At 31.5% G+C, this 72,089-nt stretch overlaps 1 protein-coding gene and 2 long non-coding RNA genes across 6 annotated transcripts in view; 2 read left to right on the top strand and 1 right to left on the bottom strand.

The window, feature by feature from the left end:
- Nucleotides 1–11,836: 11,836 nt before the first annotated feature.
- On the top strand, nt 11,837–44,788 carry LOC139528079 (NAD(+) hydrolase SARM1-like). Of its 4 annotated transcripts, none has more exons than XM_071323892.1 (9): nt 11,837–11,934; nt 17,010–18,651; nt 19,111–19,287; nt 21,480–21,604; nt 22,302–22,534; nt 24,130–24,274; nt 27,950–28,139; nt 28,993–29,114; nt 40,885–44,788. In XM_071323892.1, exons 2-9 carry the CDS (start codon nt 17,014–17,016, stop codon nt 41,066–41,068), a joined length of 2,814 nt encoding a protein of 937 aa, XP_071179993.1. In that variant the 5' UTR covers nt 11,837–11,934; nt 17,010–17,013; the 3' UTR covers nt 41,069–44,788. The 4 variants fall into 4 exon arrangements, with proteins under 4 accessions (XP_071179993.1, XP_071179991.1, XP_071179990.1 ...); XM_071323890.1 differs by having other exon boundaries at nt 21,477–21,604; XM_071323889.1 differs by lacking the exon at nt 40,885–44,788 and adding an exon at nt 32,850–33,377.
- Nucleotides 44,789–61,339: 16,551 nt separating this feature from the next.
- Nucleotides 61,340–65,414, bottom strand: LOC139528078 (uncharacterized). The gene is made up of 3 exons (XR_011665521.1): nt 65,334–65,414; nt 63,139–63,338; nt 61,340–61,729 (listed from the first exon to the last, which is right to left on the bottom strand). It is a non-coding gene; the product is annotated as an uncharacterized lncRNA (long non-coding RNA).
- Nucleotides 65,415–71,376: 5,962 nt separating this feature from the next.
- Nucleotides 71,377–72,089, top strand: part of LOC139528077 (uncharacterized) — a 6,676-nt gene continuing 5,963 nt past the window's right edge. The window contains exon 1 of the long non-coding RNA XR_011665520.1: nt 71,377–71,627. This is a non-coding gene — a long non-coding RNA (uncharacterized lncRNA). The remainder of the gene's footprint in view (nt 71,628–72,089) is intronic.

Genomic DNA, 72,089 nt, shown 5'->3' with positions numbered 1-72,089 from the left:
CAACCTGATTGTTTTCACGCTATTATAGCACTGATCACTGTTAATGTCTGTAATTCAAATTTGATGTCATGACATTGATCTCAGGTTAATACAGCAATGTGTTACACAAAAGAGGCAGAAAGTAATAGTTGGCATGTTATGCTATCACATATGATTCTGCAGACTTGAGGCTGTACTATTCGATTCTTTTGGGATTCTACGTTATCGCGTGTTTATAAAAATCTTATTATGAATTCGAATTTGAAAACAATGCGCCGATTGTTAACTCTCATAAGACTACTAGACTTTGCCTGTTGAATCCAGAAATAAGTTAAAATATCTAAAATATCTATTCTTCCAAATAAGGTTATAATCCAATATCTTATTTAGTTTGGTAACCATGGTGATCAGAAACATAGATAAAAAAAATGTTTTGAGTTTCTATTTAAATGTGCCATTTCAACTATTCGTGCTATTTCACTGATAAACCATCTCAGATATTAACTTAAATGACAGATATTTTGTATTCTGTATGGGTAATTAAAACACAGACTGAAACTGTAAGCCTTCTGTAAATTAAAATATCAGTTTTAAATAGCTTAGTTTAGCAATATGACAAAACATATTGACAACATACTTTGTAAGGTTTCGCCTCTCTTTTTTAAAACGGATATGAGCTCATTTTTCCTGATTTAATCAAAATGACAGCAAAGATCGAGATAATATTTCTATATATGCCGCTTTTTCTCTAATGTTTGAAACTAAACACTCAGAATACCTATTGTAAGTGTAAATAACAAATAAGAATGCAAGGAAAAAACAATTAAACATCAATCTATCATCTAACTCATTTACATTTTCATGAAGCGCGAAAATCTGTAACAAAACCAAAAATTTAATTTGCAGTCAAAATTTCGATAAACATTCCAGTAGTCTTTATTTTAAACTGTGTTATCAGGTGTAGGGTAAGATTTTAAAGGTGAATAGTATGATTTAACAAAATACACCATTTTTTAGAAGAATTAATTCAAGCCATACTTTTTCTTAAGTCAGTGCGGATTATCAAAAACGTGCTGATGCATTGTATATTCGATTCAACGGTACATTTCTTTCAAGTTTGGCAAATAACTTCTTTTAAAAACTGGGCGAGTACTATAAAACATGAATTTGTTTATATGCTTTGAATTGTTTAAATCTGAATTCATTTTTTGTTCATATCTACTTGTTTGTCGATTGTTGTTACGGAGCGCCGAATGGGGCTCTTGTGGTTTTGTACAAAATTCAATTCTGTCACAACAAAATCACTTTTGTCGTACAAAACTATGTGATACAGACTAGTTTTATGGGAACTTCAATTTTGTGATGACAAAATTCATTTTTGTAGACAAAATTCATTTTTGTCATGACAAAAGTCAAGTTTGTCCAAAAGGTATGCAAATATAAACTTATATGCATACAAATTGACTTTTGTTACCTGATATGGAAATTAAAACACAAAAGTCAATTGTGTTAGACAAGATTCAATTTTGTGAGACAAAATTGTCTTTTGTGACACAAAATTGTCTTTTGTGACACAAAATTGACAAATCAATTTTGTCTCACAAAAGTCAATTTTGTCTCACAAAAGTCAATTTTGTCTCACAAAAGTCAATTTTGTCTCACAAAAGTCAATTTTGTCTCACAAAAGTCAATTTTGTCTCACAAAAGTCAATTTTGTCTCACAAAAGTCAATTTTGTCTCACAAAAGTCAATTTTGTCTCACAAAAGTCAATTTTGTGTAACAAAAGTCGATTTTGTATGCAAATTAGTTCACAGAATCCAAACTAAACTAATTTGCATACAAAACTGACTTTTGTCAAATTAGGTAACAAAAGTCAAGTCTGTGTATCAAAAATGAATTTTGTCACTGAAAGATAATTTTGTATGACAAAATTTTAAATTTTTAGTATGCTACAAAGGAGTAGGTACAGTAAGACCCCTTTTTGGCCCCAACATATTGCAGTTTTACAAAACTGTGAAAACGTTATCTTTAAGCTATTTATTTGAAAGTAGAATGCTTCTGCTACATAAATATGGGCTGTTTTTGACAATACAATGCACATATATCGGGTACTAGCATCATTAAGTCACGCTAAATTACTGAAATCTTCAAAATTTTAGCATTTTAGTTAAATTTTAGACGGTTTCCGTCTTAAATGAAAGTGGCGTCATTCGTGTTCATTCATAATATTGAAAAGTAAGTTGTATTTGATGATAATACATAACATATATAAAGGTTGAGGATGAACACGGATGCGGCCACTTTCATTTTTGACAAAAACCATCTGAAAAGTGACGTTTTTTTTGGCATATTTGATAGATTTTTCATATTTAAGCTTGAATCGGAGCGTTTTTAATAACTAAATCAGTTAAATCTTTCACATAAACTAATCGAAGCAATTGAAATAGACACTTTAGTGTTTAAGAAGTGTCTAAAATCTTTCGTTAGATGAACTTAAAATTTGAGGCCAAAATCGGCCCTTACCGGACCTACTCCTTTTGTTAAACTGAACTCATTTTTGTTGAACAAAAGTCACTTTTGTCCGTACAAAATTGAATTTCGAGAACAAAACCACAAGAGTCCATTCGGCGCCCCGTAGTTGTTGCCATTTGGTTTCTTTTGTTGGTTTTTTGTTGTTGTTTTTTTTTTGGGGGGGGGATGGTTTGAATGTTACTTCAAATTCTTATTTATTAAATTGAAATTAATAATGTCATTATTTTTCTTAATAATCATTCTGAATGTGTTTTCTTATTACAGGACACAACCCAATTGAAATAATTATTTAAGATTTAGGTCAAGAGATCTAACAATAATTAAAAGTGTGTTGTTAAAGATCAGTTACATATCTGTACAACAATAGATTTAAGGTAGCACAATACAAAGATTTTATAACTCCAACTCCCAAGTTTTAAAATGCTGTAACTTTCTTAATAAAGCTTGAAAATTTATAAAAGTGGTAGTTTTGGATAGCTAACAGATTACTCTTTCAAATAAATGCAATGTTAGTATTATGCTTTAATTATGTAACCAATTATAATGTTAACTGTGTCTAAAATATTTTTCACCAAATTTCCACTTTCAAATGAAATTAGCTTCTGCATAGGTATCCCTAGAGGGTTGATTTTATTATATGTTGTTCCTATGGCCATTATCTACAAAAGGGTGTCTCAGATTTTAAATAGAATGTATAGAACAAATTTTACACCTAATTAATCATTATCTTCTTTTATGTGGTTAGGATGTTTACACTAATTAGAGATTTGTGAGAGAATGGAATACCATAGAGACAATCTGAGACACCCTTTTGAAGCCCAAAATGTGTTGATTAAGATTTCGTTAAAATTTTTAGTATAGTTAAAGAGATGATAGAGCTAAATTCATTCAAGTGAACGTACCCAGATTTTGCCACTAATTACATAATAATTGATTACATAATCATTGCATAATAAAAATATTGCATTCATTTAAAAGATCAATCTTTTATCTATCTATATATACCTCTTTTATTATTTTCTATGCATTCATAAGAAAGTTACAGCATTTCAAAGGTTAGTGATTGGAAGTAAAAAAATCTTTGTATTGTGCTACCTTAAGATGGCCGTTAACTAGACCTCCGATAGAGAATACTATAGTAATTGCATTTTTCTCCAAAGTTATCTTTAATTATTAACTTGATTTTCAAAATAACACTTCGTGGTAATTATCGATTTGGTCATTTCGAAAACAACAGAAGTTCTGTCAATGATCTTGAACTGATATAAAGTGATTTCCTAAAGATAAATAAACAATTCAATTTCATTATGATTTGTTCATTACGGCAGCTTTATAACATATATATACGAACGAATATCTTTAATTAAAGTTTTCCCCTCTGTGGCTGACGGTAATGAAATTCAATAGACAGAATGCTTGATTGGAAGAAATAGGTGGTTGGAAAAATCGGTACGCTAAGCCGAAGGATTACTAGGGGCCTACCGTTGGTTCGAGCCTCGCACGTAGTTGAAAACGCGAAATATGTTTTCTTTTCAATTTCGCGTGTATGAATTATTCGCGTTTACGACTTCGAGATTTCGCGTTTTGCCCTATATAATATGAAGGACGAAAACGTGATATGGCCTTCACCGGCTAACTTAGATTTATCTTTGTTTTACTTTCAATATTTACATTTTTTTTTCCTTTTGATAAACGAGTAGGCATAATTCATGGGTAATCCATCTCTAGCTAACGGTTTTAATTGAAGGTAACGTGAATATGGATTCAATGAGGTCGAATTATCCACTTGCAAATGGATATTTCATCATCGATGCTTCTTAGCTTAATTTGACAAAATTGACCCTACTGACTGCCGCTAAAACCGAATTATCATTTCACTATTTCACTTTCATTAATGATTGAACTAAATAAAAAGTATATTTTCAATTTTGTGTTTATCTCATATATAGTGCTCCTTTAAGCAATTTACCACCAACATATGTTTGAACTCACGGTAACCAACAAGCTACAAGAACTAAACTACCTCAGTTTAAAACCGTGTTGTTCTGCACTGTAATATTGTGAGTTGAACTCTGGAATTGGCACAACAATCATTTAAGGTATAACAATCATTCAAAGTGTTGGTTAAGGGACTAAATATTTTGTACAGTTTCCTGTAGAATTACATTGAAGAACATCACCATATTTATAAACCTCTTATTTCATTCCACACTATGCAATATTATTGGTAATGTGTAATGATCATACTATAGACACATACCGGTAATAGTTTCATCATATATACTGCTCTCATTGAACAGTGCATTTTATTTACTAATTGAAAAAAAAGTAAAAAATAAAGTTCTCGTGGTCTGTTTTAAATTTGTTGCACTTCTTCTCGCTGTCAATCGTTTTGTACGTGATGAAGTTGAATATCTTGGAATTTGATTCTTAAATGATAGAAAAGAAACGTGCAGGGCACAAATAATCCATTACAATATGCATAATTGTGCAATGGTATGATTAGCGTAAATTCTTCATTTTAGTTTTGATCCTCTACGATAACGCAGCACTTTCGTGACATTTTCTGATAAAGAGGCTTAATTATTTTTGGCGTAAGAGATAAGCTAACATGGAAGCACAATTTAATGTAACACGCTTTGTTTTTGATGTTTCGTTTTACCGGTTGTATTTATGAGCAGCAAATTAAATTTTGTATTTGCCATTGCAACCACATGTCAAATATAGGACCATGATGACAAAGGGAATAATTTTTGCGAACCAAAATATACCTTTCAATGTATATTAATTTGGATTTATAGATATTGTTTTGTAAAAAACCTTTGAAACTTGAAAATGAAATAATGAAATGATTGTAACTGATAACAGTGAGAACATGACACCGATCATTGTTTTGTAAAAAAGAATGATTACCATCCTTACATATAGCCAAAAATAGCTACAAACGTAAATAAAATGTATCATTATATAATCCTTTTCCTGATCAAATTAAGTACGAGATTTCTCAGGCTTTTGAATCGCAAAACAAATTGAATTCTATAATATTATTAAAGTTATCCTTATGTTAAAGAATATTATAAATTATAGCTAGAGTACTAATTATATTAAAAGTCACTTCGGAACCTTTCTTTGTGGTATCTCTGTGCGGTATAAACATGCAAGCTGAAAATTTTGTACTGTTGAAATATTGATTACAAAATGATCAAATTATTCCGACAATAAAATATGTCTAAGTTATTTGTCACATCAGACATATTCGTGGCACAATAATTAGTGCATTTCAAAGGAAACGTTCGAGTGCACCTAATAGACTTAACCCTACCAATCTATTTGTCAATAATGTCAATATCGTGATAACTTTGAAAGGATTGTTGTTTAAATTGTTGGAGGCCATACGCAGTTCATGTATTATTTTATGAATAATAGAGTGAAAAATACTGAAGAAAAGATCAAAAGACTCTATAAGAGCCTTTTATAACTGATTATGCGGTAATAACTTTGCTCATTGTTGAAGGCCGAACGGTGACCTATAGTTGTTAATGTATGTATTACTTAGTCTTTGGTGGAGAGTTGTCTCATTGGCAATTATACCACATATTCTTTTTATATAAATAGAAAAAGAAGAAATTGTCTTTTTTTTCTTTAAAAAAACGCAATGGTTTGGTCACTGGTAAATCGGTTGTCTTCCTGTCATTTTTATGAATGTAAACTATAAGTAGTGTGTCTTTTAGGGGAACATTTTTGGCTTACAGTTGTAAGTTATTTTATTTATGTCTTAGTGATTGGTATCATCATTTTGTAAAATTTTAACTTAAACAGATTGCATTGTGGGACTAAGTGTCAGAATTGTATGGATGGCAACTCTGTCTATATTAAACAGCTTAACAATCGTAACTTTAAAAGCGCAACTTTTAACATGCGTCTAATAACTGTATTTCTTGTCACTAAGCAGATCATAATAAGTAAGCACACAAGTACATGTCAAGATGTGCTACAGATTTAATGTTTTCTTTCTCACTGTAAATCTTCAAATGTGTGTTTGCATAAAAGAAATGTCTTCACTGGCGACTCTAGAGCTGAAACATGTTGTCTTCAGTTTAGCAGGGACTTAACTCTTCATGTCCTTTTTGTCATTTTTGCACAGAGGATCTAAAGGACACAGCCAGTGCAGGAAAGCTATGCTTCCAAAACGACATGTTTACAGTTAGCTACCAAATAATGCATCAAAATAATGACTTTGCGATATATTTCTAGAAATATTTGCAACTTTTGGACATAAAACACACCCTTTCTTATAAAGACAAAAAATTGTATGTATAAAGGTTTCTACCTAAAGTTTCAAAACGGACTTATTATTCAATTTTAAAGTTTAACTTGATTAAGAGTTAAATATAACAGGTCACCAACCTTAAATTGTGTTGGGCTGAAAGACCTGAAAACGTAGGCCCTACCTGTCATGCTTTTATCCTGACATCCTATATGTAAGGCTAGGAATACTTCTTTGCCATACACTTGCATATGAAAAGAAGGTAGCTAACATTTTGAAATATTTCTCAATAAATATTTTTATTCCACAAAACAGTCATGAAGAATTGCCATTTGATGTAGCTGCATGCTTCATGTGCAGCGACAAATATATCAATCATCATATAAAAAGATAGTACAATATATGTGTTGCAATACATTACTTTAATCAATTTGAAGTTCCAGTTAATAGATTCTACAAGGTATTCACAGAGAGATGTTATTGGATGAAGCTGATTCATGTTCAGCGACAAATATGTCAGCCACAATACAATAAGATAGTAATATGTATGAGTTGCAAAACATTTCTTCAGTCAAATTAAAATTCGAGTTGATAGATTCTTGTATACCAAACCAGAAAAAGCGATGTAGGAAACGTCTAAAATACACAATGCTTGATTCTATTGATATCTTGGTGTTTAATGCCACTTTCATCACTATTGGCGTTTTCATTGCGGACAATTTTTATATGTGGAAAATAAAATTAAATCGAAAATAAACCTTTTACAAATGGTAGCATCTGCCAAGTGAAAAGTTCGTTCGTGTATATTTTTAGTCGTTGGGATGCTGTCTCATTGAGGGAAACGTGCATATCCTATTCACATGTTAGCGTGCACATGTCTTTTGGTTATTTTGATTGCTAGGTTGCTGTCCCTTTGACGTTTACCCCACATTTTGAATTCTTTTTGCTGCACACTATATACTTTCAAACATGCAGTACATGTGTTATTGCATGTATTATAAAGTGAGAAAATGCTGAAGAGAAGAGCAAAGGACTAAGTAGAAAAAGAAGAAATGATGTATATTTTATTTTTGCCGTCAAAAACCGACTTGTTTTGGCTGCTCGTAAATCGGTTGTCTACACATATAGTTCCTGTCATTTTTATGAATGTAAACTATAAGTAGTGTGTCTTTTAGGGGAACATTTTTGGCTTACAGTTGTAAGTTATTTTATTTATGTCTTAGTGATTGGTATCATCATTTTGTAAAATTTTAACTTAAACAGATTGCATTGTGGGACTAAGTGTCAGAATTGTATGGATGGCAACTCTGTCTATATTAAACAGCTTAACAATCGTAACTTTAAAAGCGCAACTTTTAACATGCGTCTAATAACTGTATTTCTTGTCACTAAGCAGATCATAATAAGTAAGCACACAAGTACATGTCAAGATGTGCTACAGATTTAATGTTTTCTTTCTCACTGTAAATCTTCAAATGTGTGTTTGCATAAAAGAAATGTCTTCACTGGCGACTCTAGAGCTGAAACATGTTGTCTTCAGTTTAGCAGGGACTTAACTCTTCATGTCCTTTTTGTCATTTTTGCACAGAGGATCTAAAGGACACAGCCAGTGCAGGAAAGCTATGCTTCCAAAACGACATGTTTACAGTTAGCTACCAAATAATGCATCAAAATAATGACTTTGCGATATATTTCTAGAAATATTTGCAACTTTTGGACATAAAACACACCCTTTCTTATAAAGACAAAAAATTGTATGTATAAAGGTTTCTACCTAAAGTTTCAAAACGGACTTATTATTCAATTTTAAAGTTTAACTTGATTAAGAGTTAAATATAACAGGTCACCAACCTTAAATTGTGTTGGGCTGAAAGACCTGAAAACGTAGGCCCTACCTATCATGCTTTTATCCTGACATCCTATATGTAAGGCTAGGAATACTTCTTTGCCATACACTTGCATATGAAAAGAAGGTAGCTATCATTTTGAAATATTTCTCAATAAATATTTTTATTCCACAAAACAGTCATGAAGAATTGCCATTTGATGTAGCTGCATGCTTCATGTGCAGCGACAAATATATCAATCATCATATAAAAAGATAGTACAATATATGTGTTGCAATACATTACTTTAATCAATTTGAAGTTCCAGTTAATAGATTCTACAAGGTATTCACAGAGAGATGTTATTGGATGAAGCTGATTCATGTTCAGCGACAAATATGTCAGCCACAATACAATAAGATAGTAATATGTATGAGTTGCAAAACATTTCTTCAGTCAAATTAAAATTCGAGTTGATAGATTCTTGTATACCAAACCAGAAAAAGCGATGTAGGAAACGTCTAAAATACACAATGCTTGATTCTATTGATATCTTGTTGTTTAATGCCACTTTCATCACTATTGGCGTTTTCATTGCGGACAATTTTTATATGTGGAAAATAAAATTAAATCGAAAATAAACCTTTTACAAATGGTAGCATCTGCCAAGTGAAAAGTTCGTTCGTGTATATTTTTAGTCGTTGGGATGCTGTCTCATTGAGGGAAACGTGCATATCCTATTCACATGTTAGCGTGCACATGTCTTTTGGTTATTTTGATTGCTAGGTTGCTGTCCCTTTGACGTTTACCCCACATTTTGAATTCTTTTTGCTGCACACTATATACTTTCAAACATGCAGTACATGTGTTATTGCATGTATTATAAAGTGAGAAAATGCTGAAGAGAAGAGCAAAGGACTAAGTAGAAAAAGAAGAAATGATGTATATTTTATTTTTGCCGTCAAAAACCGACTTGTTTTGGCTGCTCGTAAATCGGTTGTCTACACATATAGTTCCTGTCATTTTTATGAATGTAAACTATAAGTAGTGTGTCTTTTAGGGGAACATTTTTGGCTTACAGTTGTAAGTTATTTTATTTATGTCTTAGTGATTGGTATCATCATTTTGTAAAATTTTAACTTAAACAGATTGCATTGTGGGACTAAGTGTCAGAATTGTATGGATGGCAACTCTGTCTATATTAAACAGCTTAACAATCGTAACTTTAAAAGCGCAACTTTTAACATGCGTCTAATAACTGTATTTCTTGTCACTAAGCAGATCATAATAAGTAAGCACACAAGTACATGTCAAGATGTGCTACAGATTTAATGTTTTCTTTCTCACTGTAAATCTTCAAATGTGTGTTTGCATAAAAGAAATGTCTTCACTGGCGACTCTAGAGCTGAAACATGTTGTCTTCAGTTTAGCAGGGACTTAACTCTTCATGTCCTTTTTGTCATTTTTGCACAGAGGATCTAAAGGACACAGCCAGTGCAGGAAAGCTATGCTTCCAAAACGACATGTTTACAGTTAGCTACCAAATAATGCATCAAAATAATGACTTTGCGATATATTTCTAGAAATATTTGCAACTTTTGGACATAAAACACACCCTTTCTTATAAAGACAAAAAATTGTATGTATAAAGGTTTCTACCTAAAGTTTCAAAACGGACTTATTATTCAATTTTAAAGTTTAACTTGATTAAGAGTTAAATATAACAGGTCACCAACCTTAAATTGTGTTGGGCTGAAAGACCTGAAAACGTAGGCCCTACCTGTCATGCTTTTATCCTGACATCCTATATGTAAGGCTAGGAATACTTCTTTGCCATACACTTGCATATGAAAAGAAGGTAGCTAACATTTTGAAATATTTCTCAATAAATATTTTTATTCCACAAAACAGTCATGAAGAATTGCCATTTGATGTAGCTGCATGCTTCATGTGCAGCGACAAATATATCAATCATCATATAAAAAGATAGTACAATATATGTGTTGCAATACATTACTTTAATCAATTTGAAGTTCCAGTTAATAGATTCTACAAGGTATTCACAGAGAGATGTTATTGGATGAAGCTGATTCATGTTCAGCGACAAATATGTCAGCCACAATACAATAAGATAGTAATATGTATGAGTTGCAAAACATTTCTTCAGTTAAATTAAAATTCGAGTTGATAGATTCTTGTATACCAAACCAGAAAAAGCGATGTAGGAAACGTCTAAAATACACAATGCTTGATTCTATTGATATCTTGTTGTTTAATGCCACTTTCATCACTATTGGCGTTTTCATTGCGGACAATTTTTATATGTGGAAAATAAAATTAAATCGAAAATAAACCTTTTACAAATGGTAGCATCTGCCAAGTGAAAAGTTCGTTCGTGTATATTTTTAGTCGTTGGGATGCTGTCTCATTGAGGGAAACGTGCATATCCTATTCACATGTTAGCGTGCACATGTCTTTTGGTTATTTTGATTGCTAGGTTGCTGTCCCTTTGACGTTTACCCCACATTTTTAATTCTTTTTGCTGCACACTATATACTTTCAAACATGCAGTACATGTGTTATTGCATGTATTATAAAGTGAGAAAATGCTGAAGAGAAGAGCAAAGGACTAAGTAGAAAAAGAAGAAATGATGTATATTTTATTTTTGCCGTCAAAAACCGACTTGTTTTGGCTGCTCGTAAATCGGTTGTCTACAAATATAGTTCCTGTCATTTATATGAATGTATACTATAATAGATAATGTGTCTTTATAAAGGAAAAATTTTTGACTTCAGTTAAAAATGTCAGATTCACGTTAAAATTGCCATTTAAGTTAATTCAGTCTGTTATTTATTGTTTATTGATTTGTATCCTCAGAGGCGGATTTAGTGGGGGGGGGGGGGGGGGGGGGCAGGGGGCCCCTTTTTGTGAAAAAAAAATTTGGTTGCTTATATAGGGAATCATTGAAGCGTGACTGGAGTGGGCCGGCCACCCCCTCTTAATAGGTCAGTCAGTGGGCCCCCACTTATGTAAATTTCTGAAGGATGCATCACTTTTTTCAAAATTTAACCTATACAGCTTGCATGATACTGTGGAATTAATTGTCAGAATTGTACAAATGGCAACTCTGTCTATTTTAACAGCTTTTTAGCCTTTTAAGTCTGACTAATGATTAAATTTCATTAAATGCACAAAGAGAGACTGACAGAGTTATCCTTCTTCTTTTAACTCTTCTGTGTTAAAAGTAAATAAATGAAGGATATTTTCGGGAATGTATTTTACGCAAATTCCTCAACCATTTGTCAGTGAATGATAAAGTGCCCATATGGTAAGAAAAGGGACGATCCATATACCTCTTTCCAATTCAATCATTATTGTTTTTATCATATGTATCAGTTTTTTAGTGCAGTACGTTTTACACAAAAAGTGTATGTCTGCGTTTGTTTACATATTTTGTCATTTATGGTCATCTGATCAAATATGTCATTTCGAAACAACGGAGATGCCAACGTGTCCTGCATAATTTTTTGTATAACAGCATTCGGTGGATGTAATAATAATGTGAACTTCATATCAAACTTTAAATATAGAAAATTTGGTAAACACACAAATTGTGTGGCTACATCATACAATAAACTGGCCCCCTGTTGTGTTCACTTATCCTACACTGACAATAGGTATGGCCTAAATCCCGTGGTCCGAATTCGGTATCGGGATCGTTCGCCCTGATTACATGTTCGCCCTAGGTTCGTTCGCACTGAGTTTGTTCGCCCTGGTAATCCGTTCGCCCTGGGTTCGTTCGCCCTATTTTTATTTATGATATGTACAATGTATACGTTACATTTATGAAAGAAATATATATTTATATATATTAAAATTTATCTATATCTATTACAAGTTAAATACAGAATATTAATGAAATAAAATTCTTGGCTGCATTGTTACACTTTATTTTATAATTACTTTTAATTACTGTTGATTGAATTTTGATTGCTGATAATTTGAAATCTTTGATATCACTGATTGTTATATGAACATGATGAATTGCCTTTGATGGATTAATAATGAAAATAACATTTTTCTCAAATAAAATTTTTACAAAGTTATTGCCAAACTGTACAAGCCGTCCGACAACCCACTAGACAACGTTCAGCCGCTGCAGTAAAGAATTTTAGATCAATTAACACTTTGAACTTTGAACACTTTCTTATGTATAACTTTAGTGCTCCTAATGTATCATTTTTATTGATCAAATCATGTGTGGAAATGTACCGGTAAAGTAAAAGGATGTGTGATAGGGATTTCCTAGTAACGTAATTACATACAGATACTAACTTAGTTCTCAATAGTTCGTAAATAGTCTGCGAAATTGAAGACTGGCTTCAACATATAAATTAAATACACACAACACAACACTATAATAAAAAATAAAAATCAGGGCGAACGGTCTCAGGGCGAAACGGAACTAGGGCGAACAGTAACTAGGGCGAACCGAAATCAGGGCGGACGGACCCGGATTCTCCGAATTCTGACCACGGAATTTAATAATTTGACGAGACTAGTACATCATGTGCTATGTTTGATTATGTATTATACTGATAACAAATCAAAGAGAAATTAGCACATTTATAACCCTACTGAGTTCTTTAGGGAATGAAAGATACCGGCTCAGTTTGTCAAGAACATGTTAACACGCTCGTTGGTCATTTATCTGCGAGTACCACCATAGGGTTAATTAACAGATACTTGTTTATTTTGCGGCATCGCACTAGTAATATTTGAGGTCAATTTCCTATCACTTTAATTGGCTAGTTTTATTAGCGAATCGTTGAATTTGTACGACTCGTCCAATTAATGCCAATGTGACAATAGCTCCAACCCGTTCCTTCGGTGCGAAGCTATAGATAGAACGGCGGACCAGTTTACATCATACAAATGAATCCATGATATCTCGGCCTATAACAAAATTGGACTACAACAAACTCGGCCTATAACATAATAATTATACACTGTATATTGTGGGACCCTCCTATAATGCCTTCTTGTACTTTAGGGGTCCCACAACCTATATATATATACATGTACAAGCCGAAACCATATAAACAACCAATATAACAGACATATACAAGCCAATATCATATAAACAATCAATACAACAGAATACATGTATATAATATTATACAAAATGTATTTAAATACACTCTATATTGTGGGACCCTCCATTTTTTAACAGTAATGTTGGGACCCCTAAAGTAAAGGAAGGCCACATAATTGGCCTCACAAAATCTAACTATAACAAACTTGGACTATACAAAACTCAGACTACTTGAAGAATATAAGTATGATCATGATGATGTTTGATGTTGTTTTCTTTATTTCGAAATTAATTATCAAATACTTCATTTGAAATTAATTATGATTTACAACATATACAATAAACGTATTTACACTTTTGGTATTTAGATGTATTTTGCCTCTGAATGTCCTTATGTCAACTCCGAATAACCTTTTGATGTAAAGCACAGTCATTTTTTCGTTATGACGTCAAATGTTTTGAATTATGATGTCAAAGTTTATGGGAACCTGTGTGATTATATGTAATGGTGGACAAATTTGCATACAAGTGTAAATACGTCTATTAATTAAATAATTTATTTTTAACATTTTAGAAGCGAGTAATATGCATGATATACATTACTTTAACAAGATATGTTTAAAACTGAAGAAAAGTTACAATACATGCATTTAACATGTTTAAGAGGGGGGAATGAGCGTTATCTGGACTCCAGGATTGGGTGTTTTTAAGCTGGGGATTTCGGGATTAGTCCTTTAGGGATCTGGGAATTTCTGGATGTCAGATTTAAATTTCTATGAGTTAGGGACCTTACGATTTCAAGTTTTTCAGCCCAGGATTTCGGGATTAGGATCCCTCCTATCCCACCACCCCTCCCCCTCCCTTATTAAACAAAGAAAATCTACCACTTATTTGTCTTTTATAAATTATTATTTGTAATAGTGTCCCTCTCAAAATAGGCTATTATATGCATGATATGCATATCTTATTTACTGGAAATATGACATCATGCCATATGTATCATTGACACATTTTTAATCACAACTGACACATGCACTGTCCACACTTGGGTTTTTGATTATTTTTATTGCATGATCACACAAATACTCAGCTTTTCTGGAGCTCTGACACATGTTCCTTATGCATGCTGTGATATGATCTTTCTAATTTTAATGCCAAATTAGAGATTTTCCACCATTTTCACAATCAACTGATGAACATGAACATAGAAAATGATAGTGCAGATGGGGCATCGTATACTGAGGAAACATTCTTGTTTACTCCCACAATGCAAAGAGATATATTTTAGTACAATGTAGGAAGTTTATTTGAACTTACTGTAAGGGGTACAACTTATTCTTTTTAAGTAATATTTATATACTTGAAAATCAGATGTAAATTATAAATTCGTATTTTTATTATAATTATTAGTCAGTCATAGTCAATTTGTCAATTTCCAATTTTCTTTTTTATTGATATTTAAAAAAATTCTTACATTGTAGACTAGTAATTTTTTGAACTACTTACACATGTTAAATTCTCAAGTTCATAACATGCTTCAATTTTTTTTCCTTTATGCATTTTATTTTTATTTATTTTTAGATAAAAGTTCATCATGTTCATTATTTTAACTCAAGAACTTTACAAAAATATGTTATATATGGTACATTTTTGTACATGTATTTAAGTAAGCTCTTCATGGTCTTTATTAATGGTTCCCTGTACATTTTCTGTATGCTGTTTATTTAAGTCAGTTTAACAAAATGTTTTAAAAAAAACATACAAATGAGAATATTGTCATTTTACATGAAATTGTTCATTAATTTTATAAATTTATGAATAGGAAAAACAACCATTAGTGACAGACAATTAAATAGTTATGTACTCAAGTAAAAAATACATTGTTACTTATTACAGTACATATACATGCATACATTTATAAGGTAATTCTAAAAGACTTGGTAAGGGAGATAACTTAAATTTACCAATATAAATACATGTATAGATTAATAATTAAAATTCACAGTAAAACTTCAAATGGTCTGCAATTTTATTTACTATTGTCTTTTTGTTTCGCCTACAAGGCAGACGTCATCAGTATGTGGTATCTACATGTACATGCATGTCTATGTCATAGTCAGAGCTCAGACATAAGTAAGTCTGAATCTGCTTTTGACTTACTCTATTCACATTTTGACTTATACATGTTATAGAGGTCTTAATTTGTAAGTTTTAGGATTTGTCTCCCTTAAATGCAAGACAAAATACAACTTTAATAAGTCAAATTTTGTAAAGCAAGAAATAATTGACCAGAAACAAAAAGTTGCAAATATCGACTCCAACAAGTTGATAAATTAACTTCAACATGTTCAAGACCCAAGCATATATTTATAAAAATGTCATGCATCTTAATCAAATAATGACAACATTGAAAGACAATGCTTTGTCTTCTAAAGAAAAATATGAATGAGAGTCCTAAAAAATCGGAGAGAATGTTAATTAACCTTACAATGAAACCACCTGGAACCACACATAATGAGGTAAAACATCTGTTTTTAGTAAGCATGTTCAATTAGATAATTGACATGATTAAATATAGACAATAGATATCTCAAGTCCTTGTGGACTCTCAGACAGGGTTTTGCTGTCATAGGTGGTGTACAATGTACTTTGGCCACCAAGTAAAATTAAGTTTTTTCATCAACATAAATACATGTAGACCTTTACAAGTCTGTCATTTTCTGACTTAAATAAGTCTAAAATTGAAAACACATTTTTTTAATGAATACATGTTTTAGATTGAAATACGCTATGGCATGAAGTTCAAAACCAATATAAATTTAACATAAATATAGAAAGATGTGGTATACATGTACAAATATGTATGTGCCAATGAGACAACACTCCATCCAAGTCACAATTTATAAAAATAAACCATTATAGGTCAAGGTAACTATGGTCTTCAACATGGAGCCTTCACTAGACAGGCTTATGCTGAAAACAGCAAGCTACATGTATATTTTTAAGGGCCTCAAAAAATTACTAGTGTAAAACCATTCAATCAGGAAAACCAATGGTCTAATCTGTATGAAAAAAAATGCGGAATGAGAAACACTTTTGAATCACATCAACAAATGACGACTACTGAACATCAGATTCCTGTAAACAGGTGCAGGGTTTGTAAACGTTTTAATGGTACCAAACCTTCAACCTTATTTGAAACAACTGTGTAACATCACAACATAGTAGCACACTATAAAATATCAATTGGATATAAGTTTAATAGGAAAAAGGAAAAATTGTGTATCAAACTTGTTATTTTTTTTCAGAATAATGGATAGGAAGGGGAAATTGAGATCATTGGACAATGATGATGATGACGATGATTTTGATTCCATGTTTAGTAGGACTGGTCCCCTGTTGGAAAGGAAAGGTATCAGATCCATGAATAAATTTGATCCAGACAAAATGATTGACAAATCTGTATCAGAAAGTTCCTTGTTTAAAGAAGCAAGAGCTCAGAAATCCAACAAATCAGTATCGTACAAAGCAGCTGCACACAGTTCCTCAGATAATATAGATGACAACACAGGGATATTAGGGAATAAGAAAGTTTCTGAAAGTGCCAAAGTCTATTTTGATTTGTCCAAGTCTGAGGAAACTGAACAAGCCGCTATGAGTATGAAGATGTCCAGTAAGGACGAAAGAGGCATGGGAAAAATGGTCCAAGCTGAAGCCAGTAAAAGTAGTGTTCAGATGGGTCAAAAATCATCAGTAGAGGCGTACAAACAAGTAGACAGTAAGAGTAAGGGTATAATGTCCTCACAAGCCTCCGAAGAATCTAGCTCTTACTCCAAATCTAAAGAAGTAAAATTTCGCAGCTCAGAATGTTCATCCGTGCAGTCATCCATGTCTTGTTTATCTCAAGATTCTTTCTCACAAGACGGCATTATTGATGATTTGATGGAGAAAGAGGAAGCTGTACCTGCTCTATGTTTAAAATATCCCCTTGAACTCCCCCCGTCATACTCAAGTGACTCTCATATTTCCTGGCAGTGCCTAACAAATCTAAAAGTCAGTTATCAAAAATCGTCAAGAAATTTAGAACAACACATAGAAGCCATAAAAAATGCAAATGGTAATGTTAACGAGGAGATAAAACATTTAAACAGCATTTTAAGAGTAATAGAACATGCATGGAAAATGGAAATATATGGACGAGACTTATCCTACGGTTTATGTGATGTCATCAGACAGGAGGGAATTCTGGATATGGTCATACAAAATTGCTCATCTTCAAATAAAGACCTTCTTAAAGCATCTGCTGGTTTACTCGAACAAATACTATCAACAGAAAATAGAAAATACGTGGTCGAGAATGGTCTAGAAACAGTTATCAACATGACGTTAAGTTTGAAAGATAATCACGAATTTGCAAAATATACAACCGGTATCTTAGAGGGATTGTTCAAGGTTTCTGCCGAGGCAGCATCTAAAATGGTGGCACTTGGTGGACTTGATATTATACTTCACTGGTGTAGAAGTGCTGATCTTGGAGTATTACGACGATGTGCCAAAGCTATTTCTAATTTGTCTTTGTTTGGAGGAAGTGAAGTTCAAGAGGAAATGGCAACACATAATGTTCCTGAGTGGTTATTCCCCTTGGCATTTATGGCAGACGACAATATTCGCTATTATGCCTGTTTAGCAATTTGCGTCCTTGTCGCCAATAAAGAACTTGAAGCAGCTGTGATGAAATCTGGGACATTGGACCTTGTAATGCCATTTATAAACAGTACAAAACCATCAGTGTTTGCTAAAAATGACCTTGCACATCGTCAAGGTCGTGACAGCATCTACTTGGAACACCTCATCCCTTTACTATCTAGTCGAAGAGAAGAAGCCCAAGCACTTGCTGCTTTTCATTTTGCGATGGAAGCTGGGATAAAAGCTGAACAAGGAAGAGTCGGGGTAAATTCTAAAAGTTAAACACTTTTCAAAAAAATAGTCTTTATCACATGTATACATATTTGTACATACGTAGTCTTATACACAAAACATTGGAAGGAACTGACATTTCTAAGTTCTCTTGAATTTTCTTAACTTTTTAGAAGAAGAAAAAGGATAACCATATGATAATCTTTATACAGTTCAGTAAATATTCACAACAAATAATGGACAATAATCATGCTGGTAAAAACAGTTTTAAAAAATTTATTGACTGATGTCATAAAAAGATTTAAAAAGAACAAAATTGAATTATTTCTTTTAAATTTTAAATTTTACCCTAGATATCATTTAAAATGTATCCTCATTTTTATGTTAAAAATAAAAAAAATACACAATAATACACATGATAAAGGTTAATTTATTCTCATGATATATCATTGAACCTAAATATTTTTATATTCATGTATTCTTTTGATATAGATATTTTATGATATTGGTGCTATTGAACCCCTGAAAACTGTAGCTAGTAGTCCCAATGCCACAGCATCAAAGCTAGCAGCCCAGGCTTTAAAGATCATAGGAGAAGATGTGCCACATAAACTTACACCTCAAGTGCCTGTCTGGAATATAGAGGATGTAGCTCACTGGATTAAACAGGTATTAGTTTAAGCACTTTTCATACCGGTACATGCCAACTTTTCAAAATGTTCATGGGGGTTTTACGTGCAAGATGGCTCTTGTAATTCTCAAAAACCTTCAAGGGGGTCTTCAAATGAATTTTTATGTTGTTTTTTCAATTCTTCATACTTTTATAAGCCTAAAGCCATTGTAAAATTAATTGTTTTTTTAAGATTGTGGAAACTACTGCTCTTTCAAAATTTCCATTTAGGAGCCTCCTTGGTGGAAATCCCCCCCCCCCAAAAAAAAAGTGACAGTTGGCAGGTATTACTTACATATGAGTTGCGTGCGATAGAATGCAAATGAATTTCAATACAACTGTTAAACTTTTTTCGGGTTGCAAAAATTTCTATGGTAAGTATGTAACTGTTTGAAATTGAGCTGCCATAAGAACCCTACAAAAAAGGGCAAATTCATCTTTAATTTTGTGTTTGATTGTTGGGAAATTAATCAAGATCTTTTACGTGAACACATATACATGAACATGCATAAGGTTGATTTCTATGTGACGCGCTTCATACATTTGTATATTTATTATCATGTGCGGCTCATATACATATTATCATGCACATTTAAATTTTTGATGCATGAATATTCAAATTCTAAAAAAAGATTTATGTATGGTCCATTAATTCATTCACAAGCGAAACTAAAGGTATATCATATGTATGGACCAATTAACTCACAAAAGAAATAAAATATTTTTGTATGGACCAACTCACTCATAAAATAAACTTAAGTCTAAATGACACACATATATGTAAAGTTAGGCTTATTATTTCAGACTTGAAACGGAAATGGTTTGTAGTGTATTTCTAAGTCAGTGAAATCTCTATGCATTACTTGTTTTCCTGACTGAATTTACTGTAACTGTCAAAACTATACATCTATATACCATATCATGCATATAGGGGGTTATTTTCGCGGGTGTAAAATTTAGCGATTTTCCTTGAATAATGTATACAAAATATTTTGAAGGTTATTATTTATGTGGATTCAAAACATTTATCCGTACCATTGCATGTACACTTTTAATTTGGCAGAATTTATTTAGGCGATTTTGTTCTATCATATCAGCAAAAATAAGCGAAAATTTACAACCCACGAAAATAACCCGCTATACGGTACAAATGTTTTATGTAATTATAACAAGATCTTCTTTTAAATCATTTTCATCTTGATAAGATGCTCCTTCTTTGGTTTTGGGGTCTAGAATTGATAGAATTTACATATATATATATCCAATTCTTGCATGTTATATTTCGTTATCATGGTTACAGTGTCACATGACTGTATGGTATGATCTGTCATTCCAATTGGTTAATTTGCTTTAATAAGGAGGAAGTATAAAACAAGGAAGAGCAATTACCACAGCCCTAAAATAGCAAAATTAGTAACATTTTCAATCCTTTAAATTATGGTTATTTTATAGATAAACAAATAAGATGAATTAAACACTTTAAGTGCAGAAGTATCAGTTATGATGTCCTTATGAACATGTGATGATAAAGTTGAGCCAAATGCTTCTACTTTCACTATAAAATATTATTTTACCTACAATAACATCTAGATCTCCATATAACACGTACATCTAAAACTAGAATATCTTTTTGTGTTTGACTTTGATCTCAAAATAATGCAATATTTGTAGGTTTTTATAGGCCCATTTATGGGATTATCATGGCATACTATTGTCTGTCCGTCCGCCTGTCCATTCATCTGTTGTCAACATGTCAGACATTATCTCAATATGCTTCAACCAATTGGCATAAAACTTTGGTGAATTGTTAATATCTATTGATGTGAGCTCCCTTTGGTTTTTTTATATTAATTTTAGATTTACATTTACATTTCCGAGTTTCACCAATTTGCAAGAAACTTTGGTCCATTGTTTATATCTATTGACATGAGCTCCCTTTTGATTTTTATAAATTTTAGAATTTACATTTCCGAGTTATGGGATTTTATTCATAAAAAGGGTTGATTTTCCAGTTTTCAGGCAATACCTTCAGTGCTTTTAGCCATTTTCATTTACTTCGGTAACTTTGACATTTGACATGAAGGCCCAAATAATTTATTTTTTGGGATTTTTCCAAATGCATATCTCATATGACTGTAGTCCAAGTGGTGTCTCTAATATAAGGTATTTATAACATGCCTCTTGTTAGCAGGTTGGATTTAAAGACTATGTTGATGCCTTTGTAAGCTGTCGAGTAGATGGAGATATTCTATTACTGTTAACTGAAGATGAACTCCAGAATAGTATAGGAATGACGTGTAAAATAGCAAGAAAGAGGTTAGTTGTGATTAAAGATTAAAAACTTAGTAATGAATTCACAATACTAGAGTCTAATGCTATCTGTGGGCACCAAACAATAATATTTGATTGACAACAGCCTGAACAATTAGAATGAAACCAATGATATTTTTTTCGCTTTATCAAATTGGATACATGTACAAACAGCGAAATTACCTATATAAAATCAATGGCAAGTTGACCCTAACATGTCCCAATAAGTGTATATGTTTCTGCTCTACAAATGTATCTCTGTATGCATCAGTCTGAAAATATTTTGACTGTTTTCACATAAATAATGAGATGTATTTTTATTGTTTGCATTTTGTGACACCTAATTTTTTTGGCACATTTTACAAAAATTATTTAAATTCATAACATAATGAACATTGAAAATATATGTAGTCAAATATTTGATAGTTGTTTACATATAATTATTGTTGCAAAGATGTAATTATTGATTGATTGATTGTAGATTGCAATATATCAAGAGTCCAAAATAAGTGTATTGAAAGAATTATACGATCATAATGAAAAAAATCAAAAATCAGTGAAATTAAGTGCTCAGTGAATATAAAAGATATCATGTGGATTTCGTATTTCATCCTGTTTTTTAATCTGATAAACGTTCACCAGCTACCCTTGCTTAATTATTCCCTAAATAAAATATTCAAGAAATGACTGTATGTTTTTTTAGATTTTTAAGGGAGTTGAAAGGTCTAAAAGTGACGGCTGATTATTCATCTTGTGATCGTAGCCAGATTGATAGCTGGATGATGAAGATATTACCAGACCTGTCCCAATACACATACTGTATGCTGAAGAATGGAATGAGTAAAGAATTACTGTCCACTACAAGTCATGAAGAGCTGAAAGAATGTGGAGTCACTAACCCTATCCACCGTAGACTTATACTGGAACATATTGATGGTAACTTTATAAGTAAAGAAAGGCATTGAGTTAATATTAATGAGACAGCAATAACAACACAAAAAACTGTAAAATATTAAGGTTTTCATGTAGTGTTCAGCAAGCTCAGGACCTTTATCACCATTTGCTGAATAGATTTTACAGAGAGTACTTAAGGTGGTACCTAACACTACAGGGAGATAACTCTGTAAAATCAGCTAAATGCTTTAATTACCTTGTGTTGTTTATGGAATATTAAGCGTCTCGATGATCAAAATAAGTGCTTGTCAAACTGCTATATAACCAGTGTAATTTTCCTGATAAAACGGTTGGTTCAAATTTTTTGAAATTTTTATATTTTTGTTAAAGAGTCAAAGTAAATACTTTGTCAAAATTTTACAAAAATTAAACGAGCCAAATTTATTTTAGTTAAGGTGTTGGGTACCACCTTAAAAGATCTGCCATTGACAATAAATGCTTTTCAAAAGAACAGTCAGACATCCACTGACAAGTTACAAGTTAACCAGAACATTCACATGATCATGTGGTGGGGTAAAACTAAAGGAGTAGGTTCAGTAAGACCCCTTTTTGGCCCCAAAATATAGCAGTTTTACAAAATTGTTAAAATGTAAACTTTTAGTTATTTATTGGACAGTAGAATGCTTCTGCTACATAAATATGGACTGTTTTTGACAATACAATGCACATATATCGGGTACTAGCACCATTAAGTCATGCTAAACTACTGATATCTTCACAATTCTAGCATTTTTGTTAAATTTTAGACAGTTTTCGTGTGAAACGAAAGTGGCCGCATTCGTGTTCATCCTTAATATTGAAATGTAAGTTGTATTTTATGATAATACATAATATATATAAAGGCTGAGGATGAACACGGATGCGGCCACTTTCATTTTTGACAAAAATCATCTGAAAAGTGACATTTTTCGGCATATTTGGTAGATTTTTCATATTTGAGCTTGAATCGGGTTGTTTTTAATGACTATATCAGTTAAAATCTTTCACATAAACTAATTGATTCAAATGAAATAGACACTTAAGTGTTTAAAAAGTGGTCAAAATCTTTCGTAAGATAAACTTGAAATTTGAGGCCAAAATCGGTCCTTACCGGACCTACTCCTTTATAGAACTCAATCTTCCCTCTTTCTTTGGAAATTGGAACGAACAAAATAATGGGAAGAAGTCAGATGTAAAAAGAGAGTTAACTCAATAATGTCAGTATTGTAGAAATAAAGAGTCTCAATACGTTGCAATACCACACATCCTTTAAACCAAAACACAAATTTAAAGACATCTAGAGGTTTATACAAGGATGCCAATAGATCTTGAACAATAATTTGTGTCAAGACCATACATAATACAGTTAATCTATCAGACTCAAGACAAATTGAGAATAAATTAAACTAATATCAAAGATTTGCCATCAACACCAGATTGTCTGTTGGAACAAGTTTGCTATAAAGATAGTCACGAGCCTGTAAAGTCCTTGTCAATTGGTCTCTGGAGGAGATTTGTCTTCATTGCAATCTTACCATGTATATATATTCTTATTTTCTATAACAAAACATGATGTATATTAATGTATTCTTTTGTAGATTTATACTGTTCTTTACCTAAGTATGGTAGTTTTAGCAGTTTACAGCGACAGAAAAGTGTTGATGTGTCTAGTATTTCTACCCTTCCCAAGGCTGTGGATGTGTTTATAAGTTACAGAAGATCGACAGGATCACAGCTAGCCAGGTACAACAGACCTACCATAGTGAGGTTGAGGGATCTTAGTAGACACATATTAGCAAAACCTTATTGATTTTGAGTTAATGTCTCTCAAGCAAAGTTGATTATTTTTTCTTAATCCTTTGGTTATTTTCCAAACTTGGTAGCTTTAAGCTTAAACAGTTATCCAGTTTGGAGATTAACTGATCTAACGCATGTATTTTTAACTTTCACATCCAGAAAGAGTCAATTGACTAAATATGAACACAGTCAATAATATTTATATTCTACCAAACTGAATGCATGAGGTCAGTTTGCTTATCTATATTTGGCTCTTTTTCATAGTATCCAATTGCTTAATGGGCCCACGCAATATATATATGTACATAGTTACATTCATTTCCATGACCAAAATAGGGCATCCCATTATGATACCTATTCCCTAAGGTCTGCAGGTTTTTTTGTGTACAAAATCAGCATACTATGTTATTCCAAAATAAAATGTAGAGTCCCAGTGACCTCATTAAATGCATTAATTTAAAAGGCCCAATATTTTCACCAAAGAAGCATTGTAATGTAGAGTCCCAATTATTTCAATAAACACCGGCATTGAAGAATATTATAAGAGTTATTTTAAAATCATCACAATCCTCACTTTTCCTATTGTCCAGTACAAGAAACAAAATTGGTCTGACAAGTAAATTGCCATCACAATGCTTGTCTGATTAGCAAATGAGGGATCTCAAATGTGTTTGTGCCCGCCACATTCTTAAAGTGGCTGTGGAAAGTCAGAAGTCTGTAATTTAGTGGTTTTCTTTTGCTCATGCCATCTTTTTTTCCGGACAAGCTTCAATTCCATTCAGAATGTAAGTTTTGGTGACTACTTGTCTAATAGGACAAGTGTGCAAAAATGTTTTTATAGAGACTAAATGTCATCGAACAGCAACTTTAATATTGTAGCAATTTTGCATCAAGTGAAATATAGAATTAGTGTAGTTGTCTCCCTTTGACCAGGGGTTTTCTGTTTATGTCATTAATGGCAGTTTTATGTGCTGATAAAATTTTAATTTTGAATGCATTATTAAATAAGAAAGACAGTGTTCTCCTTCAAGCTTTATGAGAATGGAAATGGGGAATATGTCAAAGAGACAACAACCTGACCATAGAACAAACCAGGGGCGGATGCAGGAATTTTCGAAAGGGGGGGTGCTAACCCAGGGCAAAGGGGGGGTGCAGGGGGGGTGCAAAACATATGTCCCGATACAAATGCATTGATCGGCAAAAATAAAGGGGGGGTGCGCACCCCCGGAACCCCCCCCTGGATCCGCCACTGCAAACAACAGCAGAAGGTCACCAATAGGTGTTCAATGCAGCGAGAAATTCCTGCACCCGGAGGCATCCTTCAGCTGGCCCCTAAACAAATATAAATCCTAGTTCAGTGATAATGAAGGCCATACTAAACTCCAAATTATACAAAAGAAACTACAAAGGCCAGAGCCTCCTGACTTGGAATGTTTCACTTTGTTCTGATAACAAAAAGCAAAATTACGGGTTTATTGTAAAGTTGTGCGGAAATTTATTCAGGGAAGTTAGAAATCAAATTTTGTAGTTAAAATAAGAAAACCATTTCAAAATGTTACTTGAATGTTCAAATGAAGAACACAAAATTTATAATCAACTTTCCTTGACCTGAGCTTTTCTTCTTTGTAATTTAGATGTGCTAGTTTAATGTATTTGAATTGTTTATTGAATAGGAATGATCTAAACAATAAATGTTTCTTTTCTTTGGCCAATAGGTTTTGAAGTTGGCTACTATCCATATTTAATCTTGACTTCTATTCTTGTATTTTGATCTCCAAAGGCTAACATAGTTCACTTTAATATAGTATAGAAAACCCTTTTTGAATGTTTTAGCTACAGGCTTTGTGGTAAAAAAAACTTTGAACATGATTATTTTTCTCAAACTCAGAAATCAACTTATTTTATTACTGGATTAGATGTTATGATAATAAATTTTCAACTCTGAGTACTAAGTAAAGTTTAAATGACTGAGAGCCTTGGCTTTCCTTCAATTCTATTCTTTTACTCAGCTTCATGGGTGATCATTTTAGGTGGAGGTTTTGTTATTATAAAAGTATAAGATTACTAAACTGTTATTTATATATTTTCCTTTGACTGTGCTGATGTGTTTCTGTATCATTGATGTTTACCTGTCGTCTCCTGTAATTGATATATATCTTCTCTAAAGAACACATTAGTAGATATGACATCAAAGCTTGAAGTTTGTTAAGTCAGATATATAAACATGTTATTTGAGAAATTTTGTATGATATAGTGCTATGCTTAGGCAAACCATAGAGTTATCTTTCTTTGCATGATTTATTGGGTTTGTGTCTTATTGGTATAACGCCTTTCAACCCATTATTGCATCATGTGCATATCTATGCTATTCTGAAGGTAAAAAATCAAAACGAAGTTCAATCAAGAAAAAAAAATCCTTAGAAAGAACAAAAACAGAAATGGCATTCTTGATAGATTTGTAATAATAGCTAGAGCAAAGACTGGTCGGTTGGACATATTGGAGTCAGAATTATGTTTCTGATAGGGGGATTTGTCTTGACCAATAATTTACTTTGAGAACTGCCACATCAAAAATTTAACCAAGTGTTTTGGACTGGTACAAATTAGGGTTCATTTTCATATAGCATTAACAAGTTCTCTACCTGAATATGCATTTTTAAAATATGCTAGACTTTAAACATCCATCCATATAATGTTGATATGAATACCATGATTAATGTCTGAGAAAAAAATGTTTTCTCAAATAGGTAATGAAAACCAATTTAAAACAGCAGTATTAGAAATATCAGAACACATTAACATGAGAAAATAAAAATAGCCTTATTACATCAAAGAATGTACATTTTTATAAAATCTGTAAAGTGTATTGCAGATGTGTTTGGTAATTATTTTTATGTTCTCTTCAGCCATTTCACTCAGTAAAAGTTTTATAGTTAGCTACTGACACCGTGCCCTATGGATCCATATCAGGTTAGTAAAATCCATAGGGGTAAGGCTGAAGGCAGAAGCTGAAATGGATTTTACTTATAAGCCCCTATAGTCCATAGAGGGTCAGTTGTAAACCCTATAACGAAATTTATTGCACATTTTGCTGTGGCATTTTTGTAGAAATATAAACAAAGAAATTCCACAACTTCAATAGATGACGTCACCATTAATAGTGAATCTGACGTCATGAACTCCATATGAAATTTATAATATGCTAGCTATTAAATTCACCAAAAGATACCAAAATGCCTTTTTAAACCAGCAAAATACCTGAAAAATTACAAACCTTGTCTGTTTATCTGTAAAGGTTGACGTATAAAATTCTAGCACGTGTTTCTAATACAGTGAGAGAGACAGAAAACCCATTAGTTACAAATAATTATATAAGGTCCCACATGTAAAACAAATGTACACATTTAATACATATAATACAGATGTGCAACATATAATACACATATAGTACACATGTACACCTATAATACACATGTAGGTCAACAAATCTAATGGTCAAAATAACAAAATAATTAAAGAAATACAAACAAGCAATGAAATATGCACAGTTAACAATGCAAGTAGACAGAAAACAATTTATTTATAAAACCTACATAGAAATAGTCCTTACTTTGTTTGCAGTTTATTGAAAGTACATCTACAGTTACGAGGATTCACTGTGTTTCTGGATATAGACAGATTAAGAGCAGGAAAGTTTGATGAAAACTTGTTAATAAACATTAAAATGGCTCGCCATTTTCTTCTGGTACTTACACCAAATTCCTTAGATAGATGTTTTGGTGACAATGAGTTAACAGACTGGGTTCATAAGGTAAGAGAGCCAACATTACAATATTAACCCTTCAACACATTAGCCAATGCATATATTATGTCATAGAAGTAAAAAATACAACAAGTTGTGTTTGAATTAAACAGAAACTTTTATAAAGCTTCTTTGTCTATAAGCTGTCCTTATTTCCTAAAAAGAGAAGAGCATTACAGAATAACTTAAGACAACCACTGACTATTAATCACTATATAAAAAAAAGAAGATGTGGTATGATTGAACATCAGTTATTCAATATATCCTATTTAAAAGGATCAGGACAAGAAGCAAATTATTATAGTGTATGATGGTTTTATTAAAATTTACATGGAACTTATGAAATTAATTCAAAGATTGTCTCTGTAAAATGGATTAGAAATGAAAAAATATTTCAAGATATGAAAATAAGTATTCTGTTTTTCTAGAATAGAGAGTTTTATTCTCTTTTATCTACAAAAGAGCACTTCAATTTAGCTATTAAATGTTTTTTCCATTATGATTTTTAACTAATACATCAATAAGACTTAACATACTAAAAATAAATTCTGCTGTTTAGTTTCATCACTTTAATATAAAGAAATAATTCATGTCTCTCCTAGGTCTCAAGCATAACAAACTGGTTAGTACTCTCTCTAAAAATGTGCTTTGAACTATATACTGTGACCCAACCTTTCTTCACCAATAATTTATTTTCTACTTAGCCCCTTTTAGTCCAATTTGCGGCCATTTTTTTTTACATCTTTTTAACAGCCTTAATTTGAATATTTTTTTTTAGTCCACCTTATACTATAGAAAAATTACCAACATGGACAAGATAAAAATATTATTTCTATTTCATTTCCAAAATTTCTATTAATAGGAAGTAGTAACAGCATTAGAGAGTGATTGTAATATTATACCTGTGTTAGACAGTTTTGATTGGCCATTACCAGAAGCTCTTCCTGAGGACATGCAGCAAGTTGTTTACTTCAATGGAGTCCGGTAAGATTTATAAATATCTTTAAGCCATACCATTTTGATAAAAAAAAACAGGTGTAAGATTACAAAGTGCTGTAAATTCAGAAGCTTTAACCTGTATTTATTATTATGAGTGTATAACAATGGTTGCAAATGCAAGACTTATTACCACATGTCAGAAAATGCTGCACATGAATGATGTGATCAGAGATTTTTTGGCAAAAAAAATCCCTTGGCAATTTTTGGATTAATAAACCATAACAAACTCTTCTGAATTTACAGTATTTATTATTGTTATAATCATCAACTACGTATAAAGTGCCTTCTGAAGTGAAATAGAATAATAAGATTAATTCTCAGAGAATATGTGATTGAATCAAAGATAACTGAGGCAAATAACAAGATAGTATGAGCTGGTTCTCCCTGAAATTTGTAAATTGGTAAGTTTTGGAAGTAATCATGGTAAGTTTCCTGTGTTACATGTAATTGATTGACTATATCCATGTCATTACTGACAAATGTTAAACTTTAGCTTTAAAAATATGACATTGAATTTATGTATATCAACATGCATTACCTCAGTTGTCATTTTTGAGAAGCCATTATTACATTTGTGCAATATGATCTTCTATTGTTTCAAGAAAACTAGACTATACTTCTTTTTATGACTAGCCTACATGCTTTTCTTTCCATAGTTGCCACAGCCACAGTATAACTTTCTCCGATTTTCAATATTTTGATCAGTTGAATAAGAAAATTGTAATTTAGAAATATACATACCTTTCAAAGCGATGTAAATAACTCACTCAAGCATAACAGGAAAATTCCCTCACACTTTTTATTGCAGAACCAATTGTTCTGCATGTGTAGATTACCAGCTGTGGTAGCGCCCATTATATTTTCTGGTCTATGCTATTGTCCATCTGTTAAATAGTTCATCCCGTTTCAGGTTGAAGTTTGGTTCAAGATAGTTTACAATGAAATTGAAGCCACATATAATTCATACTTAGTACTTATTGTTTGCTTCTATCTACAAAATCTACTTCTTCTATCGGGTTGTTTAACAACATTGACTACTTTAACAACCTTGACTACTCATGAGAGCCAGTGAACACACAAAATATGAAGACACTGACACCACAAAATATTATTGAATCAACATTACTCACATATATTATTTTACCAATTTTCTGTTGGCTTTTGCAAATCTCTTTTGTTCACTAAAACTTATTGCATGTTTTAGATTGTGCATTTTATGGGGGTTTTTGTTGAGCCTGCAACTTTTGTTGCAGAAAGCTCGACATAGGGATAGTGATCCGGCGGCGGCGGCGTTAGCTCACTTCTTAAAAGCTTTATATTTTAGAAGGTGGAAGACCTGGATGCTTCATACTTTGTATATAGATGCTTCATGTTACGAAGTTTCCGTCAGTCACATGTCCAATATCCTTGACCTCATTTTCATGGTTCAGTGACCTCTTGAAAAAAAAGTTCAAATTTTTTGTAATGTTGAATTCTCTCTTATAATAAGTAATAGGATAACTATATTTGATATGTGCGTACCTTGCAAGGTCCTCGTGTCTGTCAGACAGTTTTCACTTGACCTCGACCTCATTTCATAGATCAGTGAACAAGGTTAAGTTTTGGTGGTCAAGTCCATATCTCAGATACTATAAGCAATAGGGCTAGTATATTCGGTGTATTGAAGGACTGTAAGGTGTACATGTCCAACTGGCAGGTGTCATCTGACCTTGACCTCATTTTCATGGTTCAGTGGTTATAGTTAAATTTTTGTGTTTTGGTCTGTTTTTCTCATACCAGATGCAATAGGTCTACTATATTTGTTGTATGGAATGAGTGTTAAGTGTACATGTCTAGCGGGCAGATGTCATGTGACCTTGACCTCATTTTCATGGTTCAGTGGGTCAAAGTTAAGTTTTTGAGTTTTGGTCTTTTTATCTAATGCTATATGCCATAGGTCGACTATATTTGGTGTATGGAAATATTTTATGATCTTTATGTCAGTCAGCAGGTTTTATTTAACCGTGACCTCATTTTCACGGTTCATTGCACAGTGTTTAGTTTTTGTGTTTTGGTCTATTTTTATTAAACTATAAGTAATGTGTCAACTATATATGTTGTATAGAAGCGTAGTTAGCTGTACCTGTCTGCCTGGCATGGTTCATCTGACCTGGACCTCTTTTTCAAGGTTCATTGGTCTTTGTTTAGTTATCTTGGTTAATGTTAAGTTTATGTGACAGTTGTAATAAAGCTTAGCTTTATACTTAGGACTATCAACATAATATCAATGATTAGTATAGAAGGCGAGACATTTCAGCGTGTGCACTCTTGTTTTTGTCTATAAGAATATCTTGAAATTTTAATTCCCCTCTAGAATAATCTTTAAAATAGACAGAAATGCAAATAATGTTTGTACATGCATTATATAAATTTTCTGTGTTTCTTTTATTTATCATCACATTGATTATTCTAAAGTCATCAGTCTTTGTCATCAGAGATCTCTGTTCTAAGCTTTTGTCATGGCCATTTATTTTGACATTATTTTTTATGTCCATTTAACCTTAATCAACATTAGCAAGAATGCTTTATTGAAATGTTATAATTAGATAGAATATCCATTTGCTGACAAATATGACTCCCAATGGATTACGATTTTCAGATTTCAGATTTTTTTCTCCTTTGAATTGACTAGGTCAAGTACTTTAAATATTTGACTGTACAAATTATAAATCAGATAGCGATTGTTCATAACATTTAATAATTAGATGAAGAAATATTAATAGTTTCTATTTGATTCTCTGGTACATTTTTACATTGAGAGAAGAAAACCTAATGTATTTTTGTAAATGCTCAATATACTTTGTTCATTGTCCAGAAATCAACATCCCCATTACTAAGTACAACAACAAAAAATATGGCTTAAAATGATGGGATAAAAGTTAAATAAGAAATATGGAAATGGTTAACCATTCTCTTGGTTACTTTGTTTTTGATTACAATTAAATCTCTGATATCCCTGGCATATACAGCTGCAGCGCAACCTAGGTTGGCAAAATATGTACATTGGACTTCAATAAATATTATGTCAAAATATTGGTTAGTATCATTTTATAAACTTTTTTGTAATATTTCGTCATTTCTGTCACTTCTTGCTTTGCACTTTGCTTTGGTCATGTTACCCACATCTACAGGTACTCACGCATGCATTTGTTGTTGTAATATGATTCTCAAGCATCTGACTTTTAATCTGAATTTGAGGATTTCAAAAGATGTAAATTTGATGGGAAACAGGCCTATAAAATTTGCCTCATAAATTGCTATGACGACACCAATTTTTACTCATAAGGACTATTTTTCATTATGAATTTCAGTATTTTTTTTTGGATTTCTTTTCTAAATTTGCTTATATATAGTTGTAGAGGTTTAATATTGTATTGCATTTCTCATATTTTTTTCTAATAATATGAGAAAAGTAACACATTTATCAACATACTGAATTATAGGATTTTTTTTGAGTCAAGATCACAAGACATTGTATTCCTTAACATAACAATAATATTGAAATTCTTAAGATTAGTGCTGACACAAGCTATCATTAGATTTTCATACATAATTTTGAATGGTGTAGGACTAATATATTCCTAAGGTTTTAATTATCTGCATTTGTAATTTTGTTAGAGTTAACTGAATATTATTTTTCATTATTTCCCAAATTAACAACTGTCCACTTTTTGCCTGTAGATGGGTACATGACTATCAAGATGCCTGCATGCAAAAGCTTGAGAACTTTCTAAAAGTTGGAAAGAGAACCACACAAATAGAATATGTATATGACAAAACACCATGTCTGCTTGATAAGTTTGACACAGATATTGTTGCTAGCCTAGATAACATCAGTGAAACTTCAACCAAGAAAAGCTTCAAGGAGAGATCTACTGGATTATTTAATTCAATATGGGAGAATATAGTTGAAACATATTGATGGAATATTTTTACATGATTCTCTCTGAAACAGCATGTTTGAAAATTGGCTCTTTTTTTGCATATGTGTAGAAATATCTACAAGGATATATTATATACCATAAAAACATGTTTTCCATCCCTGTAGGGGAAATGTTGTTTTTAATCCTACCATATGAGTTTTTCATGCACATAAAGCACTAGAAGATAAGGATGACTGTAAACATTTTAATTTTATAGCCTATCATCATAAAATATAGTACAGTATTAAAAATAGATTTTTTTCATTTTAAAATGCTGTTTGAAATTTAACATTGTTATATATATTAAATATAGGTGTATTAAGTTGCATGTTTAAAACATGTTGGTTGTACTAAGTTTATTTTATTATAAGCTTTGTCTAAGTTCACACAACAAATAATTTTACTATGTTATGTATGAATGACTCTAAATAAGTGCCTGTGTTTTATACAATGATGACTGTTTGTGAATAGTGATTTCGTTGAATCAGATTTACATGTTTTGAATGTTTCATAGTTTGAAGTAGGGGTGTGTGCAATTGTAGAATTTTGTAAGAGATTTATTTATGCTTTCTTTGCTCAATTAACTCATTAGTCATATTTATATAAATTTTAGATATACAGTTGTATATATGTAAACTTTTATAATAGACTTTACTGTATAATATATCAGTGTACTATAGGTAACTTCAGTGCCATGTTTCAATATAAGTTTGATGATTTTTAATGAAGTGAATACAAGGATCAAAAAGGGGAAGTATTGAAGTGGAGGTTTTATATATACCATACATACTAAGACCATATTCTGAAATAACATGATCCTTTTTTACGTTAACAAACCATGAATTAATAGAACAGACAGTAATGGTTGAATTTTATAACACCTTTTATTGTGTTAACTTATTCTCTACAAAATAAGCTAACAGAATAAGGATTTTGCTTTGGTCAGAGTGTCTCATATTACATCCCTGTTTAGTACCTTGTGCATTAGCATTAATTATAACCCCAAGGTACTAGACACACAATAATTTAAAGCCTGAGACTAGTTTTGGGTGTAAACAAAGTACTGTTCAAATACCTTGCAATCAGTCTAGTTCGATTCAGTCAATTTCATAATTAGACCTTTCTAATATTTTATGTAATATAGAATTAGAGGCAACAGTAGGTTACTGAAGTTCAAATTACATAAAACAATTATGAAGATAACAATTAAGATTACAAAAAAAACCTGTGAGAATCTTATGAACTTCAAAAGTACCCTGACTGGGTGTACCAACAGGGTATATAATCAATGATATTAGTGAAAAACTTATGTTTCCATAACAATCTTTTTAAAATTTTTGACAAGCTCTTTTTTAAAGATGTGAGTGTTATTTTACCATACCTCAGCTTTTTACTCATGAAAAATATGTTATTTTCCATGTCCCTTTCTTTTGTTAAAAACAACAAGAGATATGATTATAAGCTATTCAGTAGTGACCATAGGCCACATAGGTTAACAAATGAAAATTTATAATAATGATGTAGAGGACACACAATGGTGGTGACTAAAACCATAAACATAAGAAAAATATATAATACTATAGCCAGAAGAAAGTAGAAAATATTGCACACAACACTATATGCAAAACACTTAAGGATGTGTAGTCAAATGAAATAGAAAAAATCTGGAATTGTAATTGAAACAATAAATCAGGATATAACAAAATAAGCTACAAATATTGATGGGTTATGGAACTCCTTGTTTTTTTTAGATATTTGATTTTCAAAAAAGTGTGGGAAAAGGCTGATGCAGATTTTTACCCTATTTTAGCATTGATATTATTTGGGTTGCAAAAAGAAATAAATATCCTCCTAAATTTTGGTAATGAACTTTGATGAGCTATTGAAGTCTAAAGTGAAAAGAAAAGTATAAAATATGGGGCATTATGTTTTACCCTGTAATGTATAAAAAAAAAAAAAAACATCCCAAAAATATCCTAAACCTGAAATGACCATATACTTAATATCAAGCACCCCAAAAAAGAAGAGTGTGATCCCTTCAGAAGAGTGCAGTTTTTGACCCATGAATAGATATATTTTTAGTACAGTTTAAAGGTCATAAGTTGAGAGTTATTCCCTTATTTGAACAAAATAAGCTTTTTACAGGAAAATTTTGGTAAATTTAAATTGAACATAACACTTTAAAAATATTTTCTCATTATCCATACCTTTGATGTTTACATTGTTTTTGTTTGGTATTTTTTACAACAAAGTCCAATGGTTTGTGTTGCTTACCTGTAGCTAGTCCATACTCTATTCTAGGACAGTCCCTGGCTTGGGACTTGAAGACATTTTTAGTGCCTACGTAAAAAACAAAAATGTGTCACTTTTTATTATTTTAAAAGTGCTGATTGAAATTTATTAATGTACCTTTTTTGCTTGAACTGTTGACCAATCAAAAATCAGTTTACTTTTATTCAAGGTTGACGTTTGAAGTATTATGCTTTAGGTCAAAGACTAGACCTCTGGTTAATGTCTTTAGGTTTATTCATTTCAATATTGTAAAAGCAATAAAACAACACAAACAAAATTAAAAGAAACCTTATGCAGACATTAGTTTAGCTGTTTTAATTATTTTACATTTGTTTTTTCCATGCTAGTATATACTGTATGGGCTTTGCTTATTGTAGAAGGCCTTACTATGACCTACAGTTGTTACTTTCTGTGTCATTCTGTCTGTTGTGAAGAGATGTCACATTAGCAATCATACCACATCTTCTTTTTTATATTTGTTTAGATATAGGTCACAAACATATAAATTGATTTTGTTGATAATAAACAAAATGATAAAAATCCTATTATCGACCCAATCTGTGATAAAATAAGGATTAAGAAATAATAACCATAAACATTTTTTTAACTGTTTACAATGAATAGGTTTATTGTCACAAATTTATATATTGATTTAACGATGAACAAACATGTGTTAATTTTCAATACTTTCAATCTATTGTAAATAAAAGAGTTATAGTAAAAAAATAGTATTAAAAAAACTTGAAAGAATAGACCAAGGGTACAAATTGATACTAATAGTTCAGGTTATTCATCTAATGTTTATCACAAATAAGGTTCATGTCACAAACGTTTCATATATTTAAGACAAATAAAATTTAAGTTAAACTAAAAAAATAAATAAATAGAGAAACAAAACATACGGATACAACTATTTCAGGTTTTCATCTATTGTTTATCTTTTTCATTTTATCTTTCATTGCTCAAACAACTCCTGTTAGTCCCTAATGAAACACATAATCAGGGTTTTTTGACAATTATCTAATGCATAATATACCTCAAATCAATCCATCTTTATGACTTCGTTTGTAAATTTGACAACTACATATTATATGTAAGCAGCTGATCATCTTTTTATTATAACATACAAGTCATTTGTATCATTTTACATATTATTTCTTTCTTCACAAATACCAGTCTTGATTGGACATCTTTTCTTCATATTCTATTGGTAAAGTTGTCAGTTTGGTAAAACAGAACAAACTGCAATTTTGTAATGAATTTACCTAGTTTAAGAATGTGAAAGAATTATTTGGTATTGGATATAGACAGTATACCCAATGATTATTTTTCATTGCTGTTTATTGTTATAAAGATATTTGCAAAGATTTTTAAATGTTTATGGATGTGTACATTTGTAAACTGTTTATAAGAAACTTATTTAAGAGTATGGATTGGAATGTATTATTAGTATTTAATATGTTGTGTGATTAATTACGAAGTCACAAAAATTAAAGTGAAGATTGATTATTGTACATACATGTACATACTATGAGTTCATGATATTCGTTAGATACCAATTTTCGTGGATTACGTGGGTAATGCTTAACATGTAAACCTAGCATAAAAAAATGTTCAACAAAGTACTAATTTTGTTGGCTTTTATGCAGATATTGTCAAATCCACGAATTCAAATAACCACAAAATAACGATTTATTCACAAGCCTTGAAGATCGGTTTCAACGAAAATAAATGAGTCTACAACATACTGTACAGTGGTTGAAACACATTGAAACCAGATGAAAAGTGCCTCATGATAAATAGAAAATACAAATTGTAAATAAATTTGGCTAAAAGAATTTTAGAAATGATCTGTTCATGCAAGGTATATATTCAGTACTAATATCCTCATATATCTTATACAGATGATCGTAAAACAGAAACATGATTAAGAGTTTAAAACTTTTGCAGTGTTTATAATTTTTCTTTATTTGTGATGCTTTGATGCTATCATGCAAGATTGACATTCTGTGCCATTGAATGCTAAATCAGTTCTATATAGCCATTTGTTGATACATGGTATATTGTATCAGGAGTGGTTTCAGGAGCGATTGATTGGTTTATGGTTCAGGTCACCACAAAGGTGCAAAAGTTTTTTTGGTAATTTTGCAAAAAGGTACAAAGATATACCATGCAAACAAAAATATCAATATTAACCATCACATAGTGATATCGATAAAGCTTTAAAGCATAACATGAATCAATTGTTTATTGCCATTTTATGAAAATTTACATTATCATTGCTTGACTTTTTATTGATAATTTAATGCACCGCTCTTACCTGCCTTAATTATATTTAAATTCGATATTTTGATTTTAGCATACAAATATTCAGAAAATATCAAAAGAGTTTACTTACCTTTTCAAAAATATTGTTCATTAAAACAGTTTGAATGTGGTTGGTGACAATCTGGTGTGTATGTTTGTTATTGTTGATGTTTTACATGTAGCATGTTATAGATTCGTTTCATAATAAAAATCTTGAATCTCATCTTAACAATATATACCTGAAACATACACGTCTTCCTTTAAACGTGCGTCTGGCGTACTAAATTATAATCCTGGTACCTTTGATAACTATTTAAAATGCATAATTTTTAACAATGAAGAAAACAAAAATTAGAATGAGCTGCTGAATAAAATAGTTTTACGAATCAGTTTCAATACCATTAGCATGATTAGTGTACATTATGTACAGATGGGTTCACTGTCATACATAACATAACAAAAACGTTATGAATACAGGATTTGAACGTAATACAAGTTTGGCTTTAATTAACTATGTATATCTGAGTAAATTGATATTTTCTGATAAAATGACAGAAAACACCAAAGGGACAACAAATTATCATAAGTTGAATAAAATATGACAATCACATAGCAAAAATTTTAAAGGGTAAACATATAACAGAGTGTTCATTATAAAGAAGAGCGTTTTTCATGTATATTCAGCAGAAAGTATTGATTGATTCTAGTCATTTAGGTGGGGGAAAAAAACACTCGGATTATGGCAAAGCCGGTATCTACACATTTGCACATTAATAGCTCATCAACTCGCTATTATGTAATTTTAAAGCTGGATTAGTGAATAACATGTATTTCTGTTGATGAAAATTGACTAAAAGTAGAACAAAAACAGAAATCGTAAATATGCATTTACCTTAGGTTATGGGTGATTTGACCACGAAGTTAAAGATATGAGGTATTACAGTCACGTGAAAAAAAAGAGGATAATGAAAACTAGTCCATATTCGTTTTTGTTGGCGTGTTTGCGAAATAAATATGACCTAGGTTTAAATATTTTAGTCAGTTGTGTTGTATGTCTGCGGTGTGTGTTTTGGCTGCTGGATCTAGATTATTGTAACGTATGTTTGTTTGAGTTGCAAACTCAAATAACGGAATTGTAAGCAACTGGCATGAAATTTTGAAGTAAAGATAGCTATAAAACCAGGTTTAACCAATCCATCCAGTTTCTTCGGAAAATGCCTATATCAAGTCAGGAAATATAAGTTTTTGTTAACTTGTTGATTGATAGCGTCTAATTTTGTAAGTTTTGAAGGATTTACCTTTTAATTATTGTCCTTGAAGTTCGTTAGTCTTGTTAACACCTTTTAAGGACTATTTACACATGTTACATTATCTGTTTATTCGTAAGGCTTAGTCTATACACAAGTCTCTGTTGGAATACTCTTGTATACTTATCTTAATAACATTTCATGTTGAAGTGCCAACTCATAACAGTACGTGAATAAGTTTGTTACATTCAACTTTACGTTGTGGTTAATGGGTAATTTTTCTAACGTTACTTTTTCGAATTAACCAATTTACAAATGGAAAAACACTAACAAACAATTGTTTGGCCAGTTTGAACAGGTTAGTATATTTTTTTTAAATACTTGAGTGGTATCCAGACTTATTAGACAGGCGTTTAAAATCTCAAGCCTGGTATCTTCGGTAGTTTATAATCTTGATCATAACATGAGTGGTATTGTGCAATAATTTTTCAGGTCTAACAAGTAGTAACATTCCTGTTTAAAGAAACTTTGGTTGTTGATTCTATCCGAACAGAATGGAATTTTCTTAACGATAATTCTATTACTAAATAAATAAGGAATGAGTTTATATTTGGTCGTAATCTTTATTATGTTGAATTGTATCGTGTAAGAGATTTTCAGATCTGTTGGTCAGTCAACTGCCTATTACGATATTTTGAATTTACATTTTATCCACTGAGCATGGGTTATTTCGTCAATATCTATGCATTTGAAGACCTCTTTCAACTCCTTGTTAGATTTTTGTTTGCATAAGCATAGTTCAGAGATGTTTAAATCACATGTTTTACTTTCTATTTTAGTCTTTTGGTCCTCAACACTCTTCAACTTCATACTTTATTTGGTCTTTTTAACATTTTTGGATTCGAGCGTCACTGATGAGTCTTGTAGACGAAATGCGCGTCTGGCGTATATACTAAATTTAGTCCTGGTATCTATGATGAGTTTATTCGTATACGAAACGCGGTTCCTTGCGTACAGAATCTTTGATTGGGTTAATATTCACCTATCTCTATCATTCGTCAAACGGCTAGCAATACCATGACCGATAGAAAAAAAAACGAAAAGACCACCAACACAACAGAAAATTAGATATATATTTAGTACAAGATTCCATAATGAGTTTTATTAGCAATCGGACACAACCAACAGTCGAGTTAGATTCTGGTGCTCATGAACTGAAAAACAAAGAAATATTTTGATAAGTCAGAAACGAAAAGGAGACGAGATGTTACATATTTTAACAAAAATACATCGTCAAGCAAGTGTGCCTTTTATAAAATATACGATTTAATTAATTGTTAATCACTACTATTCGTATAGAATCTATCTTGTATCAAATCATGATTAAAATCATTCATAATGAAGAACTCAGTAAAGTTTAAAAAGCAATGGTAATTCTAATATTTTTAACAAACGTGAATCTGCCAGTAAAAATGATTCCATTGTAGGATTCTTTCCAACTACGGCGATATTCATTTCGCGGTTTGAAAATAGTAGCAAAAAAGTTATATCTAACTTATCATGTCTTTATGTGAACAGTAAAGAAAACCATTAGAACAAAATAATATGATGTTAAAAGATTCTAATTAAGATCGAATTTACAATGGAACTGTACAGAATGCATAGAAAACAAAAATAATCATCAAATTATCTTTGTTCTTTTCAGAACATTCTATGCACATATGTTTATTGTTGGTGTTAATAATGGACATTTGATTGAAGAAAGTGTAGCAATGTGGACTTCAACTTATGATTATTGAAGACGATTTTAAGAAATTACTATACTAGTATATCAAATTTTAGCAGAACTTCAATCAACATGAAACTTTATAAATACTTTATAATTATATTTATTTGTGTATTCATATATGATAATAAATTTCAATCCATTATTTTTGCATATTGCAGGTGGGTTCATGACTACCAAGATGCATGCGTGGACAAGGTTGAAAAGTTTCTTCTAGGAGAGAAGATTCCACATATGGATAAAATACCGTCACAAGGATCAATCCAAGGGTCCATCCAGGGAGACAGTAGAAATTCCCCTGGAAGAAGTAGTCACAGGAGCTCCTTAGACGGAAGCATGCAGTAATAGTGCAGTTTTGGATAAGCCATGTTATGTTATAAGGGATATATGATATATTTAAACTAGTCTTTTTCATTATATTGAATTAGTGAGTTATGACTTTGTTAAAGTTTTTACATGTTTTAGTGATTGCCAATTGAAATTATAATTCAGTATTGATATGCATTTTTAATAATAAACTTGGTAATTTCTTGTATGCAACTCTAATAAGGAATATGTTGTTGTTTTGTCATTATTGAATACTATAAAATATGAGTTAGATTAGTAAAATTATACACGGAAACTAGGTAAATCCTGAAGTAGTTTGTAATCAGTATTAGGTGTTCATGATATGTTAAATTACTCTGTCTAATTTGTATACATTGTCGAAATCTTGCTCTGGTTGTAGTTAAAAATGGTCTGCCTAGTGTGTACATTAGCGACAGTAGATTTTACATCTACATAATTATATTACTCGTAGACAGTAAATATAGTTATGAAGATGAAAATCCAATGATATGTTTTAATCTACATCTTATTTCAAGCAGGCAGTTTATATGTCATATTTTCTTAACATAATTGTTACACTTATGTGGTTTTCAGTCGTGTTTTTTTTAAATTTTAATCAGTAGATAAGTGCAATTTGGTACGGATTTGCATAAAAATGTAAATTGTATATGCATTTGTTGTCTATTATGTAAACATATTGCAATTTTTTATCATTGTTGCTGGTTAAGATGGTTTTTGAATTGGTGCTAGTATGATACCTCATGAAATGTTAATTTTTTAAATTTCTGTTCCATACAAAGTTGCCAAATACTCATAAAAATACATTTGAAATGTTGCAGAGAACTATGTTGTAGCAGATTATGTTATCTGTAGCCTTTTTTGCTCAGTGAGTGATTTTTTTTTTCTAATTATACAAATTAAGAACGTCTAGTAGTATGTAACAAATCTAATGATGTTTCATTCCAAGTCTTAACATCTGGACTCAGAAAGAATTATAAATGAATGTGGTTTGTCTTCTGTTAAGTTTTGCATCATTTATATGAAACCAATTGTCACAATATAATGTGCAATTAGTTTCCGGATCTAGTAAGTAAGATTTATGATGATTTATATTACATTTTTGAATAATTTATACTTTTGATTATTGTTAATTGATTTATTTGCATAATCAAGTTTTAAAAGGATGTCTTGTTTTGGAAAAGTAGAAAACGTTTGTTTAAATGACTGGAATTCCAGCCTAGGAAACAGATGTGCGAAAGATATGTTATGTAGTAGCTATTTTTTTTCTTTTTCTATTATATTAATTATTTTTACTTTGAAATGTTTTAAACATTTTTTCAACCATTGTTAAGCTTTTACATGACATATTATATAATTGACATACACAGTAGTTTTATGCATTTATATTTTTTTAATATTTCATCTTTTGGATTTCGGAAGAGGGCATTTGTAAGTCTTTTAAGATGGCTTATGTAACTACAAACACTAATTAGACATCAGAGATCTTCAGAGGTGAACAAAATAGACTCCCGAATTATTATCAGATTCAGTATAGTTTTGTTTTAACTTATTAATACTGATCAGGCAAACAGTAGCTCAAAGATATCATATCACTTGAAAAGCATAATTTTAAAACTAATATATTTTATAATATAAAGATTTTATTCTATTTTCTTTTATGACAGAAATGTTTTGCAAAATAACAATATACTCGACTTGTATTATAAGGCTGTGATTAAAAGTAAATGTAGGACAGAAAGTCATAGGACAAAAATCCATAGACAAAAAGTCACAATCCTGCTGTTTTAAGGAAGATTGTATTTTTCTTTAATTTTTTGTATGTAATATCTTTGTAGACCAAATTTTAAGTGATAATGATATTGTTAGGAAACATTCTCTCGAAAGTAGCTTGGTACCCAACTGGATACATGGTACCAAGAAATACGTCCCTCATATTGTTAAAATTTGATAAAGTCTGCATATCAAGGCTAATGAGCAATTTTCTTATACAATAAAATGGATAAAAAAATATGAATTCGAGAATATGCTCTTTTTCATTAAACATGTTAAAACAAAAGAACCAAGCAGATAGTTGTGACTTTTTGTCGGAGTTCAATGCTATCTTTTTTATCCTATAGAATGATATATTGATATGATTTTAACCTTTGCTTATTCAAATTTTATATATAATTTATACATGCAAGTTTTTATTTTAGCTCTATATCTAAGTATACCATATTATCAGTGTAGCATTTTAGGTGAAAATACATTACTTTTTACATACAGAGTAAAGTACAAAACATAAATATTCACATAAACTCCTTTTTGTAGGTTAAAGGTAAAATCATAAATTGTTCCTTCTTCATTTCAAATTACACATTTAAAACAATAATGTCAAATATATAGAGTATGAAGGGTTGTCAAAAAAAAACAAATATTTGACCTCACTTTGTGAAATGATCATTAACCCAGAATGAGTATTGTGATAGAATATTTATACTTGGTGTTGCGTTTTTACGTTTTTAAGGTGTTTTTATAATGTGTTTACAAATATACAGTGAAACCTGGCAAAACCGAATGCTGTATAAACCGAAAACCTGTATAAATTAAGTCCCGAAGAGGTTCCATTTAAACAGGTTCCACTGTAATATCGTTCTGCTATGGATTAACATTTTACAAGAAACCATTCAACGGTATTAATTTCAAACTCAATCGAATGACTACAATAGATCATAAAAGAATTCGTAACTTTTAAATAGTTGAATGGATTCCAGTGTCACTCAGATGTGTTGATATGTGATAACTATTTGAATTTTTTTTTGGGGGAATAACCTTCATTTGATAAAATTGAGATCAAAACAACAATAACAAACGTTTTACAGAAAATGAAATCAAAATTGTCTTAACAAAACAACCAAAGTCTTCCTTTTGTTGACTTTGTTTGTGGTAGCATCGCCTTTAAATATAGTTGAATGATTGTATTAGCCAGTGAGCCTGACATCAACAAAAACACTGTATCTTTGAAATCATTACAATACAGAATAACCAGCTACATTCATTAATATTGGATCAGTTTCCGCAAAAAGGTGTCTCTTTTTTATTTAAAAATATTAATACATGTATACAAAGGATAACAGTTTTGACTATACTTGATACATGCAGTTTTTACTTGTTTTATAAAGACTTGTATTTATATGAATTTGTATGTAAGTATATCGTTAAAGAACTCACATTTTGTTGAAGAATATAACACATACTAATTATATACATTCATATGTACATTCTCAACATTTATGACACCTGTTTTTTTTATAATTAAAACTGAAAATGGAAAACTAATTTTAATATGAATATATAAAAGTTCAATGATTTCCTTAATTAGACCAGTAATGAATTATAATCAGTCAGGATTTTAAAATGCATTTTTTTTAAACAAAAACCATCGGAAAATCTAATAAAAAAGGTTGTATTTTATTGGGAAATGTGCCATACTATATTATTATAAATTTATTATTTTCTTTTTATTAGGTACATTTTTTGTTTGTTTCCTTTTTATATTTTTATTTCAGGTGCTTACATTTATTACATGGTTGGGAACATTATGATAGCTGTTGGTTTGTCAGATTTAATAACTATTCAGACATGAATATAAACAAATTGTTGAAATTTCATAAAATTTTCTTTAGGGATGTTATGGATGAGAAGTATTCTAGGCATTTAATAAAAATTTAGATTGTTTGTTTCTCTTTTTTGTATGTAGCCATGACTGTCGACTTTTATGTATTTTATTTGTACAACTCATGTATAACATACCATACTGTTGTATACCCCCGATTTAAAAAAAAAAGTGGGGTATACTATTTTACCTTTGTCTGTCTGTCCCATGAGTATTTTCGTCGCATCTTTCTCAGGAACTACATAAAAAGGATTTCTTAAATTTGGTTTCAGGGTTTAAATGAGTTAGCTATGCTGAGGGAGACGTTTTCATATTTCATCACTTAACAACTTCCTCTATACCTTATATTCTTGGTGAATAGGGGTCAAATTCAAATATGTTTTAAAAAACTATCATGGTTTTATAGTGGTTATGAAGTAGTTTATCTAAATGAAGAAAGTGTTTTAGTGATACATGTATATTTCTGATTAAGTAGGTTGAGTGAATGATAGATTGCTTGGTTGTTGTTTACATTACTTCCCATGACAGATGAATAATGCACATAGGTTAATAAGAGATGCAGGTAAGGAAAGGGGTATTTTCTGCAACAAAAAATTTAATGCATTTTACATATAAAACACAAAGTTTTATGGACGCAATAATGATTTTGGTACCTGTTGTTAAACGACAAAAACAAATGTGTTCAATATGTCCCGGCCACACCTCGTACTCTTTTTTTACTTTATAATGACATTACCGTATTTGAGAAGCAGGCGGTTGCCTTAGTGGTACAGGGATTGCTTATACTGTAAAGGCTGTAGACCTCGGTGTTTGTTTAACAGAGAGTGCTCAGTATATTTATTAACTATTACATTGTACACCAATCGTCTCGCATTTAATTGTAACTGCCTCTAGAATGTTATGTTAATTAAGGTGACAGTATTTACCCGATGTTCAAATGTCTTGCAACAATTAAAATGAGACAAATCAAGGTAACAGAAAAAAAAACTGGGGGGATCGCATCAATTTTAAAATGAACGAGACTAGGTGCGTCTACATGATTAAGCGTAAATATTTTAAGCAGTATTATTTGTGAAGTAAGCTACATCAATGAAATGCTTCCATTTCTGTGTATCGTATACTGACTTCAACGGGTATCTTCTCTGAAACCATTGGAACAATAAGGAAATACCTTGATCAGCATAATGATCTTAAGGAATACTTAAGGTTGGCTGTAGCTATAGTCTCTGGTTAATGTTTAACACAGAGTGAGAAACCGGTATTTATTATATAATGATGACGTAAATTGTAAAACAAATCCAACGGTCCTGGTGAGGGTTGGCATCATATAAGCGCTTCCGTACGCATGCAATTATAAAGTGTTATTTGGTCTTGGGCCACTTCCTATATACAAGGTGATAGGACGTGCCGCTCGAATAGGTCACCTTTTCAGGCTTTAAAATATGTGAATAGGTCGGGGAAAACTATCAGAAATATATGACTAGGCCTATAACTTCTTCACTGTCATCTTTCTTGGTGTTCTAGGTTGTGTCTTTATCAACCAATTTTTCTATTTTGACACTTTGGTATTCCCTTCGTACATTACACACCGCATGAAAACCAAACAATATGGAAAAATGTTACATTTGAACCTACGCAATAGATGAAAAGGTATACATTTACATATGAATTATATGAAAAGGATGGGGTTATGGAACCCCAGCGGCACCCCTATCAATTAAGTATTGAAGTGCCCAAAATTTATAAAAGTTCAAAGTGAAACAAATATCTTTTGTCCCTCCTATATTGTCCGTTTTCATTTACAAATTTCATATTGTTCAACTTTGGTCTATGGATTCCACTTCCAGAATTTCTTCAACTTAGTTAGTTTTACTATAAAAAAAAATGTGTAATCCATGGCATTCCTTTATGAGTTTACTGTTGTAACTGGTCAAGTTTGATTATGTTACAGAGTCGTTCCGACAAAAAACAAATATTGATCCCCAAAAGATATAAAAAAAAAAATAAGGAGAATTATTCACAAGTGCATGCAAAAACAACAATTTACTCTGACGAAAGGTCCCAGACTATTGATGTATGTTCCTTCGAATTATTTAAATAGAATTGAGAGTGAAAATGGGGAATTTGTCAAAGAGACAACAACACGGCCAAAAAGCAGGAAATAGCAAAAGGCCACCAATGAAACATGTTTGTCAATAAAGGAATATACGAATACCATGAGACCGTACACAGCTACTTTGGCATAGGTACTATTTCTGTACTAAAATATGTAGTACTGGAAATTTACTTTTAATATTTAGTACTATCTCTTTACTTTAAAATTATTGTAATATTTAGGTACTTGTATTTTACAGTACTTGATTTGTACTAAATATTTTGGTACAGAAATTATACAATAATCCATGTTTGAAAATCATAATTTATAGCAAAACTTTCAAAATGCTGAAAATGTAACGGTAGTAACCCAAAATCTGTAGTACATAAACTTCAAGTACAAATCAAGTACTGTAACATACAGGTACCTAAATATTACAATAGTTTTAAAGTAACAAAATAGTACTGAATATTAAAAGTAGATTTCCAGTACTACAGATTTTTAGTACAGAAATAGTACCTATGCAAAAGTAGCTGTGTAAACACTATGGTATTTTATGTCTCTAATAAGGTTATAATTCTGGACAGTGGTATTGAGCAGCTCATTATATGTGTTCTTGAACTTTAAATGTAGTTCATTCTATGAGATAAGTTAAGGTTTTATCAATTTAAATGATATTAAAAAAAAATTTCATCATTATCAATCTAAAAAGCTTGACTTTTAAATTCAATAAATCCTACACGGCATATTTAAAAATGATTATTTATAGATATTGACATCTTTACAGAATGTATGTAATGGTGTAAATTATGAAATGTCAAATGATATAAAATTTTGAATAATTCATTGTTATATGAGATACCAACTTAAGTTTTTTAATAAAACACATTAACCTATAATATCAACGACCACATCGGATAGTATTCTTGTACGATATCAACATACATTTGTACTAATAATCTGTTATTCAAATCGTTTTCCATTCAGTTGCGTTCAAATACAAAGCAAATGATAATTAATGAATGAGTGCCATTTTACGACTTTCTTTTATTTGAAATGATAGAGTAAAAAATGGAAATTTTACAGCTATACTATGTTAGATAAAAACAAAATACCGTATCAAAAGACTCAAATGCCGATTTTTAATCAATTGCATAGCTCCAGTTTCCCAAAGCAGTTGAACAACAAAAACACATAAAACAAGAAGACAAGACAAGGAAATACAGAACAGTAAGCAAAAAGCCAAATGTAAAACATGTCCGTAGGCCTGAATAAGTTATATGTTTTATCTAGTTTGACTGTGTTCCCGTGTATCCAAGCAAACATGATGAATTTCAAAGGAGACTGCTATATTACATAGTGTGTGAGTGTGCGCAAATATCCACTTTTTAAATCTTTTTTAAACGACACGAGATATCTCACTCTCTTTTAATAGACGTTGCACCTTATCCGACAGACGCATGTGAAAGGTAACTAAATCGGCTTGGTCCTTATACCTTGGCGGAAACTGAACGTGCTTTGTAAAGATGCACACCTGTTTCCAAATACCACCTGAATGGTAAGTATTTTCAACATTTCAAAAAGTCAAGTAAACTAGATTTCAAATGTCGTAGATATGTCTAAATAAAATTGAGAATGGAAATGGGGAATGTGTCAAAGAGACAACAACCCGCCCAAATAAAAAACAACAGCAGAGGGTCACCAACAGGTCTTCAATGTAGCGAGAAATTCCCGCACCCGGAGGCGTCCTTCAGCTGGCCCCTAAACAAATATATACTAGTCCAGTGATAATGAACGCCATACTAATTTCCAAATTGTACACAAGAAACTAAAATTAAAATAATACAAGACTAACAAAGGCCAGAGGCTCCTGACTTGGGACAGGCGCAAAAATGCGGCGGGGTTAAACATGTTTGTGAGATCTCAACCCTCCCCCTATACCTCTAACCAATGTAGTAAAGTAAACGCATAACAATACGCACATTAAAATTCAGTTCAAGAGAAATCCGAGTCTGATGTCAGAAGATGTAACCAAAGAAAATAACCAAAATGACAATAATACATAAATAACAACAGACTACTAGCAGTTAACTGACATGCCAGCTCCAGACTTCAACTAAACTGACTGAAAGATTATGATTTCATCATATGAACATCAGGCACAATCCTTCCCGTTAGGGGTTTAGTATCATACCATCATAACATATACGAGAAGAACATAACCCGTGTCATGCCAACAACTGTTTTTAGAATAAATGTGTTTAGTTCCGATGCAAAGACCTTATCAATGACTCAATATTAACGCCAAAATATGCAATTTTTAATGACTTGACAACAGTATCGTAATTATATCCCTTCTTAATAAGTCTATTCAAAGGTTTTGTAAGTTTCTGAGGTGAATACTGACACCTTTGTGCTTTATAAAGAATATTACCATAAAAAATTGGATGTGAAATACCTGAACGTATTAAAAGTCTGCATGTTGAGCTATATTTACGAATAATGTCTTTATACCGATGATAAAATTTAGTAAATGTTTTGACTAGTTTGTGATATCGAAAACCCTGGTGTAATAATTTTTCAGTAATACATAAATTTCTCTCGTTAAAATCTAAAACATTGTTACATACACGAGCGAATCGTACAAGTTGAGATATATAAACACCGTAAGATGGTGACAAGGGAACGTCACCATCTAAAAACGGATAATTAACGATAGGAAATGAACAATCATCCCTTTTATCATAAATTTTAGTATTCAGCTTTCCATTAGTGATATAGATATCAAGATCGAGAAAAGGGCAGTGGTCATTGTTAGTATTAGCTTTATTTAAAGTAAGTTCAACAGGATAAATTTCATTAATATACATACTGAAGTCGTCATTATTCAGAGCCAAAATATCATCCAAATATCTAAAAGTATTATTAAATTTGTTTATCAGATGTTGTTTCGATGGGTCTTTGCTTATTTTTGTCATAAATTGTAACTCATAACAATACAAAAACAGGTCCGCAATAAGTGGTTCACAGTTAGTCCCCATTGGAATTCCGATAATCTGACGATATACGGAATCCCCAAAGCGAACAAAAATGTTATCTAGTAAAAATTCAAGGGCATATATAGTATCAAAGCATGTCCAATTAACATAGTTTTTTTGTTTATTGCTACTAAAAAATGACCTAAAAGAGTTTGAACATATATATTCACATTCTGATTTTTTGAATGCCCATTTAATTAGGTGTGTGAATTTTTTCTTAATGAGAATGTGAGGCAATGTGGTATACAGGGTAGAAAAATCAAAACTTTGAACAGATTCAAAATCACCAATATAAGCATGCAATTTATCAAGTACTTCCAACGAGTTCTTGACACTCCAAAAGTAATTTATTCCACTATTTTCGAAGGCCTTATTTGAACAATTTATTATCAGGTTTTTAATTGTACCAAGTGTGCTGGTAAGAAGAATAGACAATTTAGTAGTTGAACAATGGCTTGAAGACGAAATAAATCTATATTTGTAAGGGGTTTTGTGTAGCTTCGGAAGCCAATACATAGTTGGGACTTTCATAGTATTTGGCTCTGCTTGTAAAGCGGTGCCTAAAAGTTTATGTTTGTTACAGATTTCGTTTTCTGAAAATGGAGTCAGTTGGAATGTTGGTGAATTGGTGATTTCCTTTTTCAGAACCTCAATGTAAAATTTACGTCAAACAATAATAATATTATTAGCAGCTTTATCTGCCGGGACAAAAACAAATTCCTTGGCTAGTTCTTTTAGTTTATGTTTGATACGAGAAATTGGTTTATTGTTGTAAGGGTTTATAGTAAAAATGTTCTTTAAAATGTTGAATACGTATATCAACTATCTTCATTACTGAATTAAAAAAAGAGTCCAAAGATTTTTTGTCAGCTTTTTCCCGTTTTATCCATTTCATACAGTAAGTATGGAGTGAGTCGTGGATGATATTACGACACTCATTCCAATTAATAATTGACGGGGGACGATATTTAGGTCCTTTACTGAGGAATGATTTTAACTCTCGGTCTTGAACGATGTTAAGATCTCCTGTTATAACATGGGAAATGGGGCCATAAATATATTCGGAATTACTGCAATTACATGAAGTAGGTGTATTTTCACTGATATTAACATCTTTACACAATTGACTATAATTAAACACAAATTTCCGGGTAGATTTCTTGTAAATATAACAAATAAGAGGTAGCTCAGTATTGTCAAAATATCCAGGAATTTGTTCTTTAACAGAATGGTCGTTAAATATACCGGCAATATTTACAAAATCAAAGCCTTTATTGACATACTTAATTTTAATAAAATGTTTTTTATGATCTTCAGGGCGATCAATTTTGGGAAATAATTTAGAATAACAATATGCCATAATAATTTGAACAATTTCATACTTAGGACTGCTATATGAAATTGTGTTGCAATCCTCCAAAATTTTATTTAACTTATTAACCGGTAACGAACAAAGTTTTGTTAACAGATAATGTCTGCCGTTGTTTTTTGAAATAGAAATTAGGTCCGAAATATTGGTATGATTGGCCCGAAATCTTCTTTGATTGCGATTTGTTCTACGACCGTGAGAACGTTTTTTACGAACGGTTTTAGAAACTATATCCAAAATGTTAACGGAATTGGTTCTAGATATATTACCAATTCCCATGATATTATCATTTAGACCGAGAGGGTAAACTGTCTGTAATTTTTTAATCCAATTTAATTCAATTATTTTCCGTGATCGTACAAACTTTGAATGCGATTCACCAGGCTGCTTATTTACTACTTCTAAAGGTTGAACTGCTAAATATTTAAAAGGATGGTTGTGCTTCTTAAGGTGTTGGTAAATGATACTTTTGAATTTATTGGGTCTTTTAAAACGATACAGATGTTCTTGAGTGCGTTTAGATAAATATCGTCCAGTTTCTCCTACGTACTGAATACCACACCCCGGTTTGTTTCATGTGAGTAAATAAATAATACTGTTTGTTTTTCAAGTTATATCAGTTTCAAAATTTAAAGAAAATGTGCGACCATTAAACGTATGTAAAGTATTCATGGTGCTAGATATAAGCTACTCTACCAATTAAAAACAATAATATTTATGAGTTAATTGATTTATCAGAGTATAACAAAGAAATATTCCAACGTAAAGATCGAAGACAAACTGACAACTCCGTGGCAAATAGGAAAAACGACGAAAGGCAATAAGTGCTCTAAAAACACAACATGGAAAACTTAAGACTGAGCAACACAAATCTCAACAAAAACCCGCGGCGGGAGAAATCTTATATACTCCGTAGGGGTACGCAGATACAATGTACTACTCTTAATCTTGATATACTTTGGTGTTAGTCAAAACTACCCCAATACAGTGTCATGCCATATATTGACATTATATTATGTTATGTAAACATATTATGTTTTGCGTTTTGAAAATGTATATATATAAGAGGTGACGGATAATTCGTCCTAACATATGCTGGATTGAACTTTAAATAATTGAACGTTTAGTTAACATTCACTGAAGAATTTAAACATTACTAGAGAATAATGAACACTATAGCAATGTAAACACATATACAGTCAAGTCAAATAGTTTGAGTCGTCCGGTAAATTCATTCGTTTCATAAACTATACATCAAAAGAACTTTAATGACTAATGGGACTACGTAATTACCGATGATTCCCCATAAGGTACATGATATGGCATTTCGACATAAACTGTATCAGTCGAATAATCTATAATGGATAGTCCGTGACATTGCTTTATATCGTTAGACCTTTATTATTAGCACCGGAGACAATAAACGTTTATGTTGATATTTAATGTCAAATTAGCAATATAAGGCTACTAGACAAATACTATGCCATTGATTTATAAACTAATATGTATTTGATATTTGATGCTCACTTTGAACTGCTAACAGCCTCATAGACTTCACATATCTCCAATATGTTATATAAATATTTTGAGGCATTTTGATACACCGGTTAATTGGATGCCGAACACTCCTAAAATTCATCAAAATTATATTACATTTTATAATTCTCAAATGTCAACTTTAAAATTTCAATTAAAGTAATAAAATTGTCTCCCTAATGATGAAGTACGTGTACTCTCATCAAACTGCAAAGATAACAGTATTAAATCTCGTTCTTTATAAAGAGTTCGTTAAATTTAAATTAAACGCTCGAGAGCTGTGTTGAATTTTTGATGATTTAGCAAAAATCTTTACTATACAGTTTTTTTTTAAAGAAAAACATGTTATGAAAAATGTCATGGTCATTGGTGTCACGGATATTCAATCAAGGTTAGCCAAATCACGATGTCGACTGCGCAACTGTTAAAAATAACTTCAATTTCTCTATACAGAATCCTTGGTCCAATGGCTTTCTTGTAGGCACCATTCTGTACCAGTGACATCCTTATTAGAAACAAAATATAATTCATGTGCAGGTGCAGCCGTGATGTAGTTACATATTATAAAATGGGAAAGTTCAAAATGGAAAAATGGAGTTGTATCTTTGGTCGTTAAATTTGGTTTCAAATCGAAAGACTGTTACTGTCAATTTCTAGATTAAATTAAAATAACCTCTATGGAATCGCACCAACTGGTCAAGGAACATATTCGATTTAATCTTGTTTTACCTTGGGACGATATGGTAATGGAATACGACGACAGTGTGTCCCGTTGTTGAATGATAGATTTATTCTTCTGTTTGCTTATTTTCCCAGCGGCAAGTATGTCAAGCATATTCAGGACGAGAACAAATTAACATATGTTCGCCTCTTTTTAGCATGGTTTTAACTGCAGGTTGGAGAAGTCAATGAATTGCTAGTTTTCAAAACCCAATAAGCTATTGGTGTTCCGTTCTTTGTAAAGCCAAACAAAAATATGAGATAAAAAGAAAACAAAAATTATTTAAAAAGGTACCATGCATGTTCCTAAATATAAATAAGGATGTGAGATGATTGCCAGTTAGAGAACAATCCAACATATTTGAAATAACGTGAATTTAAGCAATAATAAGTCACCGTATGGCCTTCAACAATGAACAAAACCCATAAATGCTCCTTAATCCTGAATTAAATGCATAAAAGATGCATATATATATGCCAGAAACTGAAATGTCAAATTCAACATAAGTAATTAATATGCTATAAATTTGTTATGTTGTTCTCGGCCCTTCCTTGTAGTATCAATATTACCCTCAATGGAACGAACCATATATATGGAACCTATAGTCGCACACGATTCCACGACTTAATTATTCCAGTGAGCTTCATATGCTTTTACTGATTATTTTAATTATGTCTATGATCTAACATTTATTACTAACTTTATGTATACTAAAGAATCAGACGACGGTCGTAAATCTTTGTAGTCATATAGCAATGTATAAAAAGTTCCCCTTAAAGACTAGCGATAGTTTTTTTACTGAGAAAACTTGCGTGCACAAAAAATATTTATATATTTTTTTTTTATTGTTGTCCTTTTTATTTTGGTCGCTTCTTCAGTAGTGTTATCAATTGAAGCTCACGTATGGGTTGTTGTCGATTTTTGCAACCAACACCAATAAAAAACAAAATTAAAATGGCGAAATCAGCAAAAATATTTTTTTTTAAATTATACTTGGACGCAAAAAATAATTTGAAGAAAATTTTGATGATGATTATATTAATTCACTTATTCCGTGTTTTCGAAACTTCTATACATGTCATGTATCATCATGATCTAGGAGAAAACATGCATCAATTAATATTTAAGGCTCACTTTTTTAGCGGGTACTGGTTACCGTAAAGAGTGCGTACTAGCAAATACCAAATAAGTAAAAACAGTCAGTGTAACAGATCGCCATTTTTCCAAAAGTGATCGTAAAATCCAAAATTTTGAAGGATTAAATATCTGTATTCTTCATCACATTATGAAAATACCTATATTTTTGTACGTGAACTTGCCTCTGTCTTTGTTCCACTCATGATACAGTCCATGTTGCAAGTGTTGATACCTAATAAACCTCATATAATATTGTTTCATGCGTATTGCTCCATCTTTAATATAACTCATGAGTAGCGTTTTGTAGACTGCAGATTAACTGTTTGTCTTTTTATATTTTGGTGTTGTCTGTCTTCTATCTATCTTTCTTCTTTTATCTTCTTTGCCCTTTGGTATAACTTTCCTCTCTTGTATCCCTCGTTAAAAAGACATATGGTTGCAACATAGATATTAGTTTGTATCTGTTAATTTTTGTGATGCAATAGATACTGAAAAACAGCAAAACCTTCAAAACAACGATAATGTAAGTATTTAACCATCTGTTTATACATGTATTCATATCGTAAAAAGATAACTTAATGTTATCGCAACTTCAAGATACTTACATGTACATGAAGCTGAGATACGGAGAATTTTGGTAAAGCTGCTAGAACTGTTGCATGCATGAAAAAAGGAGACAGCAACCCACGACAAAAATACAACAAAAAACCCACTTAGAATGCGACTTATCAATGATATTAACACTAACTTCTTTCACGGGTTTCAAATTTGTATAAATATTCGAATGACATTTTACTCGAATAACGCCTTCTATTCCTTTATGGAAAACCAAGATCGACTGTGTTTGGTTAGAGTATTACCACATTGCCTAGACCTTTAATGGGATGTTAAAACAATCAAAACAATTGTACATTTCATATGTCTTGATATTGATTCAGTTTCAAACTCGACGAAACACAATAAAGGGGAATTTCCCCTCGGATATGATTGGTCATTCCGGTCAAGTTTTCATCACTTCGTTCTATACTTTGTTTACAGTGCCAAATACGTCTTTCTAAAGGCTAAACAATCCGTGTAATCTGGCGTACAATTATTTCAGAAAACCACTGGGACTTCTTATATTCAATTATATATCATGATTGAAGATAGAATAAACTTTATTTGAAGCCAACTTGAGACCAATAAATGACTAGCTGATAAATTTATAGAAACGCTGGGTCAATAGGCACTGAATCATAGCCTTATCAAATATTGTAATATAACATTTATTTGACGGTCGTTACTGAAGAGGAAATACAAAATGTTTTTTGCCGACATTTTGAAATATGACTATTAAATGATAAAGTCTCATATGAATAGGAAATATATTTTGCAGCAGTTGTAAGTTTCTGACAAATGTTATCACGGTTTTGTATCCACTAGCTGTTTATATAATAATTTTGACTATCTGCCTTTTTGTTGATTCGTTAATTAATCCTAACAACTAATTATTACGATTCACATACGTTGCTATACCTTGCATCTCAGCCTGGCTAAAGCATGGTATTTATTTCACTATAAGTCTAGTAAGGTGCAAAGACAACTGCTCCGAATGTTTTTGAAAATACGCATGTCAGCGTAAACAATAATGAACATAACTGACTGGCTTTGACGACAAATATCGAAACTTTCCCATTACGACCGCTAATATTAAAACTGTATGACAAAACTTTAAGACCATCACAGGGGATGATGAAAGTTAGTTAATGAATGACATTTTACCAGATCAAGAAAAAGAGAGAGAGAGAGAGAGAGAGAGAGAGAGAGAGAGAGAGAGAGAGAGAGAGAGAGAGAGAGAGAGAGAGAGAGAGAGAGAGAGAGAGAGAGAGAGAGAGAGAGAGAGAGAGAGAGAGAGAGAGACAGAGAGAGAGAGAGAGAGAGAGAGAGAGAGAGAGAGAGAGAGAGAAATTACTTTTTTTATGCACTATTCATCATTAACTTCGTTTAAAGGTCAAATTTTCTTTTATGATAATCATTATGTCATTTATCTTTAATAAGTGAAAATCGATGATGTGCACGACTAATAGAGCTATGATTAAAATTTAACATTTTAATGCATCTTTTACTTAGAAACAAAGCTCTTCTACAAAATTTATCATTATTTTAAACGCCTTCGTGATTTTGCTCTCAGAATTTTAATTTTAAGAAATTTTCTCTCATTGGAGGTACGTGCTTAGAAAATCATTATTACTAATAAGGAATTCAAACATTATACAAAATAACTTGTTTTGATGCGTTTAATTTATTCCGTGTTAAATAATGTACCACAGGTTATCTGTTCTAGTTCTTTTATTATGCAGATTCAAACGCATTCAAACAATACCGATGGTATGACAGTCGCCATATTTGTAAAATTCAATAAGAAAATGAATAAACTAGAAATGCTTTCAATACAAATTTGAATTTCTACTTTCCTAAAGATGGAAACAAATAAAGCGAAATCATCAAAATTTGACACTTGTAAATGAATACTTTATTGAGTTGTCGTCTGCAATGGCTAGCAAGCTTTGTTGTTTTCTATTGGTAATTTGACGCTCGTTAGGTGGGTTGTCTTCCGAATTTCATGAGTAAACAACATTTTCTTTCTTAAATGTCAGCTTTAATCCAGTAATTGACAAATTTTTCGATTATACTTCTTAGAAATCAATTAGAAATTGGAACGAGGACACTTCAAGCTTTTGAAGAAATTGTTATTTTTTTCGCAGTTATTGAAAATCCTTTTCTGCTCGGTATTTAGACAATTAAGTGGAAATTAATTATGTATGCCTCGACAGGGGCAATACAATAGGCATTGACAGCAAGTGTGTTGAAGGAAGTACAAAGGGAATACAAAGAGTCAAACAAACCAATAAAACGATAAGATATCACATAGTTTATCTTACATAGTTTCTACACAAGAATATGCCTGTACCAAAGTCAGGAATAGGACATTTGACTTGTTATCCGTTCGTTGGATGTATTTGAACTTTTGGTTTTGCCATTTAATTACGGAAATTCCGTTTAAATTTTCCTCGGAGTTCGGTAATTTTGTTATTTTACATTTTGTTATAACACATAGTTACAAAACAACCTAAAACGTAGGAAAAATTATATAAACTTTTGTGTGCACATATAAATAAAAACTAAACTAAAACTAAATGGTTCGTATTGCTACATACATGTAGGTTTACCAAACAGTGCAAGATATGTTTTCGTACCTTTACTTAAAATGTCTATAAACATAAGTTTTGCGCATATAATATAAATGTTTAAGCAAGCATGTGTTAAACGCCAGTTCGTAATCAGACGTCACGAAACTCGTAACGTCCGTAAAACGAATGTTTTGAAAACGCACGTAAAACATGTTATACATTTTACATGTGTTTTCCGTGTGTTTTCATTATATAAATAAAATAGGATGTGGTAAGATTACTAATGAGACAACTCTCCAAAAGAGACCAACATGACGTAGAGGAATCGCGAAAGTTGAATAAAGCTTGCAATGCCATGACCCAGACAAAAAGAAAAAAAAGGAAAACAACCAAAAAGACAAAACATAGAAAACTTATTAACAGTCAAGTAGTACCATTTTTATAGGAGGGCATATATAATTTATTATTACAGATATGCTAAAAATATTTATTGGCATAAGAAGGCAAGTATAAGTTATAAACATAGACAGGCAAATATATTGGTATCTTCTCATATATGTTTCTTATGTTGTACCTTTATACCACTGTCCCAGGTCAGGGGGAGGGTTGGGATCCAGCTAACATGTTTAACCTCGCCACATTATTTATAAATATGCCTGTCCCAAGTCAGAAGCCTGTAATTCAGTGGTTGTCGTTTGTTTATGTGTAATATATTTGTTTTTCGTTCATTTTTTTTTTATATAAATAAGGCCGTTAGTTTTTTCGTTTGAATTGTTTTACATTGTCTTATCGGGGCCTTTTATAGCTGACTATGCGGTATGGGCTTTGCTCATTGTTGAAGGCCGTACGGTGACCTATATTTGTTAATGTCTGTGTCATATTGGTCTCTTGTGGACAGTTGTCTCATTGGCAATTATTTTACAAGCTTTTTCTTAATTCAAATTAGTGCGGTGACGTTCAGGATTTCCATGAAAGTTATCTGTGTATCAACAAAAAAACAAGAACATCAATAACTTGATTGCATACTAAAGTTATTTAATGAAATTTAGGTGTTAACTTCTGTGTTATTTTGGTCTCTTGTGGAGAGTTGTCTCATTGGCAATCATACCACATCTTCTTATTTTATAATTAATACAAACCGTAAACATTTCATTTTATTTTTATCAATTACAATGTAGTCTAAATAGGCTAATTCTGACTGAGTAGTTGCTGAAACATAAACATACCAACTAAATCACGTGCACTGTAATTTGCATAAGTTGTTCCCACGGAATAAAACGAAAGAAACAATTCCATAATTGACCACGTGATCACCAAAAGACAAGCACGCAAGAGCAAACTGTGTCAAGTTATAACGATCAGTAGTACATTTTGTCTAGCAAAAGTTTTATTTCGTGCAACACGAGACATCAGATTTAATGTTCCTCTTCCGCCTAGACTCATTTTCTTATTAAGAATTTAAAGTTGGTGTAGAAAAGAATTGAAAATGAGCTGTTTGTTAGCGATTCCCGTTTTTTTATTGGTCGTTCAGAACGCGGTTTAAGAGAGAAGAGACTTTATAAACTTTATTTAATTGTGTCTCATCCTTTTGGTATATTTTGGCAATACTATATGCTTTACATAATTATTTGTAATAATATAAATAATGATAAAAACATAAAATTGATAATAATATCACCGTAACAAAAATTGTGGGGCCCATCATACAATGAACCATTATTATCTGAAAGAACTTAAAATAATTAAGGTAAATTGTTGTTTAATATTGAAAAAAATCGAAATATGTAGTTGTGTTCCTTATTATCATATGAATTTATTGTCATTCTCCGCCATACGTGTATTTTGTATAATTGTTGTTATTTATGTTAGTAATACACTGATGCATTTAAAAATTATTGTAAAAATGTATATTCTATAAGCTCTATTGCTTCTGATTCTAATATGACGTGCTTCTTTCGCTTTGTGAACAAACGTGAACAAACTCATGCTCTAAATCCAATAAAATGTGTTTGCACATGCGTATATTGACTACTGCAGAATAATGAATTTTATCAAATTGTCATGCATTTAATACATTTCATTAACTCAAAACACTTCCAAACTCTTAAATGATGTACATGTTGTTACTAATTCATTTATTAAGACTGTAATGTGTTGCATTCCGAAATTGACATATTTCGCCTAGATACGACAACCGTTCATGCTGGCTATAAAAACCACTCCTCCTTTAGAAGAATCACAGTGCCAGCCGTTTGCTTCTTTGCAAACAAAAAAAAGGAATTTCATGGAAGGGCCTACACAAACGCTTTACACTTATACCTATCGGACATAGAAATTATCTTAATTGTCCTAATCAGAATCGAAATAAGTGATGAAAGCTATAATTCTTTATTGTAGACAAGACAAGACAAGACAAGACAAATACTTTATTAGAGTCTCACCTCAAAATTGACATACATGTATACATTTATAAAATTACAGTAATATTTAAAACAACATGAGCCACTCTAAAAAGAGTTATGAGAGACTATAAAATTTCTACAAAACACATTATAATTATCTACAATTATATAAAATACCTTTTCTTTTTAATAATACATCATAGCAGATTTTGGCTAAAAAGTAACACATTTTCATCAGTGAATAAAAATTTGAATTTATCATCATCAGACAAATTAACAAAATCACAATTAAAAGAGCTAGCATGTCTAAATAAAATAGCTCGTAAATCTGCATATACTGGGCAGTTAATTAAGACATGTTTCTCATCTTCAATAATGTTATTTTTCTTACATTGCTCATTAAAACATAATCTATTGTCAACCATAATGCCTTCATATCGGCCAGTTTCTATTCTCAGAGGTGCAACACCACATCTAAATTTAACATATGCACTCTTATATTTTCCAGGCATATTAATACATAAATATTTTTCTTTATTAAATTAAACACTGGACACTTTTAATTTGCAAAACACTCATTTGCAAATCTGCCGCCGCCTCAAACAAGAGCTACAATATCATGTATATAACCAAAATGTGCAGAATTACATGGGATTCAATAATTTCATTGGTTTTCTACAGTTACTTTCATATTTATTTTGCAATTTGAATTATAAAAACATGGGATTTTCAATATCCCATGGGACAGGGCAAAATCCCATGGGATTTACCATTATCCCATGGGATTTTGGTTAAATCCCATGGGATTTTTTTTTGTCCCATGGGATTATTGTAGTCCCATGGGATTATTGTAGTCCCATGGGATATTTGTTGTCCCATGGGACCAAAAAAATCCCATGGGATTTTTATTATCCCATGGGATTTTTAATATCCCATGGGACAAATTAAAATCCTATGGGATTCTAATTGTAAATATATAGATATAAATAAACAGTAATGTGTATGTTACAATGTATTCTATTTGGTAGTAAATTATTATAAGATGAATCTTTTTAATTGAATATCTTTTTTTCTTGGGAAATGTTAATTTAGCATATTATTCTTTAACTGTTCAAAACTAAACTTTTAAACAACAAAGCAGATAATGTAAGTATCAATATATGTTTATTCATGAATTATAGAATACTTTCTTGAAACACAATTATTTGCCATTTGAAATCAATAAAAACTCTATTGTTAGGCTTAACATACTAGTAGCTATTTAAGTAAATCTATTTTTTTCACAATATCCCTCAACACAAAACATTAATAGTTTCTTATCATCCAGCATTGTTTGATGGTATAGTCCACTTTTTGGACATTCAGCACAGAACTTTGACATTATTGTGGTTTTAATATTTTTTTGAATTTAAAAGAACTTCAAATCATTGACTGAGTGATGAAAATAATAACTGATCCAACTTTTTTCTTTGAATTTATTCTGGTCTTGTTTCTATGTTTTCTCCATTTATTTTAGGTGGTGAATTTCAATCCTTCTGAAAAAGAACCAATAAAATCTAAAGTAATGGATTATACAAAATTGTTTTCATACATGTAGCAATAATATGATTTTCAATAAAAATAGCTATGCGGTATGGATTTTACTGATTGTTAAAGGTTGTCCAGTGTCATCAGTTGCTAACGGCCTACATCCTTTGGTCTCTGATGGAGGGTTGTCAAATTAGCAATATACCACATCTTCCTATTCTAATACCATATAACAATCAATTAATTTATTCTTCTTTATAAAATTTGGGTATTTTCCCAAGTTATATACATAATATATATATATATACTGTAAATTCGGAATTAATGCAAGTTTTTTTTTATTGCGAAAAATGCAACGGAGTTGTAAACGCAATAATTTAAACTCGTATTATGAAATATTTTATATGGATTAAACAGGACTTTTCAAAATCGTAAAATTTAAAATCGCATTTAAGTCTAAAATGACAGAATCGCAATAATAAATGCACGCAATAATTTATGAATTTTACAGTATAAAGATCAATGTTAAAAGTTAAAACTTTAGACAACTATAATAACATTCCATTATTCACAAGAATTTGCAATATATTATACAAAATGCAGACAACAGAAACAATATTTCTTTAAGCTTTTGAAGTTCAGACAGATTTCAATTTGTGTTTTACTTCAATGAAAAAATACCTTGAACATATTGGAAATTATAACATTGATACAAACAAAATATGTATGTTTTATCCTTTTTTTTGTGTTGTTGGCTTGCTGTCTCATTTTAATATACATTTAAACATACATCAATAATCTTCTTCTTTATTAAAAGTAAAAATGGGATATTTTTGATTTTGATATCCCAAAACATTATAGTTCTATCACATAACTTATTACCAAGTTCAAAAACACCAATGTGTTTGATATTAATTTTAAGACATGTATAAATGTTCCAGACCATATCAGTATTCGGATCTTACTTTTATGGTCCAGAACTTACAGTCCCACCATATGTGTACAGTCAGACCATTTAAGTATACTTGTACTGTCTGGTACCAGCTCAACCAAACCTGTGTTTTTATTTTAACTGCAATTAAACTTTTTGTATTAATCTATTAAAGATTTCAGTTATGTTGATCTGTACTGTACATTTGTTTGTAATAAACTTGACCAACTTCTTAAAATTGGGCAGACTGTATGCGTACAGTCCAAATACTTGTTTGTTCTGGAACATAAACATGATTAACAAGCATTTGGCAGGATGTCATGCTAAAATCCCATTAATATTAGTACTAAATTTTGAGTATATACATGTAAAGCCACAAGTTACTTACTGAAATTCATGGTGAACACTCACCAAAAACTTACAATTTAGAGGAAAGACTGGAAAGATGAATGCACTAACACTATCAAAACAGAGCATAAAACTTACCGAAAAACAAGATGTTTTACATTTATCCAGGAGCAGGATAATTGAAAAGTTGTTTTTTTTCTTTCTCTGCTGTCCATCATATAACCTTTGAATTCATTCATGCAAAATATGAAAATCTGCAAAGGTAAGACCTAGAACCTCAACTTATCCACATTTTGAATTTTGAACTGCATACTTGTCCTTTTCATCTTGCTGACAACCTAAACATAAAAAAATGATAAAAACATAATTCTAGATTGAATTTGTGTTTTTATTTTTGTTGGTACATGTACAAACAATTTTCCCAACTTTAAAACGAAAACATCATCACCAAAGAGGAGGTCATACTAACCTCCGAAATATTTAAACAAACCGAAATTTTTACTTGATTAAGATCTTGTCGTAAATTAATGGCATAGATACTCTTATTTTTGAAAACTTGATGTCTATTGCATACTTATATTCCTTTGTACGAGAGTATGCATATTAAGATGGACTCCATGGACTTTAATGTAAGCATGATTAATTTTACAGTCACTGACAGTTTTTCAGCTCTATGTGTACATTTTGAGAGAATCTTGCAATACTGTATATTCTGATATTCAGAACTTATTGTGAGGTTTTTATTAATACAACTGAAAGCTGTATCTCGTTTTCATTTCTGATACATATTTATGAGCTGAAGACCAGTGCCGAATTTTTCTCACTGCATTGAAGACCCATAGGTGACCTTCGGCCGTTGTCTGCTCTTTGATTGGGTTGTTGTCTCTTTTGTCAAATTCCCAGTTTCCACTTCCAATTTTATATCATGTATGCTGATTTTTCTTAAATTACAATATTCAATCATGCAATTTTGTCTATTATTGAAAATACGATAAGCAAAAATAAATGCACAAAAAATTTAACATTGTTATATATATGTAAAAGACTTTTTTTTAAATTCAAAACAGTTGCCTACACTGTTAATTTCCTTGTTTGATTTCATATTTTTAAAGCCTTTATAGCTAGCTAGATGGTATGCCGGGGCGGATCCAGCCATTTTAAAAAGGGGGTTCCCAACCCAAGACAAAGGGAATGATCCTATATTCATTTGATTTGTTTTATTGTCTCATACAAGAATATATATGGTTTGACGGTGGGGATCAGGGATCCTGAAATTTTTTCACCTAACCACTGGATGACAGGGGATCTCAACCATTTAAAAGTTTCTCAAACATGTGGGGGTGGGGGTGAACCCCATGGACTCTCCCTTTATTTCCTTTGATTTGTTTTATTGTTCTATACAAGAATATATAAATATGGTTTAGGGGTGGGGATCTTGACCGTTTACAAGTTTTCAAACTAGAGGGGGTGGGACTTCACTTTTATTTTATTTCATTATTAATTTTATTGTCCCCGACAAGAATATATATGGTTTAGGGGTGGGGATCTGGATCGTTCACAAGATAATAGCACATTCTCAAATTGAACAGAGTGGGGTAACCCCCAAAGACCTCCTTTTAATTTCATTTGATTTGTTTTATCGTCCCATTCAAGAATATATATGGTTTAGGGATGGGGATCTGGACCGTTTACAAGATAATAGCATATTCTCAAATTGAAAGGGGTGGGGACTACCTCCCATGGACTCACCCTCCCTTCTTTCTTCCCCCCGAAATACCTTTTAATAAGCCCCAATGCACAGATAGTTCACAGTATTTTCCCTTGATTTACACTAAAGAATATACACTATACAGGTGTAATTTTTTTTTTAAAAGATAATACAACTGAAGACCACCATGACCACAGTGGTGGATCCAGAATTTTTCATAAGTGGGGCCCACCGACTGCCTAAAAGGGGCCTGCTCCTGCCATGACTCAGTGATTCCATATATAATCAACCAATTCTTTTCCCAAACAGGGGGCCCTGAACTCCTGATTCCCCCTTTTTTTCCCTCATTTCAATCACCCTGATATAAATTTAGTTTTATCACTTATAATAGGAATGGTTTGAATTCCCCAATAATTCTTATATACCATTAATATCAACATATTTCATTTTTGATAAATGAAAGGCAAAAGTTTTCTATGGGTAGAAATGGATAGTGGGAAGCTTCAGATTCACACCATGCCGGTGGCTGTGTTCAAAGTGCTGGGTTTTTATGACCCTCGTTGTTTGCGGACTAACTATTTAGGCCAGTGGTGGATAATAGTGTGCGTGCATTAATCTTCTATACCTTCTTAATCAATATATTCAAATACTGACGGCAAGTGTTGTAATGATGTATCAATGTCTTTTTGAAATTCTCGTGCTATTTTACATGTGGGATCGAGAATGCAGGGGAAGGAAACTTGTCAATTATGTTTATTTCTAAGCCAAAATAAAATGAGCCGCCGTAAGATTAACCTTGGGTAATAACAGTGCATGTAGTAAGGCTCGTCTCGGAGGGGTGTATTTTTTTCTGTCTTCTTTTTATGCCCCACCTACGATAGTAGAGGGGCATTATGTTTTCTGGTCTGTGCCTCCGTTCGTTCGTCCGTTCGTTCGTCCTGTTTCAGGTTAAAGTTTTTGATGAAGTTGAAGTCCAATCAACCTGAAACTTAGTATATATGTTCCTTATGGTATGTTCTTACCCCAATTTCACGGTCCACTGAACATAGAAAATGATAGTGCGAGTGGGGCATCCGTGTACTGGGGACACATTCTTGTTTTAGGTATTAATAACTTACACTTTTTTCCATTATTCTCTTTCTTTCACTATTCTTTATTCCTTTTTTTTCCCTTTGTCCTTTGTTCTCTATTCTGTTAATTCACATCCATACCCTCTTATGTGTATGTGGACTTACTGTAGTTTATTTTTTAGTTCTGGCAGAGATATTAGATACAATATATATATGTCTCTGGTTCTGGTATTATGCGATAAGTCAATTTCTTTTTCATGCAGTGTCATGAAATATAATGGTTTTATGCATATCAGCCAAGATTGTGCGCAACATTTTAATAAACAATTCAACACTATATACACGTTATGTGAATTTTATTAAAATCGATGAAGAACATGAATTTGGCAGCTAGTGCCCCTTAAACAGGTAAAGTTCAATTAACAAATTCTGATCTACTGGCATTCAACACCAAATTACTTACTTGCTGTATATTGATAAATGTGATTGATAAATGTGATTGTATATTGTCAATATACCTCAACATCGAGAATACGTCATGTGAGGTGTTGGTCGCTACGTTTGATACGGGATCAAAGGTTGCGGCTTCGAGACAGAGTAAAACATCCAGATAAAAAGTGTAGAATTTTGTTTTTGAAAATTTGAGTTGTAAATTTTCCTAAAAAGTACTTATTTCCGTTCATCTATTATGGGTATAAACTAAACTGAACAAGAAAAGTATTAGTAAACAGACAGAAAGTCCGACGTTGAATTAATTATTTTACAATTAATTGTTTAAATATATGAGAGAATGTTTAAGGCGAATTTTCTTTAATTACAGATAAATGTATTTTAGGTTCAGGAAATGATTTATTCTTCGGGTACGTCTAAACAACCGCTCAGGACCTCCTGAGTGCACTCAGGACATACAAAGTGCACTCAGGACATACAAAGTGCACTCAGGACCCATTACCGTAATCATATCTGCACACATGATGGATGTTTATATTCGTTATACGCTTCTTATTTTAAAAAGGGGGGTCCTAACCCAGGGCAAAAAAGGGGGGGGGGTTCAACTACATGTCCCCATTCAAATGCATTGATCGGCCAAAAAAAGGGGGGGTCCAACCCCCCGGAACCCCCCTCCCCCCTCTGGTTCCGCGCCTGAATCGAACTTAGATAGATATGTTAATTCTTATAAAATAATGAGGGCACGTGTCACTGATTACACAACTACTGAGCCATGAATTATCCAATCAACAAAATTGATTGGATTATCTTTATTGTTTTTTAGGAATTGTATTGTTTAGTTCAGTTTTACCTTTAACATGAATTTGCATATAGAAAAAATAAAACATATATCTCATTCGATGTGCTTTTTCAGTTTATTTTTCATGATGACGGGTAAATTAATTTGTTGTGTTTTGCAGTTCACGAATAAAGAAAATTATTTTATAGTTGCGGTTTTTTTTTTCTGTAACAAGTTCGATTTTTGTTTTTCAGTGTGATTCTTTTCTCTATCTCTCTCTCTAAATCAAGTTTTTAAACAAACACAATGTTGACTGAATATCAAATTTTATTACATTTGTATATCTTTGATCATCTTTATTCTCAACAAACCATTATACAATATTCAGTTTAACCTTAACGGAAATCTGTGCACGAAGACTTAGTCGTGGTTTGAACGGATTTCGTGTCAATAAACTGTCTTCGAAATAGTCTTTCTTTGTTAATGTTTGTGTCATTTTGGTCTTTTGTGGATAGTTGTCTCATTAGCAATCATACCACATCTTCTTTTTTAAAATTTCTCGCTACTACAATCTAACTTACATATTTGTTAGAAATAATTATACCCAAAATATCATAATTTTCAAAAAACGGAGACGAAAACGGAGACAAGTTCATTTTCAGAATTTATTTTCGCATTGAAATTCGTTTCAGGCTTGTGAAACTGGACAAAACGACTTTAATTAGAGAAAAAAAAACTTAATAAAAACGGATTTCTTAAAATTTTCGTATAACTCAAAAATAAAATTCCTGGACAAGTTCGATAAAAATGAGAAATAACATCTAACTACATGTATATGAGTTTGATTGTTTGAAAAGTACGGCTTTTACCGTTTAGAACGGATTCCATATACAAAACTTTAATTAATATAAATTCTTTTAAAGTATGAACATTTATAATTATTTCCCTTTTCAAACTCGTGCAAAGAATTAATTACTGGTCCAGGACATGATAATAAAATTAAGAATAAAACTTAAAAATTTATGGAACGAAATTCTAATAAAAGACGGAAATCTTAAAACATCGTGATATTCATTGTAGACGTCACAATATTACTTCCCGCATGGTCAACACTGTACTAACAACACAATGTATAAAACAACAATAAAGATAATCCAATTAATTTTGTTGATTGGATAATTCATGGCTCAGTAGTTGTGTAATCAGTGACACGTGCCCTTATTATTTTCTAAGAATTACAAATTCTACCAAATTTAACTCTAAAATAAGAAGCGTATAAAGAATATATGCATCCATCCTGTGTGCGATGACTATAAAGGGTCCTGAGTGCACTTCGTATGTCATGAGTGCAATCAGGAGGTCCTTCAAGCGGTGTTTAGACATACCGTTATTCTTCTGGAAGCTTCAATTTTTTCTTATCAATAACTTTTACGCAAGGAGACATTTTTTTTTGACAGCATGAACCCCAGTTAATGAGCAAACACAAATTAAGAACGAAAATCGTTTACAATTAAATTTTATAGAAGGAAAAAGGGGGGGGGGGGTAATAAACAAATTTTATTTACGCTCACATACTTTTAAACAGATTTGCATATGTAAGCTCTCTATAGTTAATGTTAAATTATTTCAGGAGTTTTGAAAAAAAGAATATTATATACAGTTTAATTTCGACTAAAATAGTGATTCTTTTTATAGATTTGGTACCTCAGTTTCGACTCAACACTCAACATTTCATTTTGAATTGTTAGATGGCAAACTCTTTAGGCGAATATTGTATCTGTTCTTTATTTAATTATGGTGATATTGGCGATAATATTCATTATAACAAGGCCTTGTACAAATCCTTGATTATAGAATGTTTGGTAATATAAAAAGACGAAAGTAGACAAACCCTAATTATGCAGGGTTTCACAAGTTGATCTCCAAGCGGCCCACATTTAACATATAATAAGATCTATATTTTTCAACGTTTTCAAAATGAAATAACCTGAATTGAAAATTTCCCAACTGTGAAAATTTGTTATTTCTAAACGTCTTTAATTATTATTTCGGAAAAAAAAAATATTTAGCATATTCATATATTTTCATAATTTTTTCCGAGGAAACCTTTTTTTTTGCAAAGTTTACTTCTATATGTTTTTAACCATCACCAGCGACTTATTCTCTGCCATCACCAATTAGTCCTAATTATTAAAGATCAATTGCCCAAATTCAAATGATGATTGGTATATCGTATTGAATATGACCATCGGTCATCCGTGACGTATCCCAAATAACGACGCATGCCGATAGATAGATCATAGTTTATTAATTAGCGTCTCGCAATTTAAATTTCATCAAGGGGACTTAATTAAACCAGTTACTATACAAATCTTGAAAAAACGATGTACATGTACTTTTTAATATTTTTAAAACAAATTACGAAAACGTTTAGTGTAAAAATCACCGAATATAAATGTTTCTTTCTTGCAGGTTTTGGCATTTGTAAATAACATTAACGTTTTGGAATTCTAATGCAAAAGACAGTCGATTCAAACTGAAATAACTTCTTTAAAGATGGTTTGATTTTGTCAGAGACACATGTATTATATATGTCTCAATACATGTATTATATGTCTCTGATTTTATCAAAACAAAAATTACAAAATTATAAAATATGTTAGTTATCGAATGTATACCCTGAACTCTTACTATTATATATATATATGTCCTAAGTTACTTAATGTCCTGTGTGCAACCAGGAGATCCTGAACGGTTTTTAAACGTACCATTATTTTATATGCATATATTCAAAGCTGTTCTTAATTATATGCATACTAGCAGAGACATATAATACATGTATTATATGTCTCTGATACTAGGCATCAGTGGCGGATCCAGGGGGAGGGTTTCGGGGGTTGGAACCACCCCTTTTTTTGAACGATCAATGTATTTGAATGGGGACATATGGTTGGAACCACCCCCTCCCCCTTTTGTCCTGGGTTGAGACCCCCTTCTTTTCAAATGGCTGGCTCCGCCGCAGAGGTATATTTATATATATATGTGTGTACCAGCCCCCCTCCTAAATCTTGGGAAACAAATGGTAGATTATATAGGGAATCACGGAAGCATGACTGGACGTGACCCCTCTAAGGCAGTCAATGAGTCCCCACTTATGAAAATTTCTGGATCAACCATTGTTTAGTTCTAGTTATCTTAGGTCCTAGTGTGAAATAATGCCAATAGGTCTTTTAAAACACATCTTTATTCATACATGTATATATACGTTTTCTCACGGATTTGTTCATGCAATATTGGAATTATGTTTACTCAATGCGCAATTACTGAAGTTTATATTTGCTACTTTTCTTCTTAATTTCATATAATTTTTTTTTTGTTTTTTTTTTCTTCGAAAAATTAGTGGTGTTGAAATAGGGAATGGACACAGATACCTTATCACATTTAACCAAAGAAATGTTGTATAATGTCATCAATCTGTATTACACGTAGACAGGATGTTCTCTGGAAAACTATACGTTATACACACCCGAGAATACACGCACTGTCGTAATGGAAAATTACTGTATGTTATAGTAGTTACCTGTAATCAGCTTTGCAACACCATGTCATGACAGTTCAAAAAGATTTTCTTCAAATCAAATTGGAATATTCATTTTTTCTGTAAAAATTAAAACTTTAAAAAGTAGACTTTGACAAAATTATGAAATAGAAAGAAATCGTATTTTAACAAAGATTTAGATATAATTTTACAACGATCCTTAAAAAATAACCAAACAAACGTTGAATCAAACGATATGAACCTACGCAGTTTTATATTAAAATACTGACACACACCAGTTTGCCATCTCAGTATGCAAGGCAAGGGTGCTTGGTGAGGTGCTGGAACTTGATGTACATGTATCATTAAGTTAATACAGTTCTGGAAGTATTGACTGCCTTTTTACAGAGACTTTCTATTCTTACTGTTATCAGTTAGTATAGACGGTTCCTGGCTTAGAATGATTCTCTGCTCAGCAAATGGTGCGTAATTAGCATTTGAATCAAATTTCTTGTAGAAGTAAAAAACACAAATTAATGTATTTGACAACTTTATTCAGGAGCACAGTCTATATTATCCGGCGTAAATAACTTCGAGATTTATGTGGAAGTTTACTCTGCTGCTCGATCTATGCTAATCGATGTTCCAGTATATTTCATATTTATATTTATTCGTGAGGCCTCGTCATCGTTTATATTCACTAAAAGCACAGTCGCCTAAATATTTTATATGGCGAAAAAATTGCGAAAATTGGGGGAAATGATATATTTTTAGTAGCATTATTATTTTAGAATCTTAAGAGGTTGCTTGCAAATTTTACTCTAAAATGAGAAGTGTATGACGATCTATAACGAATATATACATCCATCATGTGTGCAGATACGACGGCGACTATATAGGGTCTGCCATGCATGAGTGCACTTTGTATGCCCTGCATGTGTGCACCCAGGAGGTCCTCCTGAGCGGTGTTTAGACGTACCGGGAAAATCTTATCTGATTCAGGATCAATTCATCGGTTACACTCCCCTGTCACCAGTGATTCTTTTTTGCTGACATTCTGAAAAAGTATTGTGTAGTCCCTGTGTAAGTGTTGACTCTCAACTTGCACATGCGATTTTTTAACAAAAACAGAAAGTCACAGGACATTCCGACAAAAAGTCACAGGACAAAAAGTCAAACACATGTCAAACTCAGGCATAAAGTAACAAAGTTTTAATAGGACAAAAAGTCACAAACAATTTGTTGACAATTGATTGAATATAAATGAAAAAAGATTTTGAAATATCTTCTTTTTATTTCATATATTCATTTTTAATTTTAGGAAATTGTTCATAATATAAAAAAGAAGATGTGGTATGATTGCCAATGAGACAACTGTCCACAAGAGACCAAAATGACACAGACATCAACAACTATAGTCGCCGTCAGCTGAAATTCGTAGCGGTTATCGGAAAAAATAATCAAAACTATCAATCGCGTTCACTCGAGATATAGTTTTTCACATTCCATTCATAAATCGCAAAAAGAAAAACCACTACTGACCTA

This window comes from Mytilus edulis, chromosome 6, assembly GCF_963676685.1.
Source record: "Mytilus edulis chromosome 6, xbMytEdul2.2, whole genome shotgun sequence".
NCBI lineage: Eukaryota > Metazoa > Mollusca > Bivalvia > Mytilida > Mytilidae > Mytilus > Mytilus edulis.
The sequence above is the reverse complement of the archived record's forward strand: the minus strand, read 5'-3'. Positions and strand labels throughout refer to the sequence as shown.

Coding starts and splice junctions, on each gene's coding strand:
- LOC139528079 (XM_071323888.1), top strand. CDS start 17,014: ATGGATAGGAAGGGGAAATTGAGATCATTGGACAATGATGATGATGAC. Junction 21,605..22,301: donor TGTAAAATAGCAAGAAAGAG/GTTAGTTGTGAT, acceptor ATGTTTTTTTAG/ATTTTTAAGGGAGTTGAAAG. Junction 28,140..28,992: donor TAACAGACTGGGTTCATAAG/GTAAGAGAGCCA, acceptor TTCTATTAATAG/GAAGTAGTAACAGCATTAGA.